Source organism: Pseudoliparis swirei, chromosome 13, assembly GCF_029220125.1.
Source record: "Pseudoliparis swirei isolate HS2019 ecotype Mariana Trench chromosome 13, NWPU_hadal_v1, whole genome shotgun sequence".
Taxonomy (NCBI): Eukaryota; Metazoa; Chordata; class Actinopteri; order Perciformes; family Liparidae; genus Pseudoliparis; species Pseudoliparis swirei.
Window position 1 is genome coordinate 18,208,834 of NC_079400.1, and position 72,089 is coordinate 18,280,922.

A 72,089-nucleotide genomic window follows, 5' to 3' on the forward strand; every position below is an offset into this window, starting at 1 on the left:
GGGTGTAGAGGGTTTGTGATGAGAACCCATTTCCTGAAGTGCGACCGGGGAATAATGACGGAGGTTCATGAAGTATTTTATGTAAGAGGAATATTTAGTGCATACGTTTTCCTCGCCTTGCTTTCCCCTTTTGGAATAAGCAATAATAAGGACATAAAAACACAGCTCTCTCTCTCTCTCTCTGAGGCCTTGTTCATTTCATGAGATTGCAACACTGCGAGTGTCAAACCTTGACAGGAGACTTTGGCAAGTCCTCATTGAGCCCGTCCAACAATGTAAGCACTCGAGATTGCACACAGGCATCGGTGCACGTGTGTGTGTGTGTGTGTGTGTGTGTGTTCTTGCTGTCACATACATTTTCTTCACTGTGTTTTTCCGAGGTGTGTATTTGTGACTAACTGGAGCGTGTGACAGGTTGTGCCGATGCGGCCTGCAGCCTCGCGACGAGGCGGTTCTCTGAGGATGGAGTCGTATTAAATGTATTAAATGTGTCCCGCGACCTCTTCGATCCTGTGAATGATGAAATGCACCACGAGCGCCTGATCTCCTACAGCGAACTGTCACCGTGGAACTAGACATGTAAAACAAATCCATCCATCCATTATCCATACCGCTTATCCTCATCAGGGTCGTGGGGCGCTGGAGCCGACCCCAGCTGCCATTGGGCGAAGGCGGGGTCACCTGGACAGGTCATCAGTCCATCCAGGGCACACATAGAGACAGACAACCCTTCACACTCACATTCACACCTATGGGCAATTTAGACATCAATTAACCTGACTGCATGTCTTCGGACTGTGGGAGGAAGCCGGAGAACCCGGAGGGAACCCACGCTGCCATGGGGAGAACATGCAAACTCCACACAGAAGGACCGCCCCGACCGGGAATTGAACCCACGGCCCTCTTGCTGTGAGGCGACAGTGCTAGCCACGACACCACCGTGCAGAGAAATCCTTATTTCTCCTCATGTTTTTCCCCGCGATGGCTCCAGCGTGAACAAACATGGTTCATGTCACTTTTAGTTTTTATTGGAGAAAGAAAATATGCTTAATGCTCATTTTCCACAACACGAGGGTGTTCATGTGTTCAGGACATGAGAAGGTAACAGAGCCAATACTAACAGAATGATGTCATGGTCCATTTTTTAATCAAATGTGATCTTGAAGGTACGCAAATGGAAAAAATTCAACCCCCTCTGGCAGCCCCAAACTCCATGGGAAAGATATCTCTGGGCGATCCCATTAGATAATCACACGGAGGACATCCCTGATCACCGAACACTCAAAAACTTTTTTAAAAAGATCCCTAAAAGCACATTAAAACCGCCCTCTGCTTCAGAATCCCACGGAGAGAGACAATTAAAACAGGTTTCCAGTTACAGAGCGGGGACAGGAGAGTCCCAAGGTGACCTCTGCTTCACCTTTAGGAGTTTTACACACACACACACACACACACACACACACACACACACACACACACACACACACACACACACACACACACACACACACACACACACACACACACACACACACACACACACACACACACACACACACACACACACACTTTCCCCCACTGCATCGTGAGCAATATTCCCCTTCACGAAACCCCAGAGACGGAGCCTGGATCCTTTGTAGAGCTCATTAGGAGGGTGTTATGTCCAGCATGTTCCTCTAATCTAATCAGCTCTCCATCTCCCCGCCTCCCCTTTATGCTCTTCATTTGTCAGCTTTGAAAATAAGTGAGGGAAAGACAGGAGCGAGAGAGGGAAGGACATTGAAGGAAGTTCTTGAGATGACGAGGCGTCTCCTGGGTGGAGTAATGTCGTACTTCAGTATCATTGCACTGGGTCTCAAACTAATATCCTCTCCAGGAACTCGACACATCCCTCTCGCCTCTTAAACCCAGACTTTAAGTGTGACTTGGGGTCCAGGTCCAGGTCTGGGACTGGGACCTGGACCTCATGCTCCGCTGTCCTGGGATGCAAATGAACGCCACCAGGTTTTTTTTTCTCCAATTAGATTGAATTCACACGGGAGTTTTTTTCCGAATAGATTCATCAGCGCCGAGAATAAATGTGTTTGTGTACGGTGTGTGTCAGACTCGCGAAAAAGACGGATGTCAAAAGGAATAAGGTAGGGAGGGAGCCATGAGGACCGCAGCTGTTCGCTCTGCTGAAGGAGAACAGACAGACGGCGGAGAAAGACGGAGAGGAGAGGAGAGATGGAGAGAGAAATCCGTGGGAACAGGAATACAGTTGCCAATTTCCTGGCGCCGACAGGCAGCAGTGTTGATATTGCCGGTTGACGGCCAGCTTCCTCTGGCCGCCACCCATTCATTCTGCATTGTAAATAAACAGTTTACGGGGAAATGTCAGCCGGGAGACGGAAGCGGCTCTTCCCTCCTCCCTCACCGACGCCCCTCCGCTCGGTCGCCGGGCGAGTGACGGACGCGGCGAGTAATGAGGATGGCGCACACGACCTGTCGTGTTGGGGGGGTTGACGGTAACAAGGGCTGACGCCTCGGCGTTTAAAATAAAAAAGGTCCCCGAGGCCGCCGTGCTTACACTGTATCCACTGTCCCACTGTGCATGGGAAACATGCTTTAAACCGGCCTTAAGACGGGGGTGGGGGGGGGTCGGGGGGGAAATGCTGCAGTCATGGAGACGATGAGAACACTTGGGATGCCTACAGGAAGGCTGCTGTATGATATTGATGGGGGGGCAGGACTGCTCATGGCTGTCGCCGTGCGGCTTGAATTGGTGGTCGTTATGAGCCAGAAAACACAGAAGTTGCCCCCCGTGACTAAGCCAAGCTAAATCTGTAGAGTCTGTAGAGTCGGACTTTTAGAAACGGGGGCCAAGGACGATACACAGATGACATAGTGCACCTACGTATGACTCAAATATTAATGTTAAATGCGTCTTCGGAATCAGATTCAAGGCCACTGAAACCCGTAAAACAGAGAGACACCGGCAGAGATGGAGGAGGAGGGAGCGACTCCTTCCTCCTCCCCGTGGCCGTTCATCTCCCTAATTGACATGCAACGGTAGTTTTGCATCAGTTGGCGGCTTCTGGCTCTTCTTTGCTCACCGTCAGCTCCCAGCCGAATCCCATTCCTCTAATCCGGTTATCAAATCAGGCAGCCGGACACCGAGAAACACGCCGCATCACTTCATTACCGTCACCTGGATGAAGAAAGCTTCCGCCACTAGTGCCTGCCAAGCTGCGCGGCGAAAGCCTTCTGAAGGGTTATCGTCCACGGCTTAACAAGAAGGCTTTGGCTTTACGGCTGGAATTAGTTGGCTTATGTTGGCAGGTTAGCATTAATCACCATATCTCTGCCTCCGCCTGAAACAGAGCCAACGGGCAGACAAGCGGGAGCACGGAGAACACAGAGAGTCGAACGCGGAGAGTAGAACGCGGAGAGTAGAACGCGGAGAGTAGAACGCGGAGAGTAGAACGTGGAGAGTAGAATGTGGAGAGTCAAACGCTGAGAGTAGAACGTGGAGAGTAGAACGTGGAGAGTAGAACGTGGAGAGTAGAACATGGAGAGTAGAATGTGGAGAGTCAAACGCTGAGAGTAGAACGTGGAGAGTAGAACGTGGAGAGTAGAACGTGGAGAGTAGAACGTGGAGAGTAGAACGCGGAGAGTAGAACGTGGAGAGTAGAACGCGGAGAGTCAAACGCTGAGAGTAGAACGTGGAGAGTAGAACGTGGAGAGTAGAACGTGGAGAGTAGAATGTGGAGAGTCAAACGCTGAGAGTAGAATGTGGAGAGTCAAACGCTGAGAGTAGAACGTGGAGAGTAGAACGTGGAGAGTAGAACGTGGAGAGTAGAATGTGGAGAGTCAAACGCTGAGAGTAGAACGCGGAGAGTCAAACGCTGAGAGTAGAACGCGGAGAGTAGAATGTGGAGAGTCAAACGCTGAGAGTAGAACGTGGAGAGTAGAACGTGGAGAGTTGAACGCGGAGAGTAGAACGCGGAGAGTAGAACGCGGAGAGTAGAACGCGGAGAGTAGAACGCGGAGAGTAGAACGCGGAGAGTAGAACGCGGAGAGTAGAACGGAGAGTAGAACGTGGAGAGTAGAACGCGGAGAGTAGAACGCGGAGAGTAGAACGTGGAGTGTAGAACTTGGAGTAGAATGTGGAGAGTAGAACGTGGAGAGTAGAACGCGGAGAGTAGAACGTGGAGAGTAGAACGCGGAGAGTAGAACGCGGAGAGTAGAACGCGGAGTGTAGAACTTGGAGTGTAGAACTTGGAGTGTAGAACTTGGAGTAGAATGTGGAGAGTAGAACGTGGAGAGTAGAACGCGGAGAGTAGAACGCGGAGAGTCGAACGTGGAGAGTAGAACGTGGAGAGTAGAACGCGGAGAGTAGAACGTGGAGAGTAGAACGCGGAGAGTAGAACGCGGAGAGTAGAACGCGGAGAGTAGAACGCGGAGAGTAGAACGTGGAGAGTAGAACGCGGAGAGTAGAACGCGGAGAGTAGAACGCGGAGAGTAGAACGCGGAGAGTAGAACGCGGAGAGTAGAACGTGGAGAGTAGAACGCGGAGAGTAGAACGCGGAGTGTAGAACTTGGAGTAGAATGTGGAGAGTAGAACGTGGAGAGTAGAACGCGGAGAGTAGAACGCGGAGAGTCGAACGTGGAGAGTAGAACGCGGAGAGTAGAACGCGGAGAGTAGAACGTGGAGAGTAGAACGTGGAGAGTAGAACGCGGAGAGTAGAACGTGGAGAGTAGAACGTGGAGAGTAGAACGCGGAGAGTAGAACGCGGAGAGTAGAACGCGGAGAGTAGAACGCGGAGAGTAGAACGCGGAGAGTAGAACGTGGAGAGTAGAATGTGGAGAGTAGAACGTGGAGAGTAGAATGTGGAGAGTAGAACGTGGAGAGTAGAATGTGGAGAGTAGAACGCTCTAAACCTCTCGTTCTACTGTGAAGATCCGTTTGTCTGGCTAGACGGCGAACAGCATCCGGTGAGTCGGGGCAGAAGCCGTGGGCTCGGCGCCCCCCGGGTTCTAACGGCCAGAGCGTCAGGAGTGATGGATGGGAACCGGACGCCGCGCTCGCCGTTTGGAGCTCGTCACAAAGGACTGAATGGACCCCGGGCCTCGTGTTCGCCACCTGCAACCATTTTCACGAAAAGCAGAATACATATCGCCCTCAGACGAGCGCCAACCAGGTGCCGCGTGCAAATACATGTGGCGTGCCGCCACAAGAGGGCTGGACGTTTACAAAGTAGACTTCACAGCGGAGGAGGAACAATTAAAAAAAAATTAAGCTTTCAGCTGCAGCACACACAAAAAAAGCAATAGTTGCCAGATTTCTTTTTTTAATTGGAGAGGAATTCAAAGCGCGTCTGGCTGAATCAATTGTCGAAATCCTCATCAGCGGCACACAAACTAAATATGCGTGAGAGTAACCCGCAGGCCTGTGCTTCTTCACACATTAAAGACCAGCTGCCGTCATCGGGGAGTTCAGCGTTTGGCTGCTGGGGAAACGGCGAATGTTCAAACCCACCTCACGGGGTAATATTCTGTAGCTGACCCGTCCCAAAGCGCAGAGGGCAGGAATTACATGAGGGCGGTCTCGGAGGGCAGCGGAGGCGCCGCAGTATCGCGACGGTTTGAAAACCTCTCGCTGCTCTCTGGATATTCACAAAGCCGGATCAGTAAATATGGACTCGGCATAACTAAACAAACAAACAAACACCCGGCGTACGACTCCCGCTTGTTAAGTGTTTTCGGTCAAATGCCATCCGCTATTTCCAGGAGGCGCGTCGGTGCATTTGTTTTTCTGCAGGTCATCACAAAAGCCTCTGCGACCAGCTGCCCCCCCCTCGGGGGTCACGAGTAAACAATTCAGCCCGAGGCGCCAACAAAAAAAGACAAATAATGCCGTCGCAATGAGGGTCAGATTACGCCACAGCGAGAGCAGGCGTGACATTTTAATGGTTCCGGTCGTGAAACGTTCCCGTCACATTCTGCCGTTGTGACAAATGTATTCGACGCGGGGCGTAATGGCTCCTTTCACGGCCGCCTCCACGCCTAATCGGAGAAGTCGTCTCACGCCGGGCGGGGGAAAACGCTCCAAACCCCACGGAGGGCGTTTGAAACGCCGCTGATCAGCCTGACCTCTCGGGCGCGAGGCGGAAGCATCAAAAGCCCGACGGAGCACCGGTCTGTGGGAAGGCTGGACGATAAATGACCAATCGGCTCGAGCCGGAGTCACATTTCAGCCTGTAAGATCCAAGAGCTGTGATTGGTCAGCTCGGGCGGCCCAGCGCGATCAAGCATGAATCACCCTGAAGCTAAGAGTCATGGTGTTTTCTGAGAATGAGCCCTTCATGTCGAGCAGCGGGTCTTCATGGAGTCATGTGGCAACGCGGGCCGCAGAGGGGGAAACCGTGGGACCGCCACCCGCCGCTTTGGGAGTTGTTCCTGATCCGAAGTGAGGTCAAAGGTCAGGGATGTCTGTGTACAGATTGTAAAGCACTCTGAGACAAATTTGCAATTTGTGAAAATGGGCTATACAAATAAACTGAATTGAATTTGTGTGTGTGTGTGTGTGTGTGACGGCACGAAAAAAACAAAACTCTTAATGTTCACTGGCCACACGCCTCAGGTGAGCCGGTGTGACAGCGAGACTAAAGGATAGGACTGGGTTTGATGGTTGATAGTACGTCATCCTGAACGGGTTTGGATGCTGGAAATACGAGCTCTCCGCTTCGGGGACGCCGAATCTGTCGCCGCGCCGCTTTCGAGGGGCGGCGAACACAAAACGAGGGCGACAACAAGTCGATTGGCGGTAAAAAAAGAACACGGCGCGTTGACGTCGCAGCGTGCGTTTCTAAATAGTTTGCCGTTATCTGCAATTTGGGAGCGCCGTATATCGCACACGTCGAGAGGAGTGCGGCGTTCGGGCGACGGACCAGACGTCGCGGGGGTGACGGCGGTGCCGTTCGGTCGCCCGAGCCGAGTTTAAACTGGCGCCGCCGGCATCTGCGAGTTCACGTGACGTCCTCCGACGTTCGGCGGATAGCCGGCAGCCGCACCGGTCGCTGCCGGCAGCCGGGGTGTCCGTGGGAACCGCTCACCGGCTGGAGTTTCTTTACAGCCCTCAGAACTCAGCGTGCGTTCATCACTCAGAATGTTTGATGTGAAGCAGGAAAAAGACGGGGGGGGGGGGGGGGGCATCTCATCACAGCGAAACAGCAGGAACCACAGAGGACATATGGGGATTCTCAAAGACTACAACATCTAGAAGTGCATGTGCTTCATGTGCTTCATGTGCTTCATGTGCTTCATGTGCTTCATGTGCTTCATGTTCTGTATGTTCTGTGTGTTCTTCATGTTCTGTATGTTCTGTGTGTTCTGTGTGTTCTTCATGTTCTTTATGTTCTTCATGTTCTGTGTGTTCTGTATGTTCTTCATGTGCTTCATGTTCTTCATGTGCTTCATGTGCTTCATGTTCTGTATGTTCTGTGTGTTCTTCATGTTCTTCATGTTCTTCATGTTCTGTATGTTCTGTGTGTTCTGTGTGTTCTTCATGTTCTTTATGTTCTTTATGTTCTTCATGTTCTTCATGTTCTGTATGTTCTTCATGTTCTGTATGTTCTTCATGTTCTGTGTGTTCTGTATGTTCTGTATGTTCTGTATGTTCTGTATGTTCTGTGTGTTCTTTATGTTCTGTATGTTCTGTATGTTCTGTATGTTCTGTGTGTTCTTTATGTTCTGTATGTTCTGTGTGTTCTGTGTGTTCTGTATGTTCTGTATGTTCTGTATGTTCTGTGTTCTTCATGTTCTGTGTGTTCTGTATGTTCTGTGTGTTCTGTATGTTCTTCATGTTCTTCATGTTCTTTATGTTCTGTATGTTCTGTGTGTTCTGTGTGTTTTGTATGTTCTGTATGTTCTTCATGTTCTTTATGTTCTTTATGTTCTGTATGTTCTGTATGTTCTGTGTGTTCTTCATGTTCTGTATGTTCTGTATGTTCTGTGTGTTCTTTATGTTCTGTATGTTCTGTATGTTCTGTGTGTTCTGTATGTTCTGTGTGTTCTGTATGTTCTGTATGTTCTTCATGTTCTTTATGTTCTTTATGTTCTGTATGTTCTGTATGTTCTGTATGTTCTTCATGTTCTTTATGTTCTGTATGTTCTGTATGTTCTGTATGTTCTGTGTGTTCTGTGTGTTCTTCATGTTCTTTATGTTCTTTATGTTCTTCATGTTCTGTGTGTTCTGTGTGTTCTTCATGTTCTTTATGTTCTTTATGTTCTGTGTGTTCTGTATGTTCTTCATGTTCTGTATGTTCTGTGTGTTCTGTGTGTTCTGTATGTTCTGTGTGTTCTGTATGTTCTGTGTGTTCTTTATGTTCTGTGTGTTCTGTGTGTTCTTCATGTTCTGTATGTTCTGTGTGTTCTGTGTGTTCTGTGTGTTCTTCATGTTCTGTATGTTCTGTGTGTTCTGTGTGTTCTTCATGTTCTTTATGTTCTGTATGTTCTGTGTGTTCTTCATGTTCTTTATGTTCTGTATGTTCTGTATGTTCTTCATGTTCTGTATGTTCTTCGTGTTCTGTGTGTTCTTTATGTTCTGTATGTTCTGTGTGTTCTTTATGTTCTGTATGTTCTGTATGTTCTGTGTGTTCTTTATGTTCTGTATGTTCTGTGTGTTCTGTATGTTCTGTGTGTTCTGGATGTTCTGTATGTTCTGTGTGTTCTGTGTGTTCTTTATGTTCTTTATGTTCTGTGTGTTCTTCATGTTCTTTATGTTCTGTATGTTCTGTGTATTCTGTGTGTTCTTCATGTTCTTTATGTTCTGTATGTTCTGTATGTTCTCTATGGGCGCTCTCCCTACCTGGCATGGCGTGGACCAGGTCCCCGCAAAGCAGCATGAACCTGGGCCTGGGTCGGAGGCGGTTGACGGCCTCCACGGCCCGCTTGGTGAGCTCCATCTCCTCGGCCCATTCGTCGCCTCCGCCTTCGCAGTCGCCGTCCCTCCAGGCCTTCATCAGCCCGAGCTGCGGGTCGGCGGCCAGGATGAAGCAAAACGGTCCCGTCCACTCGCGCTCCGCATCTGAAGAGGAACCGGCGGCGACGGGTTACCACCGAGACGATAATGAAATACAACGTCGTTCAAAAAAAGCTGCGTCAGGCAGAATTAATCGCCTATTTAAGCTATTTTGATTATCTAATAATCGTAAAAATGACCGAAAACACCATTCTTATCCTCTCAAATACGGAGATTTCACCCTAATATCTTTGGGTTTTTTGGAACGGCACCCAAAGATATCTCTCGCACTTTAAAACACTGGGATGAACACAATGTACTTCTGCTGCACATGCTCGCTCCATGAGAAAACCCACACTGAATAATTCACAAACGGCGACATGCGAGGGCATCCAATGCCAAAGAACCAAGTGCTTTACATAATCCTGCTATTGCGTAACAGAAGGGCCCCGTTCCCGGCTTTCTTTCCATGTATAGAGACGGAAGCGGACCCTTCAACCGGCCGACGGGAATGACGAGATTCAACATGAAGGACGCGAGAGAAAAGCGCGGCCACGTGATATGGAAATGGGCGTCTTTTTGGTCGCCCGTGGAAACAGGCCGATGCAAAGCGAAGCGCAGGTGTCAACAGTTTCTGCTCCACTTGTTTGGTTTTCCGGGGGATGTGGAACGCCGTGGAGAGTCGGCACTCTGCACAAATCCCATCACTCGCACTCAGCGGGGACGAGTTCAGCAGCCTCGTATTTAACATGCATTCTCTCTCTCTATCTCTCCCCCTCTCTCTCTCTCTCACCATCTCTCTCTCCCAAATGAGTTCATGAATTCGGTCCTCCAGAGAAACTGGGCGCCGACAGCGCGATAACGGGCGCCTCGCCTCCGGGGAATCAGGCGAGTAAAACAGTGATCCCCCTCGGAGAAATTCACTTTTCCTTTTTTTATTTAACCCATTCTAATTTTACGATCATCATCATCATTATCTCTTCAACCGAATTACATTAATTTAAAAAAAAGTGCTTCACTCCAAACTAGCCTGGCCTTGATCTTCACCGATACCCCCTCCTACCCCAGTGAGGGCTGAGGATGAATTTGGAATTTGATCCGCTCCCGTGACCCCCAGAAGGTTTCCCGGCCATCAGCGTTCACCCGCAGACCAGAGCGTCCTCTAAGTAGATCAAAAGCTCTCGTCAGCACATCTGAACTCATGTCCTTGAGTCTTAACTCTTCCCCTTAGCTCGCCTCATGTGTTCACGAATACACATATATGTATTATGCATGTACACCCCCCCCCCCCCCCCCTCGGGCATGTCGGTCCCAGTCCTGATCCGTTAGGCATCTTCTTCGTGAGGGTCCTGATGCAACAGACATCCACAAAGCTTTTATTTGTTACTTCACAGCAGTATCTCTCTCTCTCTAGAGTCAGGCGTGTGAACTATTTCACAGGAAAATGAAAAAGACATAAAAAGAAAAGAAAAACAACAACAGCAGGACTTTCAGAAAACCGAATAAAAGGAGATAAGAGACCCTGTGCGGCTGCGCTGGTTGAGCACAACTTCAAACATAAAGATCGCACAGATTTCTCAGGTGGCAGATTGTGCACTCCAAACTAAAATGAATCATCATCTGACATGAGTGCACAGGGGGGGGGGGGCTACATTTGCAAGCAAATGATAAAACGGTGATCATTTTTAAATGTCTTTCCCCTTGAGTTCTATTAAACTAACCGGTTCCATCCCGGAGGCGCTGAAGACATAAAACACAGGTAGGGAGGGAAGAGAGAAGAGGTGAGCACGCGAACGTGATTACTGCTCGGGTTTGACGAGAATGTTGACGAGTAAACAACATTTCAGACTAAAGCAATCAACTCAAATGAGGTCGGCAACTTTGACAGTAACAACAAGTGGTCCCCCTTCTTCCAAAAATAAATAATATTAATAATAATAATAATAATAATAATAATAATAATAATAAGGAGGTCCACGTCATTGAAAGTAGTGACAACATTATTTTCCTTCAAAGTTTAAACATTAGCCCACTCGGGAGTAAATGACCACCAGCTAGCTAGCCATTGATAGAAAGCTACAACACTTCTCAACAACAACAACAACAACAAACAACACAACTTCTAAACAACAGCGGTGCTCTAACGTTAGCCACTCGTCTGCTTTATTTTGTTAACACAAGCTAACTCCGTTGTGTCCTCCAGGAAGCTACACGAAGCTACACGAATCTGCACGAAGTTACACGAAGTTACACGAAGCTTCACGAAGCTTCACGAAGCTTCACGAACCGTCAAAACTGTTTACGGCAACAACTCGGGCAGCCGGTTGGAGAGACAGCGCGCGCGCTATAGCGAGCTAGCTGACGCATTGACAGCTGGCGTCGGGGCTCGACGGGCTGACGTCGGTCGCTACCTTCGCTCAGTCCGCTGAAGGTCCGGTGCTTCGCTCGGAGAAAGAGGTCCTCGCGCTCCGCCATGTGAAGCGAACGTCGGGGTCGTCCGAGCAAACTAGTTGTGCGACTCGTGAGCTCCTCCAGCGAGCCTGGCTGGTTGTGTAATAAGTGACTCTCGGGGATCGACTACTACTGCCTGCTGGCCAGTGTGCCTCCTCAGGTCCGGTGTAAAGAGAGGAGTCTGTATGGGGGACCACTCTGACCGTTTGCAATCACTTTTTTAATTTTTTAAAAACATGTATATATAATTGCTGGAGTGGACAAGCTGCTTTTCTGATTGCTTGAATGTTTTCATTTTATACTTGTCTTCCAATATACGTCCAGACAGTTCAAATATCCTTAAACCCCTTAAAAAGAACAGTTAGAGCAAACAATGAAGTGCTCCTCTCTCTCCCTCGCATGACCATGTTTGACAAACTACTGTCAGCACTTGTAAAACTTGTAAAACGTATATTTCTATATATGTGAAGTGTTTTGCTTAGAAGGTTTCTAAGGTGTAATGGGTTTGGTAAAAAGCAGGATGTTTTACAATCTGACACCATTTGGGAAAGAGGGTTTTTCCCACTTACCTGAAAGAAAGAAAAACGATGACAATGATGGTCGTTATTTTAAAGGATTTACCATTATTTGGTCCCTTGCCTAAAAATACCACATACCCCCCCCCCCCCCCCCCAAAAAAAGTCTGCATGGTCCTAACGAAAATTACATTGTGCCACATCTTTGCTGAAAGGCTCTTTTGTTCTATAGGCTCTTCTTTAGAAGGTATGCCAGCCATTCCAGCACATTACGCTACTTGTGAAAACAATGGCAACCTATACTGAAAATAAATAAAGTGGAAATGGGGGGGGGGGGGGCAAAACTGAATAGTGAAGTGCGTACTCCGAGGCTTTTATCATAACACGATAAAGTATCTCTCTCTCGCCCTCTCTCTCTCTCTCTCTCTCGCCCTATCTCTCTCTCTCTCTCTCATCAGCCCTCGCAGTCTCACTCCCTCCCCATGTGTTCCTCCTCCTCTCCTTTTGCGCACCAGACTCTCCCACACATCGCCTCTTCCATTCGCTCACTGCGCTCCCGTCCTCCGCGCGGCTCGCGTCTCTCTGCCTCCTCCACAGTGCGTAAGAGCGCACCCGATGGATACGCGGAGAGACGCACTCCTGAAAACGCCAAAGCAGCGCGTGCAAAATGCCTTTGTGAAAGACGCGCATGCATGCAGAGCGCGCGCGTTGGAGCGCTGTTAGTCAGATTGAGCCAAATTCATTCCACGGAGATTGTCTTTTTTTTTCTTCTTCTGCGCGTTTTTTCTTCTTCGCCTCCTTCTCTCTTTTGGATGATGACATGTTCATAAAGATGCTCGTCGTCGCGGATGACGGTGCGTTGCTCATCGGATGTGTGTTCCTCGACTTTTCTGCATATCATGACCGCGCGCCCTTTCCCCTCTCTCCGAGTCTGTTCGTGTGCGCGTGAAGTTGCACGGTGGAGGAAGCAGGATGAGAGGGAAATACTTTCTCCTCGGCTTCTTGTTGCTCAAACTTATGGCTCTCGTGTGCAAGGCCGACGGGGAGCCGGGACTGCTCGGGGGATTCGTAATGATCGCCACCTCCAACGGCTCCCGGGAGGAGGAGAGCGCGTCCGAGGAGACCCCGCACACGGAGGACCGGTGCCGGGGCTACTACGACGTGATGGGCCAGTGGGACCCGCCGTTCATCTGCAAGACGGGCAACTATCTGTTCTGCTGCGGCACCTGTGGCTTCCGCTTCTGCTGCTCCTACAAGCACTCGCGGCTGGACCAGAGCACCTGTAAAAATTACGACACTCCGATGTGGATGAAGACCGGACAGACGCCCTACAAGAAGATGAACAAGATCCATGACAGCACCAAAGACAAGACGAACCTCATTGTTTACATCATATGTGGAGTAGTGGCCATCATGGCCCTCGTGGGGATTTTCACCAAATTGGGTCTGGAGAAGGCGCACCGGCCTCAGAGAGAGAACATGTCCAGGTGAGTGTCTCTCTCGCTCTCTCTCTCTCTCTCTCTCTCTCTCTCTCTCTCTCTCGCGCTGTCTGCTCCTCTCAGTGCGCTTGTTTACAAAGAAACTCGCAGTAGTAGCCTTTACGCACGCACGCGCGCAGAGATCGCTCAACGTCTCGCTAATTTCCCGCATCTGCCCCCCAATGTGCGCACATCAGAAGTATATATATATATATATATATATATATATATATATATATATATATATATACACACATATAATATGGAATCAGTTCTATGAGCTTTCGTTCTCACGCGCAGGCTGTGGTTTCATGGCAACCAGAGCATCTCCTCCGTGAGGAGGGACGTGGATGCTGCTCTCTCCACTCCACAGTCTCTCAGAGAATAACATTACGTGAGCCGCTCTGCTCTTCAGGCGGGGGCGCGCTCCTCTCTCTCGTGGAGAGGCGGCATCGCGCTCCCTTTGTAGGCAGTGTATACGTACGTGCACGTGCTGCAGAAACTGCACGATTGAAACACAAATATTTCCCATTGATCAGGGGAATGACTTTTTTTTCTTTCTTTTTTTGGGGTCCATAAAAAATATATAATAAAAAGATATTCTGTGCACCCTAAGTGAATAATTAAATGAGCCATGTTGTGCACGCCCTCACCGCCTCTCTCTCTCTCTCTCTCTCTCTCTGTCTCTCTCCTGTCTGACAGGGCCGTGGCCAGCGTGCTGCAGGGCGGGTGTCCAGGTGAGCAGTATCGCGGGGAGGAGGCCCTCGGGATGCACTCGCAGCACTATGTTTCCAGGGCCACAACCCTCCGTGAGTGTTGTTGTTGTTGTTTGGACAGCTGTTTACTGGGTGTATCAGAATATAGCAGTGTGGGCGTGGAGTGTGTGTGTGTGTGTGTGTGTGTGTGTGTGTCTGTCAGCCACACACACACACCTGGTGGGTGTCAGAGGCCCTCGTGAAGTCATCTGGAGTGATGTAAGGATGCAAGAGTCACTCAAGTGTTTCACAAGCACGCTCATATCTCACACTGACGATGGCGAGCACTCGTGAAAATCGTCAAATATACAGTACACACACAAACACACCCACACACACACATCCCTGCGAGCGTGTTTTCTGATTTTGAGATGCATCGGGTTTTGTTTCTTTATATTTCACATTGGCCGTGGAAAGAGAATATCTACCGAGCCTTTTCTGCAGCTTTTTCAAATCCAACCCTTTTATTCACCGTTTTATTTTGGTTTCATGGCCTCATGATATAACGAGAGAGAGAGCGAGAGAGAGAGAGAGAAAGGGAAGTGGGAGTGTGTGTGTGAGTTGGTGAGGAAGTATAATGTGGAGATGGATGTGTGTTTGCGTGTAGAGGGATTTGTGTGTGTGTGTGTGTGTGTGTGTGTGTGTGTGTGGGGGGGGGGTCTGAAGTTTGAAGGGTGGTGGTGGTAGAACACGGAGCTGTATGAATGCCATCTATTTCTGTTGCGTCCCGTGGGCTACAGTACCGAGCTTCTTTGTGTTTTAACACCAAAGATCAAACAGATGAATCACACACACACACAACACACACACACACACACATATAAACACACACGCTCAAATTCATGCAGACCCGAGCGTATAGTACGGATGCATCATGCACACATGGTATGAAGTCAGAGCAGCATTTAAATCTTCTCAAAGTTGCATCATACTTCTTGAAAACAATGGAGAGACATGAGGTGAATGAAGATGAATGAGTTTGAGTCGGCGTGAGGAGCGTCTTTCTGTGCCATTACATCATCTGACTGCTGGTGAAATCTCAAGTCAAAATCGCACATCCAAAACGACATCCATCTTTTCTTTGTCATTTTCAACCTTTTGTTTCGCGGCAGCAAAAAAAAAGAAAATCCATTTCACTCAATCGATTAAAACGGTGTTGAGTTTTAAAGTCATAGATTTATGAAAAATAGGAAGACGTGCCAGTGGGATGAGATACTGTGTGCATGTTTGTGGTCATATTTGGCACCTGGGTTGGAAGTATAAGTATTTATGTCTCTAAATGCAAGATTAAAACGACCTTTCTTTTATGCCAAATTGGCCTCTTAAAGGTACACTCCCTAATTTAGTGAAAGAACCACGTCTTTGTTTCCCCTGTGCGAGCTGCAGCTCACGTTTGGAAATGTTGAAATGGTTTTAGGTTTCAGGGAGGGGGGGCTGGTGGTCTCAGTCTCACAACAATGCTGCCTGCGGAAAGAGATGAAGAGCCCTTTCAGAATAGTGTCGGGGGTCCACTGGTGAAATGCATTTCTTCCTCCCCGCAGTGGGGGGGGTGGGGGGTGGGGGGGGAGGTGGCCGTGAAATAGAAGATTCAGATGTGCAACCTGCTCCCCTGCACCTCCTGACCCTCTGGCTGGTGTGTGTGTAATCATGCAGGGATGTTATTAACCTTCGTGATCCCACGGGATCCTCCCCTATACGGCCACCTGGGGGGGGGATTATGGATTTGCTGGATGTGATCGTGTTATTCTTGTTTTTGAGTGATTAACGGAAGATAAATAGACGGAGAAGGGTGATTTCTCTTTTGAGAGAGCCGCTGTGGATGAACAAACAGGGGAGGAGGAGGAGGAGGAGAGAGAGAGGGCCGATGTAAAGACGAGCGCTCGGGTTGAAAAGTATGCGCACAAAGGGAAGTTGTTTGGTGCTGGAAGAAAACAATGTTTAGTCCTAAACACACATCGATTACAGCTGGGATGCTTACAGATTGTCCTATTACTGACATCAATGAGTCCGCTCCGTCCCGGCTGCGTGTCGAGGAGGAGACAATAATCCCACAGAACGCTGTTCGGCTTTATCATGTATGTGTTTTTTTCTGCCCACAAGAACTTAATTAAATCAATACATTTGATAACAGACGTAGAGCAACAACAAGCAGAGCGCCCCGTCGCTGCGTCTCCAACGTTCCCGATCGTTATCGCACCCAGGAAGCATCAATCAGTCCAGTACTACAGGCTTGTGTTCGTCATGTCGTGGGACCCCCCCCCCCCCCCTGAAAAACCAGAACCAGCCATGACCACCAGAGCCCAGATGGGGGCCGTCACTTTCATGTCTTCTCCAAAACCTCGGAGACTTTCCTTGAATCTTTTTTAAAAAGGGCTGAAAATCCCTTAAAAGCATCAAAGAGCTGAGGAAGCAAGGAAGGGTTAGGGCTAAGGAAAGAGGAAGAAGGGAACAGCGCAGGCCGAGGAGTCGACTCCCAGACTGACGGTTGCCCTTTCTGAGTCTCTGAAGGACTCCGTCTCCGCCCGGGATCACGGACCGGTCTGACAGCCCGACTTCAGGAGAGAGAGAGTCTCTCCATTCTCCTCAGGGTGAAGATAATCTCTTTGTTTTACGGCGCTCGGCCGTAAATTATCCAATAAAGAAGTTAGAGGTGACATTTCAGTGTAAAACATGTATTTATCCTCGTGAGTTATTACACGGAAACAATTCCTCCAGACCTATATTGTTCTTCGTAATTGCCATTTTGGTGTAACACGCTAAGCAGCTTTTGGTGAACCGAACACACACACACACACACACCCACGGTACTCTGTATTCACAACTCAATTCACCATTTCAAGGCTTAATTACCTCGCCAGCAGTTATAATATTGCCCTAAACATTCAGAGATGGAAGAGGACGACATTTTAATACGTAATTGCTTCCGAGATTGCGAGAGAAAAAGCTCTGTCTGCAGAATAGTGTGTGTGTGGTTGTGTGTGTGTGTGTGTGTGTGTGGACAGCGCATGTTAAAAGTAGGTGACCTTGTCTTCCCAGCTGTCATCGAGTCCCTCAGTGTGTCACACGTGATTTCAGAGTGTCAGAGCGGAAAGAGGAGCTCCGGCTGGTGGAAGTCGGGCTCCACGTTCGAGTTCGTCCTCGAGTTTTTATTCGACTTTGTCCTCGAGTTCGTCTTCGAGTTCGTCCCCGAGTTTTTATTCGCGTTCGTCTTTGAGTTCGTCTTCGAGTTCGTCCACGAGTTTTTATTCGAGTTCGTCCTCGAGTTCGTCCCCGAGTTTTTATTCGAGTTCGTCCTCGAGTTCGTCTTCGAGTTCGTCCCCGAGTTTTTATTCGAGTTCGTCCTCGAGTTCGTCCTCGAGTTCGTCCACGAGTTCGTCCCCGAGTTTTTATTCGAGTTCGTCCTCGAGTTCGTCTTCGAGTTCGTCCCCGAGTTTTTATTCGAGTTTGTCCTCGAGTTCGTCTTCGAGTTTGTACTTTTATGTGGCCCCTGGTGGCTTTAAAGACACGTGATCAAGAAAAATATCCCGTGCTTTTATTTTGAAGGTTTAGGATTAAATGGATTTATGTTGTAACATTAGAGACATTTTCTTATTTATAACATTTCTACACTCAAATAAACAATAATCAAATGCAAAGAGAGGAGTTTATCAATTGTTTCCGACCCTTTAAGAGGGCGGCCATGATGCCGATTTGGCTCACGGTGAACATGAGTTTGACACCCCTGATTTAAACTCAGCTACAGGGAGCAGCTCAGGCTCAAGTGTCTTCCTCAAGGACACATCGACTAGGGCGAGGATTGAACCGCCAACCCCCTGATTGAAAGACACACCATGCTGACCACTGACGGCCATATTGTGGACGTTTAAAGGAATCACAAAATAAAAAGGATGGAGCGTCCTCTCTCCGTCCTCTAAGTGTTTCGCATCGCCCGGCGTGTAATTTGCCGTCTCGTCATTGTGGTTCTGTAATAAGAAGCAAACCGGGACGGGGGAATATCTTAATATCTAATCAGCCAACATCCCCCCCCCCCAATCCCCCCCCCTCCCCCTCCCCTACCCTCCTCACGAATATTAATCACTTCATTTACTCCCAGGAAATCTTGCATTTGACAGGTAATTACATCTGCGGCTGTCTGTGTGTGTGTGTGTGTGTGTGCGCGCGCGGTCGAGTCCATGACGTGCTCATCACACACACGGCTGCGTATGCACGCAACCTGTGGTGTGCGTCCCCCCCCCCCCCATGTGTTTGAACAGGTGGTTATCGCCACCGCTTTCCAATCAACCGCCACGGCGGCTCTCCTTCATCCACCGTTCTTTTTTTTTCACAGCCAATATTAGGATTATTTTCACGCGTGGAAATGAATTCACGCAAGAAAAATGAACAATTAACGAAGGGAAGAGGAGTCGAAACTTTAAAGCTTTTAAAAAGTCAAGTTGGGATTTGGAGAGCCACTCGGATCCTTTGAGTCACTGAGGGAACGCTCGTCTCCCCTCCGGCAGGAACCGGCCCGACGCCTGTCAGATGTACGTTGAACGAAGCGAGCCGAGTCTCAGCGCTGTAAATCTATTAAGCCCCCCCCCCCCCCCCCCTGTGCTACGCTCTGTAATCTTCCGCTGTTGTAACACACACAGTACGGTTTCTAAGGGAACCGGAGCTTTAATCTCCTGGAGGCTGACAGTAAGAGTATCCTGTATATATGTGTTCTGGTGGTAGCGCTCCTCTCCTGGGGCTTTACAGTGATCCCTATCCCACCTCGGGGTGCTTCCTTGAATAGTTTGGGACACCTAAGTATGGAGTACACGGAACACCTGCAGTCCTACAGGAGCTCCGTGTCTCCATGGGACTGCATTTTGAAAAGTCTCGACTTCGAGAGAGAACAGTCTGTTGAGGATGAAATGACCACATCCCATGTCCCCGAGCGGTTGAGGCCCCTTTATCCTCCGTGTACACACACACACACACACACACACACATGCACATATATGCACTCACACATATACACACACTTCAAATCTCCAGGCCTGTGTTTCACAGATCTGCTTGGCAAGCCGACTGATGCCACCAGCGATGATAAGTCCCAGGCGGGGAGAGCTCCTGCTGGGGTTACGTTTATCAACCCCAGCACCCCGCCGCCATGTGCTATCCTCCCCTCCACCCCGACACCCCACCAGCTCCACCTCTTTTCTCTCTCTTTGGCCTGCGGGCTTCAGTATGGCCCTGCTCTGCCCCGAAGGAGGTGTATAGGGGCACATTGGTCTCTCGCACATATATATACACAGTATATATATATATGGGAAACACACAAACACTGGAACACACAAGCTCATGGACAGGCTTACAGCCCCCCCCCCCTCCCCTCTCCATCGCCCACACCACCCCCCACCCTGCTGGGCACTGGCCCACGGAGAGGGGACATGTGGCCGGGCGAAATGCGTCACGATGCCGCGCGCTCTCTCGCTCCGACAGATCTTGTGCCTGGAGCGACTCACGGAGAAACAGAGAGGGAGTTTTTGTTGTTGTTTTCCAGCTTTCAGAGTGCAGCAATCGCACCCCCCCCCCCCCCCCCCCGGCTTCTGGCCACAGGTGACTTTTTTTCTCTCTCGACGTTTCTTGCCCCTTGTGGCAGGAGTTGGTGACACAACGTGTTCTTCTTTTTAACCCCCCCGGCGCTGATTTTATCCTCACATATTTTTTTTGATTGCATTCTCCCCATTTCAAGCACAGGTGTGATTCTTTCTGTCGACATTTACAGTTTAGAGCAGGGGTGTCAAACTCATTTTCACCGTGGGCCACATTGGCGTCATGGCCGCCCTCACAGCGTTGTAACTGAAACATATAAACTCTATAAACTCCTCCCCAACATGTTGTTAAATAACTCTTTTTGCATTATTGCTTATTTGAGTGTAAAAATATTGAACATAAGAACATTTCTCTAATAGTATAACATACAGTAACTCCATTTAATTTGTAACCTTCAAAATAAAAGCACAGGATATTTTTCTTACATTTCTTGAGTCAGGGGCCACATGAAATGATGCGGCGGGCCGGATTTGGCCCGCGGGCCTTGTGTTTGACACCTGTGGTTTAGAGTATGCAACAGGTGTACAAGGCACCGATGTTCAGACTGCTGTACACAACCTAAATGCTGTGACATCGGGAGCGAGTCTTCAATTCAACAACACACCTCTGTCCTTGAGGGTTTAAACCAGGAGATCAGCTGCTGGTTTGTTTTCCTGAAGCAAAGGTCACGCTGTTTGTTTTTATTTTGCTCGTACTGTGACACTGATAGCGGAAGCTTCACACGGCTAGAACCACCACAGTGTACGAGGAGAACACACTCATCGAATTCATCATCATCAGTGAGACTTTCAATTCTCTGGCTTTGAGATCTTTGAAAGGATCCACCAAAAACCTCACGAGCTTCTGAGTAGGAAAAGCTCTGAGAGCTTTGCATCCGAAGAATATAGCTGAAGTCATCTTTTAACTGCCATGCATGTTATTTATGTCCTTATTTAATCGGCTTCATTACAGAATAATTGTACAACTTGTTTCTTGAATATTAATTCTGTTTCTCTTTACTCTTGATAGGAACTATTATTTACATCCTATGTTGTGCTGGGACGCATTCAGTTGCGTTCCGGCTTCTGAAGACACGTGCAGCGGTAGAAGTTTTGTACTCCTCTAAAAGAGAAGAGAAATTTGAAATGCATTTATACAGTTCTACGGTGGATTGATTGACTGAGGTTCACGAAATCCATCAGTAACCGAAGAACTACGGTGTGGTGCATTTCCTGGAGGGAGTGATACGTCTTCCTCTATTGTAAAACATTAAATAGCATGAAGGAATATCTTGTGATGTTACAAAAACACACTCATTGCTTTGTTGATGTTAAATATGACCCCAGAGCAAGGAGGTGGTTAGCTTTGGCTAAAGGAGAACTATAGTGGTCGCCTGGCTGGCCAACAGCTCTCTGCAGAGAGCTCCAAAAAGGGTTCTTAGCACCCTCAGAAGGGGGACACGTTCTGGATAGAACCTCCAGAGAGGTTCCTGGGTGGAACCATTGCAGCATAGAACGGTTCTCCGTTGCCTCTCATGGTGGGTAATCGGTGGAACCCTTCACAGATGGCTCCCGGTGGAACCCTTTAGGTAAGGTTCTAGGTCGAAGCCTCTATAAGGGTTCCAAGTGAGAACCCAAAAGGGCTACGGAACCATCTTGTGAGCCCCATATATGGTTCTTGTTGGCAACTTCTTCTTTTTTTAAACAACGTAAAGACATGAGAGTGGTATCTATCTGCTGATCTGACTCTTGGCAAGGCAGAACATAATGTTTATTTCGATGATTTAATGATATAAATACGTTTTGGGGAATATCTTCTTAAACACCTGCGGTACAATCCACCTGTCCTCTTCATGGTTACTGTGTTCCAACTACTGGAAAGTGAAGCTGACTCAATATGGACACTTTAAATGCATTCCTGCCCTTTCATTGGCCACTGTGTTCAGCATCATATACAGTGTGTATGCAAATGATCCATTTCAGTATGTTGTCATCAGATCACAGACAACGGCTCGCCACTGTGTCCGTGCTTCACCATCCCAACGGGTTTTTCCGTATTGCTCAATCACAGAGGACATTAGTATCGGTGGCTGCCCAGTAATATATAATCACAGTACTACGCCTGTGATTATGAAGCTTTTAAGCAGCTCTCTTATTGTGTGTTGAGCACCTGCATGCAGAGTCAATACTCCCTTTACGTGTCTAGCCACACCCTATAAACACCTGCATGACTTTGTACAAATGATACACATCTACAACCACACAAGAAAGTAACTTGTTTCCACTTAAGAGAGATGCCTTTTGCAGCGATTGCTGCAGCGAGTAGAGGAATAGTCATTCCGGAGGAGCATAAGAGACCCTCACCAGCAGGCAGCGATTGAATCGACCCCCCTCGGGAATCCTGGGAAATGGAAGCGGGGATCTGAAGGCGCCTCTTTTCCCCCCCGATTCATATACGGAGCCTGCCGGAGAATAGTCGTACATGCCAAGTCTGAAAGATTGGGACTGAGTAGAGGAAATAATGTGAAAGCAGCAGTAAAAAACGAGTGCAAGCGGAGGACCCCGACATGAGAAGGAGAGAGAGATTGTGGAAGAAGAAAAAGAAGAGCCCACGGAGGAGAGGCCGAGAGCGTTTGGCAGAAGATTGAGTGAAGAGATCTCCCGAGACCGTTCGTCCTCCAGGCCTCTCCTGACGTATAAGTCGCGGGGGGGGGGGGGGGGGGGCAGGTATAGGATTCGGACAGAGCTCCCCGTTGTTGGCGTGGTGGGCTTCGCTGCTTTGACAATAACTCATTCCTGAATTGGTCCGTATTGATGTGAGCGTGGCAGGTCCATCAGTCGAGCATAGTTAACGGGTAGAGGAGAAAAGACATCGATTTGTTGTTGGGTTTTTTTTGCCCGGGAGACAATGGGAAGGCAGTAGAATGAGAGGATTTGAACAATGGGGGTTTGAAGCGTGTACGGAACATTTGTATGTGTGAGAATGGTGTGTAAGGTCGAGGTAGTCGATACACACACACACACACACACACACCCACCCACACACGCTTGTGAGATATTGCAAAATGGTAGATAGACTTCATATTGCACCTCTCTCGTCTTCAGACCACTCAAAGCTTTGCACATTCACCCGTTCACACACACACTCATACACTGACGGCCAAGGCCGCCACACAAGGAGCCACCTGGACCCCCATTCACAGCCCAATGCCACGGTCTTTGGGATGGAGGACTTAAAATGTCTTAAGTATAAATAAATGAATCAATAAATGCATGAATAAATATAGGAATAATTAAATAAATAAATGACTGAATAAATGGTGTAGGGGAGCAAGACAGAAGCAACCGATCCCTAGCACTTGGATCCTGTTTCGGTATAACTTATATTTATTTATTCCTGTATTTATTTATACATTTATTTAAGAATTTATTTATTTATTCTAGTATTTGTCTTTTTATTTATACATTTATTTAAGCATTTTTTAATCTATTCCAGTATTTATTTATACATTTATAGTTACTTATTTATTTTAAGTCCTCCATACTTTGGGAGACAGTTTTCTCTTGTGATGGAAATGAACCTTTCCAATGTCCCGTAGAGAAAACAAGTTCAATGTCTTTAAGTATTTATTAAACAGAAACTTGGAATAATTCAATTGAATGACCAGAGGAACGGTTACAGGAGATCTGACCCAGAAAAGATAGAGCGACATCGTCTTATACTGTCATAATTATTGATGAAGTGTTTGCCCCTCATCCCTCCCTCTCTTCCTCCTTCCCACGGCGTCCATGGGAACAGGTTCTGTCTGCTTTCCCAGATGGTGTTGTGAAGTCTACCTCAGAGGAGAGAGAGAGAGAGAGACAACAAAGCACTCTGCCATAGAATAATAAGATCTGTTATTGTCCCTCGCAAGATGAGCTGAACTCTGCTCTCAGTCACATTTATTCAATTCAATTCAGTTTATTTGTATAGCCCAATTTCACAAATTACAAATTTGTCTCGGAGTGCTTTACAATCTGTACACATAGACATCCCTGCCCCAAAACCTCACATCGGACCAGGAAAAACTCCCAAATAACCCTTCAGGGGGGAAAAAAGGGAAGAAACCTTCAGGAGAGCAACAGAGGAGGATCCCTCTCCAGGATGGACAGGACAATAGATGTAATGTGACCAGAAGGACAGATTAGAGTTAAAATACATTCAATGAAGAACGACTTGTGATACACTTCCCACCACACCTCTCACATCTCTAATGTCTTGTTTATTTCTGCTCTATTACTGCCCTGAGTTCTTTAATTATTGATGGTACTAATAACATTATACTAACCAAGATAACTGACCTGGTAACATGGCAACAGAATCACAGATCGGGATTAAATAAATAAAAATAACTCGCTGGTTGACTTCACTAAAGACACAAAGGTGTCCCAGAACCACACGACCTTCGTCAGGTTTTGACTGTGTGGTGAAACAATAGAGACAGTATGCGTATTTAAAAAGTTGTGCTGGTAACAAATATTTCTCTTCAACAATGGACAAAGGAAATGGAAGAGCTGCTTAAAATTACACCTCAGAAAACAAAAATAAAACCAGACGTCTGTTTGTTGTGAAGTTGAAGCTGCATTCTAAACACAGAAAGGTTGATCGGCGTTTTTACAATGCAACTCTTGTTCTTGCAAGGTCCAATCTTTAAAAAACTGTCTATAAAGATAACTACATATTATTATCCTGTGTGCAAATAATATGGAGTTCTATCCTCCTAATAAGGTGGATCCTCATTTCTTTCAACTTCAATCCAAGACTTCTGCTCTACATCTTTGTTTTCTGCTCCTCCCGTTGTGTGTGTTCATGTGTCATGTGTGACGTCAGTGTGTGTTCATGTGTCATGTGTGACGTCAGTGTGTGTTCATGTGTGACGTCAGTGTGTGTTTCTGTCCAGTCGACAGGCCTCAAAGTGTCTCTGCACGACCACGAGGCCGAACGTTTCACTTGGCTGCTGCTGCTTCAACAACATATTGAACTCTTCCATCTTCCATCTTCCATCATTTAGTCCATTTTGTTTGTATCGATTTTAATCCGCGATCCGTCCTCGACCCGTCGGCCGCTTCCTCCCCGCCCTTCCCCTTCTTCTTCTTCCTCATCGCCTCCTCCTCCTCCTCTCATTGTGTACGTTGTCCCTCCGGGCCGCCGCTGTGTTTGATGCTATAAATGCTCCATCATTAATTCCACGCAGCCATGACTGCACAACCGATCGGATTAATGTGCGACTGCCCCCGCTGACCCACAGCCTCTCTCAAGGTGCTTCGCTCCAGTGTAAATCATCCCGCGCGGTTATTTTGTCAAAATAAGATGCTTATTTTTCTCTGTGTTGGTGAAAAGGTTCAGCCGAATGGAGGTCTCCCTGCAGCCCTGTCCAGGTTAGGACTTCAAATTGTGTTTTAATCAGATTTATAGCATCATTAGCTACTCATAGCATTTAGCATTTTACAACATCAATATATCTTTTTTAAATTCAATGTGATACCTTCATGTAACTACTTTAAAACACTGGCCCCGCCTCCCCAGAAAATAGCGATTGGCATTGAAACATTTTGGAAGGCGGTTATGTGGTCGTCTGTTCTAGAAAACTAAATATTAAATATCCAATTGACATTTAACGCTGATAACTATAAAATACAGCTTTGGCAACAGAGCCTCTCTCCACAGTGTCTTCACACGTCAAGATGGTACTTTAAAATAAATAAACAATCCACTATTGTTTCTTTAACATTTCTCTTTATAGCAGCCTGTAAAGACAAAAACAAAGTGCATTGATTGGTCCTCACACCTCACCTGGGAGCTAATGTTAAGCTCAATTAGTTGCCTAGCAACAGCTGACATCTCAGATGGAAATTGATGGTTGCAGACCAGAAATGTTGTCAAAATTAGGGATGTTTGAAAAAAATTAATAAACTCCTGTCATGTCGATGGCACTGTTTACTCAAATTACGATCACGTTTCCAATCAATTTGAATGCTTTTCTAAAATCCTTCCCTCTTCTCTTTCATTCACTCTTTCACTTCCACCACTTAGCAACGCTATAAAAGCTCTACAGGCGGCGTGAAGATGTTTCCCTGTTAGCCGCCGAAGAAATCATCTTTTTCTCCGTGACGCGTTTGCGGTACCGGTTTGTTGACGGTGGAGTGCAATACATCCATTTGCCAGCAAGCGCTCCAGTTGGCCAGCGTTCATACGTGCAGTGCTGGTAAAGAAGATTATAATCATTAGCCTCACAGACACGGGTTTGCGGTGCATGTGGAGCAATATCGGTTCTGAGAAGAAAATCAAACGCACGCCGAGGTATCCTTCATTGCAGCAAGCCCCGAGTGAAGGCTTGAAGTGGTTGACTTCAGATTACATTTGCAACGCGTCTTAAAAACCTCCTCTAGAATGCTCTTGGTCTGAATATTAAAACATAGGCTACAGCCGTGGAGCTGCGCTGCGGCCAGAACCACCATTACCATCCCCGGCGTTAGCCTTGAATTATTCATTGTGTTCTGATTGCTAACCGACATCTCGGGTTTCTCCCCACACACACCTCCACACACACCTCCACCGTCGGCCAATCTGTCGGTGGATGGTACTCCAAGACCACTTGATCCACGATCCATTTGTTTATCCGCGCCGCTTATTTATGTTGTTCCCCGGGATGACTCCGCTAACAGCAGGCGCGGGGCACACAGGTTGTTGGAGGTAATGAGCGTGGAGGAGAGACACGGAAGAGAGGAAACAAGAGAGGAGAGAGGCATGCTAGCTAAACAGTGTTTTTATGGAGGATAATTTTCCTCCCCAGAAGGCAGTGATTGGCATTAATTACCTAACAGGTGCTAACAGCGATGAATCTCATAATTAACCGGTTTTAGATTTCTGTTCATTTGGGAAGACGTGAGTGTGAGGCGGCGGCGGGTGCAGAAGTGTGCGCGAGCTTGTGTTTGGTGTGCGTGTGCACGCCAAGGAGAGGGAGCAGCATCATGTCACACAGACACCGTGCATGTTCACTAGGCCTCAAATTGGGTGTTTTTGTTTCTGTATTGGATTCATGGGCCATTTTTTTGGCTGTGATTCTCCTCATTAAAGTGTTTTTGTTGTTGTTGTTGTTGTCATAATGACCTCTCTTGTTGTCTGGACTTCACGTTTTCAGCTATCTTAGCTCAGAGTTGGTACTGGACAAAGATACGTGTATCTGCATCTCTTTTGGCCTTTAGAGGATGACGTCATGTGACATCATCATCGGAGGATTTGGTCATAGATCACAAGTCATGTGTTGGCTGGAATCGGTTGATATCTGACTGATGCTATGGCTAACGCTAACTGATGTCATTGCTATGGCTAACGCTAACTGATGTCATTGCTATGGCTAACGCTAACTGATGTCATTGCTATGGCTAACACTAACTGATGTCATTGCTATGGCTAACGCTAACTGATGTCATTGCTATGGCTAACACTAACTGATACAAAAAACATGCTGGTCATGTGACATTTGACCTAGAATGTTCTATCTGAGTCCCAGCTGGTGGCTGGTCGTAGTGTTCGTCCTACTGGCAGCGTAGCCCACCGTGGGGTAGGGCGTGGGGGGGATCCATTTGGGGATTTCCTTATGTTATGACCCACTTGCTGTCGCTAGTGAGCGGGGAGGGGCGGGGGGGGGGCTTTGCTTCCCTCACACTCACTGTTGCCAAGACATGAAGCCGTGCAGGAGAAAAGAAAAGAGACATTGTTGGGCTTAGAAACATTTGATTTCACGTGACAGAAGCAAGATGTTTAAAACATTAAACCCATTCAGAACTTTCAGCAAACCATTTCAACCAGTTATCCATATTTTCGAGCTAACCATGTATCCATTTGAGCTATTTCACCTCCTTATCTCTTACTTATTAGCTACGAATTTCAACCATTTCAGCTATTTCTCCATTTATCCTCAAGGTATAATTGTCTTCATTACTTTTACAGGATGGTTTAGACTCGTTTTCCCAAATGTTTAGTGTTCACCTGTAATATCTAATCCTTCCATCTACTGGCAACTGCAGAACGGCCCTCTGGGGTCAAATACCCATCATTGTGAATCCCTAATTCTAAAGTTGGCTCTCTTCGAAGGCGGTCGCATTTTCTCTCCCTCTCCTCCCCATGACCTTCCCTTCCCTGCTTGGCTTCTCTCGTCATGTTTTGTCTTGTTTTATACTTGAGAGACTCTCTCCTCATCGCTCTTCGAACTAAAAACCATGGACCGATCAACTGATCATCTGATCAACTGGTCTCTCAACGCACTGACACCGCCTTCTCGACGAAGCTTGGGTTCGGGAACCTGCCCGTCCTGCCGGGACGTTGCAGCTGGTTACACGATGGACGTGTCGTGTGCCTAGCAGCCTTTCCGTGGAGGACGTAGATGACATCTACCTATTCGGAACTATGATTACAGGATTTCTGCTGTTTGGATTTGGCGTTGCCCTGGTTTATCGGAAAATTAAGGAAACGGTGACAGCCGTTAAAAGCCCCCCGACAAGGCTGCCCGACGAAATTGGATCGATTTGAAAAATCGGAGGCAAGTGGTGGAATAGCAGGTGCGCAAATTGGATGTAGCTGCTGGCAGACCAAACAATCCCAATCTTATCTGCTTGGCTCCCTCAACCAGAACGATGCCTTGGCCAAGGCCGTTACTGGAACAACAACTCCCTGAAGATCGCTGAAGTGAGAACCTCTCATTCCTTCCCCCTATCCACAGACACCTGTGGTTGTTTTCTCCCAGGACCTTTCAAGGCTATCTCCATGGCAACGACCATCTTGCGGACTGAGAACTCTGTCTGTTGTGGCCTGGGGGAGGACGACATACCAGAACACGCACACACGAACTTTCAATAATACTGATTGCATTCACTACCCCCCTCCCCCCATCCCACGCCTTCGCCTGCTTTTTACCCCCAGTGGGACCGGACGGCTGTGGCTGGCGCTGCTGTGTTGGCGCCGGACCGGCTGGCTGCTTGTCGGTGCTGGTTACCTTCTGCCCCCAATGGATGGGCTTAGATCACCCAGTTGTTGGATTACCTCCCCTCCCCTTCCTACTCGTTGCAAGTCATGTCTAAAATGTATGTGCTTATGTGCTAAGGTGTTTTTCCTGCTCCACACTGTACCCTCTCGGGCATAGTCGGGGGGTTGGTGTTTTTTCTCGCCTTCTTCCCTCATGTTATGCTGTAATCTTTCATCCACCCTTTCTTGTAATTTCGATGCTTTTGTACCTGTACTCTGGCAAACGACAAATAAATATATCAATCATCAATCAATCAATCAGTGACTTCTGAAGCACCTCTAAAGGTTATCAGCAGTGTGTCTCTCCTAAAGTCGTCTTTCTTTCAGGCTGAAAGTGTCGAATAGTTACTGTCTGTGAGCTCTAACCTGCCCCCCCCCCCCCCCCCACTGCTGACAGCGCCGGCGGGTAGCAAGACCCACAGAACCACGGACTCACGATGTGTTGCGCAACACATAGCAACAAATCGAATGCACTCACAGGGAAAGCACCTGTAATCTGCACAGACGGACAACGGGTGCCAACATGTGCACCCACGCGTGTGCAGTCGTACAGTTTCTGTTGTTCTTTGTGAAATTCTATTAGCCACTGTCACACACACACACACACACACACACACACACACACACACACACACACACACACACACACACACACTGTAGTGGCTTGTGTTCTCCTGCTTACAAATGGAGCGAGGCAGACGGTCTTTTTTCAGGAACCTACTTTCCCCCTCTCTCCCCCCACCGGCATCCCTCACAATTCAAGGGAGTGTACGGATGTCTCGCTCGAGTCGATTCCTGCAGCGGCGCGGGGGGCCGTCAGCAAGCGCCCCGTTAAGTTCACGTCGCTAATAATAGAGCGTCACCGAGGCATCTTTTGTGGTCCTGTCACCGCATGTAAAATGCAGTGAAGGTGCACTGACCTGCTCCCTCTGCTGAGAGACAGATACGCACAACGTTCTTTTCTATTCAGTTCATTTTGCATAGCCCAATATGACAAATTAGGAATTTGCCATACACTTCTCTTCTCGCTGCCGGCCGGCTGCTCAGGGATGAGCAGGAGAAATCTGCCTACTGCCCTGTGTTGTCTTAACAGGCCAAGAAAAGCCCCCCCAGGTGCAGCAGACGAAAGCTCTTTACACGTGAAGCTTCTCGCCGGAGCAGCAGACTGTCGGTCACAGACGGCAGGGCAATGAATTCTAAGGTTACGCTTAATTAAACCCCATCAGGAGGATCCGGCCGTCAGCGCGTTGCTATAATAGAGGCTGTTGGACTATATCAGTTTGACTTTTCCAATGAAAAGCACACACTGTCATTACCTATCTCTGGTGGTATGTATCGAAATGTTAAGTAAATATAAATGTAACATCAGTACAATGTTAGGTATAAAAACACCGTTCAACATCGTAGTTTTAATCCACATTTCTTAATAAGCAGCGAGCACAAAGTACAACGGAGGGAACTGATTGGCTTTGCAGGTATTTGGTTATAAACTAAAGTTTTGAGCGCTGCAGGTTTGATGTACTTTTGCATGACAACCTGCACAAAAAAACCAATTAGAGTTTTCCTTTGGATATTTGATTCTTGCAGAAAGTGAAGTCTGTGGCAAACACTCAGTACATGTTTTAGTTCAGCAGAACTTCACCAACAAACACCACGTTTATGATCTTTGAAGCTTAAATGACTATATAAATAAACTACACATTACACGTAAAGTTGTGCAGCCTCATTTAGCTACTTGTTAAAAAAAACGCCTTTTTAAAGACACGTAAAAGCTTCAAAATTAACAAGATTATTTACCAACGATAAGATATTGCAAACTCGTGTTAACCAAAGACATTATCTCAGTTATCGAGCAATACACATTTTTATAAAAACATGACATTCGAGACAAGGAAGGTGACATTTTGACTTGATGGTGTCACCGGATGAAAACAATCTCATTAGTATTAGTATTCAAAAGTTGGTAAAAATCAAGGGCTGTCCATCGTCACAGGGTTCATCATCTGGGAAGCCTGATTTATTGATATATTAGATATAGATACACTACCATTCAAAAGTTTAGGGTCATCCAGACAATTTTGTGTCTTCCATGAAAACTCACTTTTATTCATCAAATGAATTGAAAATTGAATTGAAAATAGAGTCAAGACATTGACAGGGTTAGAAATAATGATTAATATTTAAAGTATTAATTTTGTTCTTCAAACTGCAAGCTTAAAGGAAGGCCAGTTGTATCGCTTATATCACCAGCATAACTGTTTTCAGCTGTGCTAACATAATTGCACAAGGGTTTTCTAATCAGACATTAGTCTTCTAAGGCGATTAGCAAACACAATGTACCATTAGAACACTGGAGTGATCGTTGATGGAAATGGGCCTCTATACACCTCTGGAGATATTTCATTAGAAACCAGACGTTTCCACCTAGAATAGTCATTTACCACATTAACAATGTACAGTGTGTATTTTTGATTAATGTTATCTTTATTGAAAAAACAGTGCTTTTCTTTGAAAAACAAAGACATTTCTAAGTGACCCCAAACTTTTGAACGGTAGTGTATATTAGTGTGGCCCAACGGACCGCTCAAATTCAAGTACGTTCATGTTATGCACAGTACCGTTTCATGGCCTTATGCAAAAACAAATCTTAGCTGCCACTTAATATCGTAATCTAGTCGATGGACTGGCCGCCCCGCCTCGTTGGGGGGTCCGGTGGGCGTGTGGAGAACCACACGGCCGTAATGTAAACAACGTGCCGGAGGGGAGATTAAATGTTTGGTTATCTGTTCCCCAACTTCAACATCTGGGCGCCTCGCTCCGTGGAACTCATTGGCATCGACGCGAGAGAACGAATCAAATATCTCAAATAAACGTCACGGATAACGACCACAGTTCTATAACGAGATAGAGGAACTAAAGTCATGAATTTGTGCCGTTCAATGTCACAAACACAGTAAACTACATGTTACCAGATGTGCCAGATGGGTATTGGGGTCGATTCTTACTTAATTAGGCGGATTGGGATTAGGAAGTGTTCTGCTAATCCATATTAAATACAGTTCCTTTGTCGCTGTCCTTTAACCGATCGGTTACACACATTATGTCTGTTTTCCCCGTAATTTGACCGACATGTAGTTCCAGTAGTACACAGTTTTTAAAATTAGGATCGTATATACATTATATATACTATTCCCCAGATGACGATTACTTTCTCAGCGTTGCTCTTAAATGGTTATTACAGCATCACTATATATATATATATATATATATATGTATATATACAAATATATATATATATATATTTGGATATAAATATGTATATATATATGTATATATACATTTATATTTTTTATATATATGTATAATATATATATATATATATACATATATATACATATCTATATATACATATATATATATATATATAATACATATATTTATAAATACATGTAAATATATATATATATATGTATATATATATATATATATTACCATTGTTTGTCCGTCATGCTTCTTAATATATGAATTAAAGCTCATTCAACAGTCGTGGGATTCTGTTGATATTTAATTGCAGTTATTAGACAGAATTCAGCAACCTTTCTGCGCGGTCTGTTTTCTACCCGGTGAGCTCCCACACATCTGTCAGGAGGCTTTTTAAGCGTCTGATAAACAGGTCTTGTTATTTGGCATTTCAACGTTTGCTCGAACGCCCCTTCACACGCGCGAGCTGTCTTCATCCACTCGTGCAGTCTCGACGCCGCCAGGTATCTTCTCTCTCTCTCTCTCTCTCTCTCTCTCTCCTGTTAAGCGTGAAGCCGGCTGCCATGACACGTCGTGATGCCGTTACCAACGGGTGACCCTCCGTCTGCTGTTGGGTTCAGATAATAATCAGAAGGTATGCAGTATGTGTCAGAAGCAGTATGGATTATGTTCAAAGGAAGCAGCTTAAGTGTCTCTATCAGTCTCTACATGGATAGAGTATCATTATTATTTCTTTCAGCTTACTTTTAAAACCCAATATCCTTGAACTGAGCTAGTTTTAAACATTTCTTTATGGACATCAGAGTGATATTTGACTCTTGATTCAATCACTTCAACGACGTCCCCGTCAACGCAATGTCCTGTGACAACACGAGAAGGAGATGGTTGTCGAACCCTGTTGCAAAGGAGTGTGAATATGAGAGAGAGAGAAAGAGGAGCAGTGGAAATCGATAGCACTTCAAAATGAGGAAGGTATGACGAGAAGCTCCAACCATGAAAGTCATTGTGTTTTCAGAGGCTCAGAGGATCAATTAGGGGAAGATAAGCTACTCTCTCTCTCTCTCTCTCTCGCTCTCTCTCTCTCTCTCTCTCTCTCTCCTATCGTTTCACCCGCCGCCATTTTCCATGGCGGCCTTTTGTCCAATCACACGGTGCCTCCTATCTGTGTAACGGTCAGCCCTCGTGAGGATTGCTCAGAGATATGCGATCGCTTTTTTTGTTGTTTTTGTGGGAAGAGAGTTGGCTGCACGCCATTTCCCTTTTGGCCCATTTCTCTGCATCTCTCAGGCATTTCAACGACACCCCCCTCCCCCCTCCCCCCCTCCCCAGCCCTTCATCTAAACTCGCTATCTCTTTCTAAATGGGAGTGTGCCAACGCACTAATGAGCGAAGACAAAAGCTCGCAGCATATGGTGATGATAATGAGATAAACAGTGTTTGGGAAACAGGGCCATGCATAAGACTAGGATGTGACACGTTGCTTTGGAGGAGATGGAGGAGGCCGCGCGGCGCACTGAAGGCTACGCTACACTGAAGGCTACGCTGCACTGAAGGCTACGCTACACTGAAGGCTACGCTGCACTGAAGGCTACGCTACACTGAAGGCTACGCTGCACTGAAGGCTACGCTACACTGAAGGCTTCGCTGCACTGAAGGCTACGCTACACTGAAGGCTACGCTGCACTGAAGGCTACGCTACACTGAAGGCTACGCTGCACTGAAGGCTACGCTACACTGAAGGCTACGCTACACTGAAGGCTACGCTGCACTGAAGGCTACGCTACACTGAAGGCTACGCTACACTGAAGGCTACGCTGCACTGAAGGCTACGCTACGCTGCACTGAAGGCTACGCTGCACTGAAGGCTACGCTACACTGAAGGCTACGCTGCACTGAAGGCTACGCTGCACTGAAGGCTACGCTGCACTGAAGGCTACGCTACACTGAAGGCTACGCTGCACTGAAGGCTACGCTGCACTGAAGGCTACGCTGCACTGAAGGCTACGCTGCACTGAAGGCTACGCTGCACTGAAGGCTACGCTACACTGAAGGCTACGCTACACCGAAGGCTACGCTGCACTGAAGGCTACGCTGCACCGAAGGCTACGCTGCACTGAAGGCTACGCTACACTGAAGGCTACGCTGCACTGAAGGCTACGCTACACTGAAGGCTACGCTGCACTGAAGGCTACGCTGCACCGAAGGCTACGCTACACTGAAGGCTACGCTGCACTGAAGGCTACGCTACTCTAAACATTTAACCTATTCTTACCATTTCAAGCAATTATCCATATTTTCTAGGTAACCATGCTACGAATTTCAAGCGTTTCAGCTATTTCACCATTTATCTCAAAGTTATAATTGTATTAATTACTTGTCGAGTATGCTTAGACATGCTTTCTTGCCGACTAGATTTCCCAAATGTTTAGTGTTCACCCGTAATATCTAATCCTTCCATCTGCTGGCAACTGCAGAACGGCCCTCTGGAGTGAAGTACCCATCATTGGGAATCCCTAATTCTAAAGTAGTCCACTCAGTGACTTCTGAAGCACCTCTAACGGTTATCAGCAGTTTGTCTCTCCTAAAGTCGTCTTTCTTTCAGGCTGAAAGTGTCAAATAGTTACCCCCCCCCCCCTGACAGAGCCAGCAGGTAGCAAGACCCACAGAACCACAGACAGCTGTTCTATATCTATATAGTTGTTTTTACATATATAAATAACGGATTGGATAGGTGTGACCTTCCCAAACACGTCTTCTCTGCTCAAGCCTCCACATGAACCCCCCCCCCACACACACACACACCTCACCGCCCAGCCCACCACACAAAGGGGGGTTTCACACCCCCGAAAATTCATGCTCGCAACAGCGAGGCCTCGATCCGCTCTGCAGGAGAGAGATACGAGCCAAAAGGGATGAGGTCAAGGCAGACGGCGTACTTCTTCTGTGCCATAAACAGACAGGGTGTGTGTGTGGGGGGGGTGGGGGGGGGGGGCTCTCGACTCCCGCCGTCTCACACATAACCTGCTTGCCATTTTCAGTGTGACTGAAGATGCATATACAGAGAAACCGAGAGGACCCCCACATCCTCGTGCTCGTGGGATGCGTGCACGCCGTCACATGAGGTGGGGGGGGGGATGTCAGGCGCCCTCGAAGCCACGCTATAAATACAGGACAGCTTCACACCCGCCCGTGGTCACGTGATGCATTTCTCAGGGGGCAGCCGGCTAATATGACAAAGATGTTTACTGTTGCTCCCGGTTCCACAGAGCGGTGCAGGCAGCAGCTAGCTTTCATTTTCAGGCTGTATTTACACCATTTTCCGGTGTCGGTGCAGACTTTTGTGTCAACAACGACTCAGAAATGCTTCGCTCGGTTTATATATGACTCACAAAAATAACAAAAAAAGTTTCCCTTCTTCTTTTCCCTTCACCAAACTATTCAATTCAATTCAATTCAGTTTATTTGTATAGCCCAATTTCACAAATTACAAATTTGTCTCGGAGTGCTTTACAATCTGTACACATAGACATCCCTGCCCCAAAACCTCACATCGGACCAGGAAAAACTCCCAAATAACCCTTCAGGGGGAAAAAAAGGGAAGAAACCTGGAGGAGAGCAACAGAGGAGGATCCCTCTCCTAGGATGGACAGATGCAATAGATGTAATGTGTACAGAAGGACAGATTTAGAGTTAAAATACATTCAATGAATATGACAGAGTGTATGAATAGTTCATAGTAGGCATATTCCACGATGGAGACCTCCACGATCCATCAGGCAGATGGCGGTGGGGAGGAGGAGGGCGGAGTCTCAACAGGACAGTGGCGTAGTCATGAGCAGGAATTCCACGACCCAGACGATCCATCAGGCAGATAGGATATATGCCGTCTCATAGGGTCCGATGACCCCATGAGACGAAAGTCAAAAGGACTTCCGGGGAGAAAGCAGAGTTAGTAACGTGTGATTGAAAGATGAAAATTCATCCTTAAGGAGAGAGAAAAAGAGGAGATAGGTACTCAGTGCATCCTAAAACGTCCCCCGGCAGCTATAAGCCTATAGCAGCATATCAAGGGGCTGGACCAGGGCAAACCTGATTCAGCCCTAACTATAAGCTCTGTCAAAGAGGAAGGTCTTAAGTCTACTCTTAAACGAGGTGACTGTGTCTGCCTCCCGGACTGAAATTGGAAGCTGGTTCCATAAAAGAGGAGCTTGATAACTAAAGGCTCTGGCTCCCATTCTACTTTTTAAGACTCTAGGAACTACAAGTAGTCCCGCATTTAGTGAGCGTAGCTCTCTAGTGGGGCAATATGGTACGACAAGCTCCTTAAGATATGATGGAGCATCACCAATCAAGGCTTTGTAGGTTAAGAGAAGAATTTTAAAAGTGATTCTTGATTTTACTGGGAGCCAGTGCAGAGCAGCTAGTGCAGGAGTGATGTGATCTCTTTTCTTAGTTTTAGTGAGAACACGAGCTGCAGCATTCTGGATCAACTGGAGGGACCTAAGAGATTTATTAGAGCAGCCTGCTAATAAGGAGTTGCAGTAATCCAGTCTCAAAGTAACGAACGCGTGAACCAATTTTTCTGCATCATTTTGAGACAAGATGTGCCTGATTTTTGAAATATTACGTAGATGAAAGAATGCAGTCCTTGAGATTTGCTTTACGTGGGAGTTAAAGGACAAGTCCCGATCAAAGATAACGCCAAGATTCTTTACAGTGGTGTTGGATGCCAGGGCAATGCCGTCTACAGAATCCACATCACCAGATAATTGATCTCTGAGGTGCTCAGGGCCGATTAAAATTACTTCGGTTTTGTCTGAGTTTAACATCAAGAAGTTGCAGGTCATCCATGTTTTTATGTCTTTAAGACATGCTTGAATTTTACAGAGTTGGTTGCTCTCCTCTGGTTTTATCGATAAATATAGTTGAGTGTCATCTGCATAACAATGAAAGTTTATGGAGTGTTTCCTGATAATATTGCCCAAAGGAAGCATGTATAAGGTAAATAAAATTGGTCCAAGCACAGAACCTTGTGGAACTCCGTGATTAACGTTGGTGGTTATCGAGGCGTCATCGTTTACAAATACAAACTGAGATCGATCTGATAAATAAGATTTAAACCAAATTAGTGCCGTGCCTGAAATGCCAATCGACTGCTCCAGTCTCTGTAACAGGATGTCATGGTCAATGGTGTCGAATGCAGCACTAAGGTCTAACAAGACCAGGACAGAGAGGAGTCCTTTATCTGCTGCCATTAAGAGGTCATTTGTAATTTTCACCAGTGCCGTCTCGGTGCTGTGGTGTTTTCTAAATCCTGATTGAAATTTCTCAAATAAACTATTATGATGTAGAAAGTCGCACAACTGATTTGCGACCACTTTCTCAAGGATCTTGGAGAGGAAGGGGAGGTTAGAGATCGGTCTGTAGTTAGCCAATACCTCTGGATCCAGAGTGGGCTTCTTCAGAGCAAGTCTTTCAAATAAAACATGTCCGCTTCTTCCTTCTTTCTTTTTTTTGACAACGCCTGACAAAAAGCCGTCGTGGATGTGACCTAGAAGGAGCTCAGAGGAGGCGACGTGGAGGAGAACGAGTGGAGGCAGATGAACAGACCGACGGAGCAGCAGGCAGCACAACATAGGTTGCATAACAATGACTTTTTCAGTACAGTACAGTACAGCCTGCCTGTTGATATGTGGGCGCGGGGTAACTGCGGGACAATGCGAACTCAGCCGTGTGCCGCAGAGAAAATACTACACCAGAGAGAATACTGTTGCCATGACAAGAGGAGGAGGGAGAGAGAGAGACGGAGAGGCTCGAGTATAGTGACAGAGAGGCAGTTGTAGCAGCTGAAGAAAAGAAAAGAAGAGGGTTTATCCATTCGCAGAGTGAGGAGAAAGAGGGGAATAATAGATGAGTCAGCTGCTTACACATTAACCAGCAGGCGAATCAAACAAGCAGGGAGAATGAGCCTGGAGAGCCAGCAGCAATGGAGTCAGGCCAAAGAGACAGAAGCACTCCTCCATGCATGTGCACTGGCTTTCTTTTGATGTCCCTCTCCTTCGTTTGCTCGCACACACACACACACACACACACAGCTACACATCAAGGGACACAGATGTGTGTTGCTGACCCTATTGTCACCCCGTCGGTGTGAGTAGCAGGACCGAATATATTCCCGTCTGGGACGTGAGGAAGAAGCACAGATACCCACGCGGCGGCCTCGCCGCTCCACGCTGAATGTCTGGCTTCCCACGAGAAAGACGGCTTTGAAATCGAGTTTTGGTGTGTGTGTGTGTGTGAGTGTGTGTGTGTGTGTGTGTCTGCTACCTGGCGGTCACAAGCTCATCATCCACGCGCCGTCTCATCGCCGCGGTCACACTTTCAGTAATCCTGACATTTTACGCGCCGTCGCCCCGCCTGGTGAATTCATGCAAATGTCTCTCAAATTAATTGATTGAGAAAAAAGGTTCAAACGGCGGCTTCAATTAAATAAATTCCCAGATTTCTCGTCGCCAGTGATGGATAATAACGTAGCAGGGATTCAGACAACGTACAGACACTTCTACAATGTACTTGTACAAGTTGGACCAGAGTTGTGGGCGTTGGCTTTTCCACAGATATGAATCTATGACTCCAGACGTCCATCTTGTCAAGCTCTCAGAGGTCAGAGGTCAATCACAGGGACCTTTTGGACGTTTTCTAGCTGCCATTCTTGCAGCTGTGAGATGAATCTTGGTGATTCTGGATGAACGGACTTCCTATTAAGGCGGAGGACTTCCTACTTCAATGGGACAATAGAAAACTGTTCTTTAATGGTCGTGCATGCTTACATGGCATTTATTGAACGTGACACCTCCACAGCTCGTGGCAAATATAACTTTTTTTAACCCTCCTATTACCTTTGGGGTCAATTTGAGCCCATTCAATGTTTAACGTCTCTAAATAAATGATTGACATCATTTTTCTTCATATTTCATGACAACTGGGAAAACATAAAATTCACATAATGATATGTTTTCAATGTCCTGTACATTTTGACCCCGGGCTGTTTTTCACTGTGTAAAACATATAAGAAATATCAACTGTTTTATATATTTAAAGGGCTATTTAGGTAGTCAACAAACAAACATGAAGTACCTGACACTTAAACTTGGGAAACAATATTAATTCTAATAATTTTCTCTCGGTTTTAATTGCTGGGGTCAAATTGACCCCAAGGGTAAAAGATGTTAGTAAATGTGAAAGTAACAGGAGGTTTAAATAAAAAATTAAAAAATCTAAATCTTTCACATCAGACACACAACTGCGTAGGTATCGCCCCCAAAAACAAAATGTATCTTGACATATATTGACAAAGTGTTTCACATATTACACGACGAGGTACCCACTAAAATATTCTCTCCCGTACAATTGCACGTTTTTGCGACAATACATCCTCATTGATATGAATGGAGAAGTCTTATTTTACTTTGAAGGCCCCAAGAGAGACCAAGGGCAGTTTATCTTACATTTAATTAGGACATTTTAAAGGTCTTTTACATCTTTCATTTGAAAAGTCTTTCAACAAATGGCTCCAATAAATGCCTCCATCAACACATCCAGGTTATACGACCATGACAGTCCTTTAAATGTAATTTGTCTCGTAATATAATCTTGGGGAAATATTCCCAGTCGCAGGAATACCATCTGTCACTGGAGATAGTCGGAGCGCCGGGGTGAGAATCCGTGCGTCGCTGTGCGGCTCGGTGACGCACTGTGACCGCACCGGCAGACTCCCACTGCTTCCCTCTCATCGGCCGGCGGACAGCTGTCAGTCATCCTGCTGGATGGGTTCACAGTGCGATGATGTCATCATCGGGCAGATGATAGGAAGACACATCCTGGAGCAGAACGAGCAGAATAGTTAGATGTATATTTTGGTGTATTCATGTTGTGGAGAAAGCTGCAGCACAGTGTGATACACAGAGCGCCGCAGCACAGCATCAATATAGAGATACATGGTTAAGAATACTTCTTTATAGACTGCGTAGCTTAACATATTGTGGTATAATGTGATAACATGCAGGACAATTTAGCCCAAATCTTGTTTTTATGCTCCTGTAATAATGTGTTATTTCAATACTTCACACCATAAAGGCAAAGTCGGAGCAGCAAATGATTTACATTGTTATGGGAGCATAATAAATAGTGTAAATATGTATGTGTTTGTCTTGGAATGAAACGTTGCTCTTGTTCCCACATGCATAATTTAAAGTAATAGTTTAACATTTTCGGAGATGTGTTTTATTTTGTGCTAGCGAGTTGATGGAGCTGCCGTACACAAAGAGACAGTTAGCTTAGCACAAAGACTGCACAGTCTAGTTGAATCCTCTTGTTTACAGTGTTCGTGCTAAGCTAAGCTAACCCGTGTCTGGCCCCAGCTACATACTTGCAAGTGGTTTAAATTTGGGTTTCCCCGTCTTGGAGGATTAGTCGACTCATTGGTGGTTTAACGTTTCCAATTTTTTTTCCTTATTTTATGGATTTTTCACTTGACTTATTTCCATGAAACATATGAACACATCTCTGGTGCTACTTGATTTGTCAACCCAATTGTCTGGCTGTAAGTTGAGTCAAGTTTAATTACTTGCGTAGCTATGTTGTCTCTCGATATAAATATTAATCAAACCAGATTTGTACTTATTATCAACATAAAGCATTAACAGTAAGGTGGTCACTGTTCATGTATTTCCTTATCTAATATAAAACTAAATCATCCTTCTTTTCCATTAAAGCAAGCCAGGATATCATACATTAATAATAACCATATTCGTTAGCTCACATTTTAAGCTAGCTTTTTGCGCCAAAAAAAAGTATTTGATATCCGATGGATTTAGCTTCCTCGCCATTAAAATCCTCACCCGACATCCCTCCTGTTGCATCTTTGACTTTGGGGAAGGTGAATAAATGCAACTCTCTCCTTTTTTCCCCCTCACTTTGAGGACGTCTGCCTGAAAGCAATGCTAATGCTAACGAAGGCTCGGACAGTAGCCGTTCCCCGGAGGGTCAAAGGTCACGTGTGCTCTGCAGCGGTGCAGAGTGCATCAGGAAGGGAGGAAACTGGAGAATCTGTCTTTCATTGGAGTCACTGTTGTTCGTGTTTGAGGGATTCTTTTAGATGCATGAGAGAGAGAGAGAGAGAGAGAGAGGCTCCGGCATCGCGGTGAATGAACGAACCCCTTCGGCTGGTGCCATTTACATCCGTTCACAAAGCCTTCAGGAAACCAGATGTCCAAATGAATTCATGTCGCTCGTGTCTTCTCCCGCTCGCCGCGGGACATGACATCACGCCGGGGCGTCTCTCGTCTCTTGTTCTTTCCACCGCACCAAACTCACGCTGTCTCTCTCACTCCGGTGCTCTTTTTAATTGTCTCTACTCTCTCGCTCTACCTTGTCACTCAGCATGTGTGTGTGTGTGTGTGTGTGTGTGGCAGTTCCAGGGCTAAGTGATTAATTAGTAAGCAGCACAACTTGCTCTTCTTGACACGGACTGAGCGGGCCTGAGCTCGCCTCGTGCAGCGCTACCTGACAGGGAGGAAATCAATGCATCGGGTTTTAGCCACAGTGACTTCCCTTTCTGTTTGCTGAGGAGAAACAACGCTGACATCGGCGTGATGCGGCTACGAGACGCCAGAGAGCAGAAGGAGGGGAGGGTGACGTGCAGGTATTTAAAGGGCTGTGTTGAGATTGTTCATCTTTTACTGTCTTTATTCTTCCTTCTGCCCGAGTGATGGCGTCCAGCTTCACTCCTCGTGCATCCTCATCCCCTTTTCTCCTCTTTCACTTCCTCTCTGCGTCTCTTCACTCGCTCTCAAATTATCAAGTGGCAGTATTTTCTGGGGCTTTTTAACAGAACGTCTTCACTTAGCAAAGGTACCCCTCCGTCTCCAGGAACAGGAATTGGCAATTATCCGTCAGACTCGGCACAGCGAGAGAAACAACGCCGGAGAGAGAGAGCTGTGTGTGTGTGTGTGTGTGTGTGTGCGTCCTCTGAATTCCCACACACACGGCTTAACATTCGAGCTGTGCTTTAAAGTCAGGCGGCACTTCCCCACTGCGCTCGTGTAACTCTTGTCAAAGTGCCGGCGCCGCCCTCCATAACCATCTGTAGCCTCCATACCACGCCATCTGGTTCCTGAGGCTTCCAGAGGAGGCGCCGCTTCGGGGTTCACTTCAGTTCTCGAGGACGGCCGGATCCATTCACTCATCAAACGTGGCCGCGGCTGAGAGGGCTACTCGCACTGATTGGCTGCTAATCACAATCAGAACATTAAAGCCTTCTGAGTTTTTCTTGTAAGGCATCAACACCAGATTCACTGAGACTTGGAGGCTCCAGTGGGAACTGTTTCTAACCGTGTGTGTGTGTGTGTGTGTGTGTGTGTGTGTGTGCGTGCGTGCTGCACTTTTCCTGCAGAGTGAAAGTCTCATTGTTGCACAATAATACTTTCATTTGCTCGTGGAATACGTCGGAACATTTTTCAACCAGAATACAGTATTTATTACGCAACATCTGGTACTTCCTATACGCCGCGAGCGGCAGGGAAAAAAAGACGTGAATCTTCGCGTACAAATAGAAAGTAATCGTGAAAAGAAACCAGGAAAAGTGGAAAGATTAAAAGCGTAAATTAGATTAACTTCATGGTGAGAAATGCATGGGCACACTGACACCATGATCTAGGACCGTGGGCCAGATCAGCATCATGGCCGCCCGCTTAAAGGGCCGGAAACACTTTAGAAACTCCTCAAACATATTGTTATATAACGCTCTTTGCATTCGATCATTGTTTATTTGAGTGTAGAAATATTGTAGGTAAGAAAATGTCTCCAATATTACAACATGAATCCATTTAATTTGAAACCTTCAAAATAAAAGCACGGAATGATTTTCTTTTAATTTTGAAGAAAAGGGGATCATATGTCTTTCAAGCCGTCAGGGGCCACATAAAATGATGCGGCGGGCCGTATTTGGCCCGCGGCGGGCCTTGTGTTTGACACCTGTGATCTGTGATCTAGGACGATGAAACATTTTGAATACAGAGCACTGGAGCTGAAGTTCATCTTCCTCATTGAGTCAAAAGAAGAAACATAAATATAAAACGGCTCAGCGATGTCCTTCAATCTGTATGCTGAGTATATTCCAGCCAAGATACGGATACATAAATGCATAAAGAGAGCGCAGCTGAAGAATGATGGCAAGAGTCCATCAGCATGAATGGATGCTTCCTCAGAATGGTGGACTCCATTTCTAAAGGAAGCAGATCATAAGAGTGCAAAACAATAAAAAAAGGAGGTTGTGCTTTGCAAGTGGATGCTTTTAACCTCCTTCTATGTCCCCTTCACCTCTACAGAGGGTGGCCAGATCAACAACAACGTGGGCCCGGGCTCCAGCATGGGCCAGCAGCACCCGTACCCTGCCCTCGGCCAGCTGGCCCACGTCTACGAGCAGCAGCAGCTTCACCACCAGCAGCAGCATCAGCAGCAGCTTCACCACCAGCAGCAGCAGCAGCAGCAGCACACGGACCTTAACAAGTACGCCTCCCTGAAGGCTGTGGGTGAGTGTCAAGTTCTCTCCCGAGGGACAGTATTCAGACGCAGGCGGCGTCCTGCGGGGTTTGGGCGAGGGTGCGTCACGTGACGCATCTCGAGTCGGCGGCGAATCTCTCGAGGCCTTTTTTTTTCTCGCTTTGTTTCTTCTTTTTTTCGTTTAACGAATGTTTTGAGATCCCCAAAACAAAAGGGTGGTGTTCCCAGAGGTCTCTGGAGGATAGCAGCTCCAGCAGGTGTTATCTGACACGCCGTGAGACGGGGACAGGGTGCTCGTCAAGCCGCCTGACAGCTTCATTCAGGCCGAGCCGCAGCGGCATCACTATTTCATGAGCCAAATTCATTTTTAAAATCGACCTGTGAGTATTTCAGCATGTGTGTGTCATTTTGTTGATGCCAGACAGGTACTGTACCCCCGGAGCCTCATTCCAATTCAGCCCACTCAGATATCCACAAACACATTTTCGATAGACGCCGCAAAACGCTCTATTTTTTCTGCAGTTATTAGAAAGCAATCAGCTGGTCGTTGAGAAGCCGTCGTCCACTCGCCGAGCGGCGGCAGAAAGTAAAATATGTGACCGCGGTGACAAACGTAGGTGTGAACTTTCTCTGCAAATTGTACATTTTAAATGATATTTGACGGCGCAGAGGGACGTGACTCATCCCCAGACGGGTTACAGTAATACATCGTTGCGCTTGTTTATGGCAAGCTCGGCTTTGTTGACAGTGTTGTTTAGGGCCCAGCCTAAAGTATTACCACACACACATACACACACTAATTTCCTTCATAAGTCACGTGATTAGTTAAATAAAGTCCACCTGTATACAATCTAAGTGTCAAAAGGTCTGATGGAGCGCCATTAACTTCCATTAATAAAGAAATGTATTCATTTATATAATTATTTTTATTTCGCTTCACCAATTTGACTATTATTATATTAGTTTGACACTTAGATTAGCTTTGAATATATAATTAGTGTCTCACCAAGATTATTTTTTATTTATTTATATTATTATTTCTCTTCACCAATTTGACTTATTATATTAGTGTGCACTTAGATTAGCTTTAAATATATAATTATTGTGTATCACAAAGAGCATTTTTATTTATTTATTATTTATTTATATAATTATTTTTATTTCACTTCACCAATTTGAATATTAGTCTATTAGTGGGATACTTTAAATATATAATTATTGTATATCACCAAGATTATTTATTTATTTATTATTTATTTATATAATTATTTTTATTTCACTTCACCAAACTGACTATTAGTCTATTAGTGTGACACTTCACATGAGCTTTAAATATATAATTATTGTGTATCACAAAGATTATTTATTATTTATTTTATATATTTTAAATATTTATTTATATTATTATTTTTATTTCATTTCACCAATTTGACTATTCGGGGTTGGTTAACTTCGTAAATTCCAAATAATCTTTTTACTCTAAATAACTGACTTGAAAACAGAGAAACCGATGAGTCGTGAGAAGTGGACGACTTCCTGTTCGAGCTCAAAATGCTGATTAACCCCGCCCTCCGCCCTCCGTCTTTGACCCCTTCGCTGTCATATTATTTGCTGCTGTATTTCTGTTCATTGCCAGATAACACCCCAAATACAGACATCACACTACATATATTTTCAGCTACAGCTGTGTTTGATTGCACAAAATTGTTCAGTTAGCTCAAATGCCAACAGGCGGCGCCTCGGTGTCAGTCCCCGAGGATCAGAGAACAAAAGGGGGATTTTTATTTATTTTTTTGCACCAATATTCAACCAGGAGAGAATGAATCCATCATCGGAGAGATGCCAATTTACCCAGTGACAGGAGCTTCAAGAGAGCAGAATGCAGCGTGGACACAATTTGAGGAAGGACTGGTGGAGAAGCTTCCTCCTCTGAAGTCAGGCTGCAGCTCTCCTTTCATCTCAAACACACAGAAACACGTTCTGGGGATGGAAGCGTGGCATTTTGGGAAACCTCGAACTGTTGATGAGGCTGATGGGAAGAAAAAGGTCCAAAGAATCCAGCAGAAATACTGCAATGGGTTAAATATTACACATTGAGAATGTACTCTCTTCAAAAATGTGTTTAAATAATCAAATACTACGAACACCAACGGAGCGGACCAGTTCTGTAAAGTCAAACGTTAGTTCCTGTTTCATTTCTTCATGCATTCAAAATGTTCAACATCTCTTCCAGACATGTTTCAAACTATATTAACATATTTAAAAAATACTCAACCTCCATTGTTTCTGAATTCATGAATATGCAAATATTTATGTAAATATTCTACTTGAACAACTATAACTAATGGAAACTGAAAATGCCATGTACATCATGTTAGCTGGAGGCTTAATGTAAGTCAAATGTAAGTTAACTGACTCCAGGCCAGTTCTCTCCTGCTTTCTCCTCGTCTTAAACTCAGAGAGACCTGGAGCTGACTGACTGCCTCTGGTTTGGTCCATTTAGGATTCAGCTTAATAATAAAGTTAGTATACTGTGAATATTTCTGAGATTAATTAACACACTGCAAAAGCTGCACGGGTAACTCGTCCCGCAGTGTGTTTCTGTGCAAACACACGCACACACACACACACACACACACACACACACTTCTATATTTTGCTGACGGTCAATAAATCACACTTCATTATTTTCACACGGTGACATTCTTCCAGAATGAAGCTCTTGTCAAATAAAGAAGCCCCCCCCCCCCCCCCACACGCACACACACTTCACTTCACTCTGCTTCCTTCACCAAATATTCTCTTTTTTGTAATCACGAATTTACTCTCACTCAAATTGTGTGACCGTAGAATGGAACTGCGAGATTTCCTAATATTCCCGCCGCTAGTGGACAATCAGCTGATTTGAGAGTAAATTTAATGGCTGCTGTTTAAAAAACACCAAACACAAATGTTTAAATGTTCACCGTGAACACGGAAACGATCCCTCAGAGTGTTCGGCGTTCCCGGTGAGTGATGAGGACTCGGAGGTCGTGTTGACTTTTAAACAACGACTATCAATCCAGAACGCCGTGGTGGAGTTATGAAACGTGTTGGAAGTCAAATACACGATTACTAATGTGCAGGAAAGAAATCTAAACTAGGCAACAAAGTAGAAGTGACAAACAATCCTCTTCTCAGCCTCCTCTTCGACTCCTTTCCTGTCCACTTCTTCCCTCTCTGCTTCTTTATCTCTAAAAACGACCCTCATCTCCCCGTCACCATTTATCTCTCGTTTGCTCTCCTGACCTTTTTAATGTCTTGTTCTTCCTCTCCCTCTCGCTCACTTTCCCTCCTCCACCTCTTTCCCTCCTTGTCCCCTTTATTTCCTCTCTCCTATTCCAATCTGCTCCCTCCCACCTCTCTCCATTTCCCCACCGGCACCTTCATCATCCACCTCTTGCCCTATCTCTGCATTTCCCCCCTCACCGCTCTCTCTCTCTCTATCTCTTTCTCTCTCCCTCCCTCTCCCCCTCCCTCTCTCTCTCTCTATCTATGAAGCTCCATATTGCTCCTTAAAGAATCACGAGGCGCTATATGTCGATCCCCCCTTATAGCGGCTCCTATCTGATTCCATTCCTGTAATTGAAGGGAGGCCTCCCCCCCCCCACACATACACACATACACACGCACACACAAACAAACACAGACACACACACACACACACACTTCAGGCTCACATTCCATGAGTGGTATTCAAAGAGGGCTCTTATGAAAATGATTGGAAACCTGTCCAGAGATATGCAAAGGATCGGGATCATGGGATTCCTCGAGGCGAGCTGATGGGATATGTCACACACACACACAAGAAAACACAACCAAAGCTCCAGAAGTCACCTTTTGTGTGAGCACCGCTAATCTCCAGTAACATAAATGGACTTTGGTTTTTCTTTCTGGTTCACCAACTCCCACCATCCACCTTTTTTTCGTTTTCCCCGCCCCGCTTTTCATTAATTGCCTCTGCCATTTCCCCCATCCAGCTGATAAGCCACACTTTTGTCAGTCAATACTCGTCTCCACTGCCCCCCCCCCTGTGCTTCTATTTAAGGTTATCGAACTCCAACTAATGAAGGTCCCCGGATGCAGAGCGGTAACTTAGAGGAGGACGCATTGATCTAAAAAGTACAAACGACCAATCACGGCCCACCTCTGACGCACACGTCTGCTGCCACGAGCCCTCCGGGGAGGACGTATCCATACACGCCTGTTAATACCTGTTTTTCACGAGGTAGTCTGCAAATTAAATTGTCTAGTATCTCAAACAGGAAGGGAATTAAAATAATCACACAACAAGCCCGCAATCGTTCTTTTATGGGCTTCACGCCGCCTGCCGCTGCGGCGTCCATCGCAGTGTTTTCATATGCAAAGCTCCAACCGTTAAAAAAAAAATCACTATCGGTGGGAAATTACTAAGAAACTGTAATATTCTAACATGTAAATTGTAACGACGCACCTCGGCTATCGTCTGACCTCCTCGAATCTCTTTATGTGCAAATGAGTTTCCAAAATGAAACGCGGAGGGAGAAAAGTTTTTCCCGCCTTTTTGATTTAGTGCACGGTTTTCTGCTAATTGCCACTGGACGCACTTTAAATATAGCTAACGGAACAAAAGTCCAACTTTTTAACAAAGTCAGGGGATCCCCAAAGTCGTAAGGATTCGAAAACAAAATGTTTAAGGGATCACTAAAGTCAGTGGGATTAATCTTTTGGGGCAAACCATCCAATGATTGATGAGATATTCCAGGCGAGACCGAGACTCTCGCTGTTAGAGCCGCCACAGAGGCTAAAATGTTAATGACCCATAAGACGTCACGCTCTTTAGAATTGCATAACAAAAGCACAGGCGGTGTTTTCCTGTGTCTAGAACAGCCCCATTTATAGCTCACCTCCTCCTCGGCTCCACGTTCCTGTACTGCTGATCTTCACCAGATCGCCCGTTCTGGTCACATTGCACATCCTGAACATTGAATATCTTTATATCTCTCTATAATCCTGCAGATATTCAGATATAAGGAGTATTCACTTCATCTAAAGACATAGAAGTCCCAGACTAATGTTGTTGGTACGGTAACGGCACTATGAGATCACTTAGAAATGTCCATATTTTTCAAAGAAAAGCACTGTTTTTTTCAATGAAGATAACATTACATTAATGAGAAATACACTCTATCCATAGTTAATGTGTAAATGACTATTCTTTGGTGTTTAATGGAGTCTCTACAGAGGTGTGTAGAGGCCCATCTCCAGTGTTCTAATGGTACATTGTGTTATCGCCTAAGAAGACTAGCACAGGGGTAGAACACGCCTGTAAACTCTTTTTATGTGAGCGCAGCTGAAAACAATTATGCTGCTGAGAGAAACTATAAAACTGGCCTTCCTTTGAGCCACAAGAAGAACAACATTAATATTTACAATAAAAATCACTATTTATAACCTTCTCAATGTCTTGAATATATTTTCTATTCATTTTGCAATTCATTTGATGAATAAAAGTGTGAGTTTTTTATGGAAAACACTGGGTGTAGTGTACATATATACAGGATACACACACATGCAGAAAGAAAGTCTGAACCGACAGATAAGCATCTTTACATATCTCCTGTGTGTCTGTGTCTCTTTAGCCTTGCAGCAGGTTTATCTCCTCACTCGTATTCCTCCCTCTGTCAGTCACTGTCACCGAGCTACACAGCTACACAGCTACACAGCTACACATCAAACAAGCTACACAACTACACAGCGAATAAGCTACACAGCTACACAGCTAAGCAGCTACACCGCTACACAGCGAACAAGCGACACAGCTACACCGCTACACAGCTACACATCAAACAAGCTACACAACTACACAGCGAATAAGCTACACAGCTACACAGCTAAGCAGCTACACCGCTACACAGCGAACAAGCGACACAGCTACACCGCTACACAGCTACATAGCTACACAGCTACACAGCGAATAAGCTACACAGCTACACAGCGAACAAGCGACACAGCTACACCGCTACACAGCTACACAGCTACACAGCTACACGGCGAATAAGCTACACAGCTACACAGCTACACAGCTACACAGCGAACAAGCGACACAGCTACACCGCTACACAGCTACACAGCGAACAAGCGACACAGCTACACAGCTACACCGCTACACAGCTACACAGCGAACAAGCGACACAGCTACACAGCTACACCGCTACACAGCTACACAGCGAACAAGCGACACCGCCTCTCTTATCTCTGCCAAATGTGAGCTTTTTTCTCTCTCCTACACGTTCACAGTCGAGTCCCTTCTCTTTGGCCGTGTTGTCCTTGAAGATAAACTTAACACACTCTGTGAGTTTGCTTTGCCGCCGGTACTATAAATCTACTTTATCGCTCCGTGGAGGAGAAACACGGTCGAGGGATAGCGAAGGTGTTCTTGGGGTGGGGGTCGTCAAACCCGGCGACAGGTGAATCAATCCGGCTGGAAGGTCGCACGTAACGAATGGAAATGGAAAAAACACACCGCTGTTACGCAGTGTGGGCTCCGCATGGGGAAAAGGACGGCCATGAGGCTTTGTGTCTATTTCTGTGCTGCCATTCACCGGCTGCATTGGAACAAATTAATATGTGCTCGTAAATACTTTAGTTTACCTGTTTGACAAATGCATATTATATAATCAATCTAGCACTTGAAATGCATTTCTTATACTTGTTACACTTTAGTGGTAAATCACATAATCCTTAGTTATTAAGGAGCAGGAGTTCAGCGTCTTGCTCAATGACACTTTGATATGAAACTAATGGGGAGAGCGGGATTCGAACCCACTACCTTGTTGTTACAGGACGACCGCTCATAAGCTACAGCCGCCTTAACATGAAAATTCAATGGTACATTTAAATGGTCCCCAGGGTCTTGAAGTGTGGACATGATAATTTATGTCCTTTCACTTTTAATCTGCAGGTAGTTACATGTGCACCACTGTAATCTGTTGGCGAATTAATTAATTTTCTCAGCAATTAGCAAAACCGCCAACCCGCCCGGCCGATAAGACATATTTAACCCTTGTGTTGCCTTAGGGTCATTTTGACCCGAATCAATATTACACCCTCCCCCCGCTTTAGGATTAATTTGACCCCATTCAATGTTTAATGTCGGTGTTCTTTCGGTAGTCAACAAACAAACATAAAGTGCCTCACACTTAAACTTGGAAAACAATATTAATTCTAATAATTTTCTGGAGGTTTTAATTGCTGGCGTCAAATTGAACCCAAAGGGTAAAATATGTTAGTAAATATAAAGGTAACAGGAGGGTGAAACATTGAATCGGGTCAAAATGACCCAAAGGCGGGGGGAGGGTGTAATATTGATTCGGGTCAAAATGACCCTAAGGCAACACAAGGGTTAAAAGGTTGTTTCATACACTTTTGGGATTGAACTTGCGCTCATTGAAAGAAAATGCAATGAAAACAGCGAATTTAATTTCTATAAGAACGTCTTCCTTGGCGCAATAAGGGATGCAGATAACAACAAAAACAAAAATAAACAACACAAACTTGTTATTTTCGCTTATTGGCCTAGAATTTTGTAATTTGTGCATCCTTATTAATATCGCCTCGCCTCCATCCATATGGAGAAGATCCATTTTCTAAAAAATAAAAGGAGCTGCTCCAAAAGCCACTCGACGACGAGAAGAACGGTTCAATAAACTACGTAGAGAGCCTGATGAAAATATTAATTTAGATTAAGATGAATTAAATGTAAGTGCAGTAGACTTTAGTCTACATCAATGGTTCGCTACCTTTTTTCATTGATGTACCCCCTAAACACCCCTCAACTAATTTGGGTTTAATACAAACATGTATGTGTATGTAAACATGCATACACAGTGTTGTGCCATCAGTGTCTGATTTAATATAGAATATATACAATGCAGTTTATTGACTTACACTTGTATTTAATTGACTATTTATGAAATAACTAAAGGATTTTTGAATGGATGCTAATTACTAAATAGATTTTTTAAAAATCTCACGTATCCCTTGGTGTGCTTCCCTTACCCCCATTTGAGAACCACTGGTCTACATTAATGGCCTCCCCCATATTTGACAACAGGTTTGAGCATTTATTATCTGATTTATCCGACGCTCTGCATTGAGGATCAATTAATAACTCCGCCTTTCATTTCCTCCCCAGAAAGGGAGGTCAACTCGGTCTCCTCCAAATCCTTTCAAGTTATTATAGGCCATGTCAAAGGGGGGGGGGGGGGGGGAACACCTTCCCACCACACAGAGACACGATGGTGCTGGAGACATTTTGGGCTTTTCCTTTCTGCAGGACGGGCCTCTTTACCGTCGCCGTGACGCCCTGCCTGCACTATGAGGGGAGTCTGACCAACCTTTTCAGATTGTGGGGGTAGAAAGGGACGGGGAGGCTTTCTTCTCAAACCTTCCGCCTATGTGTGTTTGCTGAAAGTCTTTATTTTATGAGTCACTCGATATAACAGTTTTATTTTATGTTTGTTCCACGGTGGAAAAAACTGACACCCTGGGATGTTGTTTTGTTCACGAATGGCAGTCTGACAAGAGCGAGCAATTTAACGGAAGGAAATTCATTTAGATTGCCGTTATAGGAAGATTTCAGCTGCTCCACTTTTTAATTAGCCCCCTCTCTCTCTCTCTCTCTCTCTCTCTCTCAGCGGCCAAGTACAACGGTGACGTCTACAACAAGCGTCGGCTCATGGTGGAGCTGCCGACGAAGGGCGGGCTTCCTCTCCAGCCGATGGGCAACTCCAGACCCCCCATGGGCAACATGTCGTCAATGACTCCTCCGATGACCACCAACCCCATGGCCTCCAACCCCATGAACCCCTCCATCACCCAGATGACCTCCATGACCCCGATGGCCTCCATGACCCCGATGACCTCCATGACCCCGATGGCCTCCATGACCCCGATGGCCTCCATGACCCCGATGGCCTCCATGACCCCGATGGCCTCCATGACCCCGATGACCTCCATGATGCCCATGACCTCAATGCCGCCCATGACGTCCCTCGTCCAGATGACCTCCTTGACCCCGATGACCTCCGTCACCCCTATGAACTCCCTGGGTCCACTGACTCCGGAGCCGGTGGCCACCTACGTCACCGAGATGCCCGGCATCTCGTCCGTCTCCACCCTTCCGACCGAGCGGCACATGGCCACCTTCGGGGGACTCAAGTTGAACAGCCATAAACTCAAAGGCGGCCACGGTCACGTGGGCCACGGCCCCCCCCACGGCGCTCACGGCTCTCACAGTCACGGCCACAGTAGCAAGCCGCCGGGCCTCGGGGCCACCTCCATGGCGCACATGGGGGGGACCGTGCCAGGCAGCACGTCCCTGGGTATCTCCAGAGCCGCGGAGACGGCCATCGGCTCCAGCTCGACGACGGGCCGCCCGGTGGCGTTCAGCTCCAACACGATCGCGGCCGGGCACTCGATGGGGATGGGGATGGGGATGAAGGCCTGGGACGGCACCGAGACGGTGGGCCGGAGGAAGACCTACGGCCACAAGAGGCCTCAGTGCACCGTGCTCGAGCCCAACCAGCTCCACGGCACCAGAGGCCAGAGCCACAGCCAACACTTCCTCCCCACACAGCCCTACTTTGTGACCAACAGCAAGACAGAGGTGACTGTGTGAGAGAGGAAGACGGGGAGGAAGAGAGGGAGGGGGAAAGGATGCGTCTCTGAGCGGAGATGCCGAGCCCCGCGTTGGTCAATGTGTGTGTGTGTGTGGCCCGTCGGTGTACTGGTGAATGTGGCGGGGACGGTGTTTCAGAGCGGCCCTCGTTCCACCAAACAGACAAGTCCCGGTTAACCATAACTTCAAAGAGCCGACAGCGCGGGGCCGTGTGCACACTGTCGTCTCACAGCTAATATCCACTTTGTAATGATATCAAACAATCTTGAGCATCACGGTACGACACGCAGAGGATTAAGAGGGAAAGGATTGGTTTCAACCCACCGGAGCTGAGAAGCAATACATAACGGATTAAAGGCGCCGCCGTCGGGGAGAAGGACGCCGCGAGTTTACCCACAAAACCCTCGAAAAACAACAAAAGCAGCGTCTTGTCCAACAAAGTGTCGAATTGCTTGGAAGAAATAACATTCCCTTGTGATTTCACCTCCTCCTCCTCCTCCTCCTCCTCCCCCCCCCAAATAAATCTCCCGAGGGCTCCGGCGTGACGAGCGCCGGGCTTCTGGACCGCAGACACGCGACGGGGGGCTCTGTGCGCCGGCTATTCAGAAGCGCCTCGGTGAGGTCTGCGGCTGAAGGTCGACGCGGGGAACGAAGGCTGTCACGCCGCCATTGTTCCGTTCTGATCTCGTCTGCTCGGAGACAGCCGGAGCCCAGAGGAGGAGGCGAGGAGGAGGCAGCGAGGCGGCATCCGGAGGAGCTAGCAGAAGCTCCGCGAAGCGGGACTGTCGTGCACGAACATATAGAAACATGTTTTTACTCAAACGGATCAATGAACACACACGTGTAGGGATGTGACCCACATGGCTTCTCATAGGACGATTCCAACGATTTGATTGGATGACATTTAGTTCAATGTGTGCGCGTTTTGTCGGCATTAAATTACATTAAATTTGTTTGCATTTCCAAAAACTCAGTTCGGTGTTTCCCCAAACTGGTGTTCACGGTGGTGAATTCAGACCGCCAACAGTTCTCCAAGACTCTCGAAATAAAAATCGAAACGACCCTCCGTATCCATTCAAGGACAGAAAACCGTTAAAGGAATAATTTTTATAAAATGTGCTTTCTTTTTCCTGAGTTAGATGAGAAGATTGATACCACTCATGTCTGCATGTTCAATATGAAGCACCAGACAGCTGTATAATATCAACATCTGCATAAAAGCATCTTAAAAGCTCACTACTTTAAATCTAGTTAAAAACAAGTAATCCACCAAACTGTACCAACGGAAAGTGCTTTGTGGTTCATGTCATAGTCATTTATTATTCGTCGTATTGTCATTAAAAGTTGTCAGGCGACTAAATAAAGTGTTTCTTTGAAAGAATAAATCAATTGTGCAAGAGAAATAAATCAATTTTTGATGCATCTCGGATCAGGAATGACCTTCGTCATTCTAGAAGTGGACAAAATGTCCTATTAAATGATAAAAATGTGTATTATCTGTGTATTAGTTGAATCAAACACAGACAGCACTCATATATATGCATCAGCTAAACATTTTAGTCATATTTCTCTAGTTTTAGACAAAGGAAAGACTGTGATGAAAAGTAGTCGTAACAGGAACGAGAAATACTATTTTTGTTTTAGCTGGTGATAGAAGTCACAAGAAACTGAGCTTGATTAGATCGCTCACCTTCCTCGGGTTATAGCTGTAAAAAAAAAATTTTTTAAAGAAACATCACAACCGGCAGAAGAAATAACTATGTGGGTTAAAAATAAATCCTAGGCCAAATCTTGTGAGGGCTTCTCCCAGATCCGCTGGTTGCGTAATGATGTGAGACGCGAGCAGCTGCAGCCAGCGTCTCCACGCCGGCCTTGTTATCTCGAGTGCCGCTTCCACCTCTAAGACCCTCTTTACACTCCAGATTTAGACGCACTTGTAAGCGATCGGACTGTAATCGGAAAAATGCTTTTGGCCACGCTCGAATAGAATGAAAGACAGCGGGCGATGAAATACCCGTCCGAATCATCTCCGAGCTGCACCCAGATCAGTTTGGATGAACACTGAAATGCAGTTTTTGTTATAAATGTGTGTTGCACATCCCAGAAATGCACAAGCAAGACTATAAAAAAGGTTAAAGTCGTCCGTTTTAAAGCATTCAGTTTAGGTACAGAAATGTAGATCTGAGATACACGAGGGGGGGGGGGGGGGTCCGACACGACAGCTTCTAAATGAAAAGATGAAACAGCTGGAACAGTTGAGCCTAAGAGGAGAAGGTGTGTGTGTGTATGGGGGGGGGGGGGGGTCTACAGGAGAGGAATGTGTGTGTGTTCTTTTTTTTTACGCCTCGCACTGTGGAAACCCCTCCTCCCCCCTCCCCGCTGCCTCGAGGGTCACATGACCGGTAACCCGGGGGGACCAAATTGAAAAAGCATGAAACGGGATTTAAGAAGTCATCTGAGCCTTAGAATGTGTCACCTTTACACCCTGCAACACACACACACACACACACACACACAGAATACATTACGGGGTGGACTGTGCTTTTCCCTCTGCTCCCACAATGCCGAGCGCTCAGGCTCCCGTTGTACATGAGAGACTGTGAAACTCCAGACCGTGGCCCTTTGTAGCGACACCCTATTAAGCTTCTTAAGCCTCCCCCTCAAGCTCTTGCTTTCTTTTCTTCTTCACTTTTTTTCCTCTCTCCTCTGCTCCCTCCATGTCGGACTTGGGAAACAAAAAAAACATAAAAACAGGGCTGTGTTGAATCTTTTTGTGAGTACATGTCACGATGAGACGGTGGAATGACAATAATTCACCCCCCCCTCGCACCTTGAAAGACATGATGCCCCCCCCCCCACGTGCATTGTTCGATCAGGAAATGTGAGCGATTGATTCTGTCTGCCAAAAAAGACGTAACTCAGTTTGCTGTGTCGTACCATTGTTTGTCCTCTTGAACACATTCCACTCTTTATCTCTTTGTTCTATGTGTGTGTGTGTGTGTGTGTGTGTGTGTGTGTGTGTGTGTGTGTGGATACAACGCTGGCATATGATTATCGTCTCAAACAAACAAGCCAAAACAAATGAATCGTGGCTATAATTGGAGTTCACAAGCCCATAAACCCTCTTTGCTCCCGATGAGAATCCTTTGCAAATGTGTTGTTATTTTTTTTCTTTACCTCCGACTTCTGCCTTTTCTTGGCAGCTGCTGGTTTTGTTTGTTGAGAAGCAGGTCGGTGTCAGCTGAGGACGAGCATCCTCAGAACCCAATTCACTTCATCCAGCGAGGCGGAAATGTGGAAATATGATCCCTCCTCCTCTCCACCGCCTCCTTCCTTAAAGCTCATTCAGCCACTGGACCAATCGGTACGCAGGCACCTCGTCACCTCGTCACCTCATCACCTCGTCACCTCGTCACCTCATCCCTACATGGTAACATCCCAAAACCCCTGATAGAAAGTGGGGAACTGGTCGATGGGGTCAGGGGTCGCGGATGAGAGGGTCCAGGAGGCGCTGACATCATCGGACGAGTCAGTCGGACAAAAAAAAGTCTAAATGCCACAGTGGAGCCGAAAGGACACGAGCAGCCATGGAAGCCAGTGGGAGCTCAAGCTGAGCTTCGGGGTTTATTTCCTCCAGTTTGACATCAGTCGGTGATAAAATGGCCTCTGTGTGCTTATTATCGGTCCTGCTTCAGCATATTTGTTAATAATAAATATATTCCGTGGCTAATAACTGTGGATCCTGCACAAAGAAACGGGGACAAATGAGCATCGTTTATTTTATGGTTGGGGTGTGAAGCGGCTCAGCTGCAGGGCGGCTCATTAACTCCTGATGACGGACGTCCGCTAAGGAGTTCTGGCTACAAAGAAAATAACCAAATATCTTATTTGCTCCACTGAGGGAATGTGAATTAAAGCCGGTAAAGCCGTTCCGTCATCAACATGGAGCCCCATGGGGATGTGACCCTCTCACTAGAGGCCATCATGGCCACCTTCACCTCTCAGTGACTTACCTCCCGCCAACCAGTTCCCGAAATTAGGCCTTGACCTCTCCGGTTAACGCCTCTCCGCTTTCGGCCTCGTGACTTCATTAGCATCTTGTGTTTTTTCTTCATGGATGGAATATTTTTGACTGACTTCCCACCCGTCTGGTCATTATTAATCAGAGTTAAGTGAGATTTATCTATCTGATGAATCTGTCGACGACACAAACGCCTTTTTTTTGCCCCCGGTGGTATATTTTCGCTATGACGCGTCTCAGTTTCTTGATTTCAATGATTTATTGTCATTTTGTTTTCTTTGCACACTTGTTACTGCTGACCCATACCGACCGTCACGTGGGTCCTTTACCCAACAGTAGAGAGCTTTACCTGAAAATGCTCTTGTTATTGACCCCCCCACCATCCCAGATCCCTCCCCTCTTTGCACAGGTGCCCCAAACCATAAAGTATTAGCCTCTAGTGCAACGCCGATGATCCCCGGCTGGCTTCCCATCCGCCGCCGGTCGCGTTTCTGCCCCCGGAAGCTCTTTAGCCCCGCCTCTCGTAGTGTTTGACTTTAAGACGACAAGCTCACCCGCCAAGACCCGCAAAATACACGCCCACCGACTTCACTGAGAGGTGGAGAGATGTGAATGGGATTTGAAAACGTTATCAGAGAAAGAGAGAGAGAGAGAGAGAAAGAGATAGAGAGGCCTATTAATAGAAAAGAAAAGCAACCCCATTAGACGAGTATGAAATCAAGCGTCTCTTGTTCAGCAGACGGCCGCTGTGAGGAGAAGAAACACACACAGTGGAATATCTACAAGGAATATTCTGTACTGGGACCAGTGTGTGTGTGTGTGTGTGGGGGGGGGGGGGGGGGGGGGGGTGGACAACTCAGTCCTAACGTCAACACTTAATATGGGACGAGAAGCCTTTGAATTATTGATATTGCAAAATGTTGGTGGTGCAAAGTGTCTCCATTTGCAAAGCTGTGAATCAGAGATGACTGTTGAATCTCACACACACACACACACACACACACACACACACACACACACACACACACACACACACACACACACACACACACACACACACACACACACACACACACACACACTCTCTATGTTGTGACAGTATTGTTGCAGACTCTTACCGCGGCGGCTCGATGGATTCCCTCAGACAGATTGTCCCAACGTGTGTGTCGTCGGCTCCTATCGGGGCTTGTTTGTGTTTTTGTTTACACCGCGCGCCCCCGTCGCAAAAGGAGGAGTAGGAGGAGGAGGAGCGTTCACAACGGTCACAAAGTGGGGTTACGCCCATCTGGGACGACTCTCAAGGGCTTCAAACACAGGTTCCACCCTCACAGGTTCCTTCTCTCCCGTGTAGCCTGCGAGGGAGCAGCGTCCGCACGCCGTGTGCGACCAGAGGGGATGTCGGCGGCCATGTTCACGACTTTGTATAGCGTCGGTCTTCATGCAGTGTTTGTCGTCCAGTACCGCTCGACGATCTGTTTCCAAAAGGAGTTTTTTTCTCTCTCCTTGTGCTTTGTATGTATGATTATTATTTATTTATTTATTAAATAAACCTATATTTAAATATGCTTGCTGTTAGAGTTAACGGAAGGATATCAATCACAGCGGACGTGGTTATCCAGCCCCTGTAGGGATTGTCCATTACCTTTATAGAATCAATAAGCTATTTGCGATATGACTCCTATCCATTAGCGGCCGTGTCCTTTTATAGAATAAGTCTTTGATTAACTCATGTTGGTGTTAATCACCCATTACATACAAAGTTATATCAGATCCCATTTTATATTTTTGATGTTGAGGCCAGTTTGTGGTGTTTACGGCCCCAACGCGGCAGTAATGAGTATCTAGTAAGGCGTATTTCCTCTGGTAGAGCCGCCTCCCACTGTCCTCCCACAGTAGCTTCTCATTGGTGATGACATCATCGTCCTTCTTACCATTCACTGACTTTATCATTTGTGACAAAAAAAGAGTAATAGAAGACGTTTTGTCCCAGAGATATATATATTGCCATAGTTGTTTCTATGAATTTGTCCGTTTTATTTATTTTGGGGAAGGGATGAGACATGTTGATGATATTTTGTGTTCTTCTTTTGTTGATGATTTGCCATAATGACAGTGAGTATCACCATTGTTCTATACACGACTTTCTTACGTGGCAATAAAAGATGAATTCTGTAAAAAATGTTTTTAAAACTCTTGTTTTATTCTCTGTTGGTTTTTTGGTGTCCTGAGAGAGAGATGGGGGGGGGGGCAGATAGAGGCGGGGAGAGAGAGAGAGAGAGGTAAGTCATTTAAAAATCTCAATAACGGTGCATATCACACAATAGCATTTTTTTTAATAATAATTATTCTTATAATAATTCAATAAATCAATGAAATACTATATAAAATAGATATTATTCCAATAAATAAGGGGACATTGGAGCAACATGATCAGATTTACTGATAAAAATAGAGTTTGTGTTATATTATCTCAATATTTCGATGATTTCATTAAGATATTATATAAGATTTATATATATATATATATGTATGAATATATAAATATATATCTATATATTATTTGTATTTTCTTTATTATTTTTCTTTATTTTATATTAATTTTCTGATTTATTTGATTATAATAATTTAGGATAGTAATATATAAGCATTTTTTGCTTCTACCTTTTCAATCTTTCTGTTTTGTATATTAAATAGGATAATATTGTATTTTATTGCAATGATTGACTGAATAAAATACACAACAATTTATGGTCGTTAGAATTTGACACAGGTTTCTTGATGTCTAGATTTAATTTATTTACGTGATTTAAATAGTTCCTTTTAGCTTGTGAGCTAATCCCATGTATATTCCTTTTTAGGAATTTAAATGGAACAAATGATTTGAGGGTGTTTTGCAGGTGAGAATAAATCTTATGTTTAAACGTTTTGGCAGTTTTTCAATAAGTCTGCCGAGGCGTCCCAATCCATTTCCCCGTGCGGCTCATCAATTATGGAGCGGAAACAGTACTCGGCTTTTCAGAAATTGTATAAGTTATTCTCGTGGCCCAAAGCGGCGAAAAAATCCAGCATCTGTGAAAAAATGAAAGATTTTTCTTCCAAAAGCTTGAGACCAGGAGGAGTCAGACGATAATCTGTGAAGATGTGTTCAGCCGGGAGGGAAACCAGTGGCGGCGACGCCGGGTCCCACTCTGTCGTCTCCGGCGCCGTTGAGCTGTGAGATCATGTTGTTTTAAATTAGAAATGTGCTGGGTCGGCCCAATACATCACGCTGGAATCTGTTGAACTTCTTTTTTTTTTGTGTGGACAATTTCCATTATTATTGTTTTCAGAGGCCTGGAAGAAAAAATTGTGCCTGGAAAAAGTGTAAAGAAGAGAGTTTAAATAATCCACAGCAAGATGCCGGAGATTCATTTTTAAAGAGGTAAATACCTGAATGTGTCGAGACTCCGTCGTAGACTGAGAGTGATGCATTCTGGGAAGAAAAAAGACTTTTAACATCTAAGTCGGTGTCATTTCTCTCTGGAGCGATGCTGCCTTCAGACGCCCCTCTGGCAAATTGTGAATGAAAAAAAAGGAAAAAGCAATATTAAGAAAGAGAATGTCATGACCCCCCCCCCCCCCCCCCAAATTCAAATGCCAGATATTTGAGGTTCTACAGAAGATGATTGTAAAAGAAAAAAAGACTTTGATGGACATAGAGGAGAAGAAAAGGTAAACATTGAAGGGAGAAAGGCAAGACACAGACTAATAAATGGAGAAAACAATCTGACACCACATCACATCACATCATCACTCCAAGCCACTGCAGCGCTGACCTTTGACCTTTACGCCGTTACGGTCCAATATAAAGACTTCTAACCAAAATACATCCACGTCACGTATGTGGGCATAATGTTGAAGCTGAAGTTGAGCAGCGAGGCTGAAGTCATGGGGTTTTTGTTCACGACCCCGACAGCGAATGATGTCATACAGGAGGCCTGATGCATGCTGGGACGACCCTCCATAAGAATAGACTCCCGACGGACCGTTTCTCCTTTCTCTCTCTCTCTCTCTCTCGGTCAAGATAATACAGTATTCCACACACACACATGGACAGAGTGGGCTCTGAGGGATGAACTGCTCTCCGCTAAGCTGGGATCCTCTCCTCGCTCGTTTGAAGGGTAGATAATGCGGAGCGGTTGAATGAATAAGTTCCTCTTTCCATACCCTCCTTTGTCGAGGCTCAGTTAGACGTCTGCTGTCATCGAGAGGCCGCGCGTACGCTGCTGTTTATCTTGTCAAATATTCAGTACCCGTCATCGCGAGGGCCATAAAAAAGTTGTTCTAACTTTCACTTTTTTATTATTATTATGGGTGCATTATGGCTTATATATGTATGTATGTATATATACTATATATTTATATATATGCCTTTTAAATTGTGACTTTTTCGTCCCGATGTGCGCGCACACGCCGGCATCGGAGCTCTGCGGCGCGCAAGACGGAGATCGGAGTCGTGTTAACGCGACACTAGAGACAGAATGACATGCTGCTGTAGAGACGACCAACAACAGACGTATTGGAAGCTCATTCTGCGTTAAAAAACAACAACTAATTAATCCTGTAATTTAATCATAACGCGTTAACGCGTTATTTTTCACAGCACTAATATATATATATTATATGTATATATTATACAGTGGCGGGCCGTCAGGGCCAGCAAGGCTGGCCTAAACATCATCAGAATATATATTTTTTTCTAAATATATTTTCCCACAAATATGTATTCAATTATTTCCCAGAGTAAGAGTTATTCTCTTAATTTCATAGCGTTCCTCTTGGTTGCGCTGCTGCCAGCACCAGGTTGAGATTTGGAGGGCTGGTCTTTATGTTAGATCTTTTATCCAATCATATTCAGCCATCGTGTGTTGCCAGGGGGCTAAAATCTGCCCTTAGGCCTTCAGAATCAACATTGCGGGCGCTGGTAGCTTCAAGTGAATGGGAATGACAATGTTGTGTCAACCAATCAGCTTTAGAGTTGGCTCCTGTAGGCCTTCTAGAAGGCCCCGGAACCGGCACAGGAGCCAGCTAGCAGGCGGAGTGCTGCACATCTTTTGATTGGATTACCAATTTTGAGAGGCGGGGTCTATGGGCAGGTATATGCAGAACCTCAGAACTAGGAAACTGAATTTGATAAAGGAATTAATTCTTGGACTACAAAGCTGTTTTTTCAACCCACAATGGCGGAAGGAGGAGAAGATGTCGATTTGGTCGAGCATATACTTTTAACGCCTTTCTCAAGACAAACTTTTCAAGAAAAGTTAGACATCGTAAGGAGGACTTTTTCTTCTTCTTTTTCTCCGTCCCGATGCGCATTCTGCAGCGTGCGAGACGGAGAGCCGAGAGAAATGACATGCTGTTGTGTAGATACGATCAACATCAGACGGCTGTTTAGTTTAATAAATGAACAAAGACGTGCTATAGAGAAAATGACGGGGGCGGGCCAATTTTTTTTAATGTCATGCGATCTACCAATACTACGCCGCGATCGACCGGTAGGTCGCGATTGACGTATTGAGCAGCCCTGGTCTAGAGCCATGGCATCATAATGATGTAATAAGAGGTGGATTAATTCGGGTGGGACTAGGACCTCACTGAAGGCCCAGGCCCCAGGCCCACGGCCCGCCACTGGTATTATATATATATAATCTCACAAATCTCCTGGATTTGTAATAGGCACCTGTTAGCTGACATGGCAGCCATGTTTTAATCAATTACGGTTTGTGTGCAGGTTCTACGTGTTCGTACCATGCTGGTAGAACCCGTGGCATGAACAGAACCAACAGGACCAACAGAACCAACAAGACCAACAGAACCAACAGGACCAACAGGACCAACACTGCAGTGGGTTGAATTCTCTAGCTTTTGAAATCTGGTGGTGAAACATACACGTGGATCAGGAACCGTCTCTCTGTAGACCTCGACCCACAGGACCCACATGACCCACAGGACCCACAGGACCCCACAGGACCCACAGGACCCACAGGACCCACATGACCCACAGGACCCACGGGACCCCACAGGACCCACAGGACCCACAGGACCCACAGGACCCACAGGACCCCACAGGACCCACAGGACCCCACAGGACCCACAGGACCCACAGGACCCACAGGACCCACGGGACCCCACAGGACCCACAGGACCCACAGGACCCACAGGACCCCACAGGACCCACAGGACCCCACAGGACCCACAGGACCCACAGGACCCACAGGACCCACAGGACCCACGGGACCCCACAGGACCCACAGGACCCACAGGACCCACAGGACCCCACAGGACCCCACAGGACCCACAGGACCCCACGGGACCCACAGGACCCACAGGACCCCACAGGACCCCACAGGACCCACGGGACCCACAGGACCCACAGGACACCACAGGACCCACGGGACCCCACAGGACCCACGGGACCCCACAGGACCCACAGGACCCACAGGACCCCACAGGACCCACAGGACCCCACAGGACCCACAGGACCCACGGGACCCACAGGACCCCACAGGGACCCACAGGACCCCACAGGACCCCACAGGACCCACAGGACCCCACAGGACCCACAGGACCCCACAGGACCCCACAGGACCCACGGGACCCCACAGGACCCCACAGGACCCACAGGACCCCACAGGACCCACAGGACCCCACAGGACCCCACAGGACCCACAGGACCCACGGGACCCCACAGGACCCCACAGGACCCCACAGGACCCACGGGACCCCACAGGACCCCACAGGACCCCACAGGACCCACAGGACCCACGGGACCCACAGGACCCCACAGGACCCACAGGACCCACAGGACCCACGGGACCCCACAGGACCCACAGGACCCACGGGACCCCACAGGACCCACAGGACCCACAGGACCCACAGGACACCACAGGACCCCACGGGACCCCACGGGACCCACAGGACCCCACAGGACCCACGGGCTTACCGCAAAGAATCGTTGAGATCCACAGGTGAGCTCTCCTCCTGTGTGTAGATTAGCCTCATGTTTGGCTTCATCAGAACTTGACTCCCCTGGGGGGTCGAGCAGCTTCCAGGAGTAACGGTGGGACGCACAGAGGTGAGAAAGAGAGAGAGAGAGAGAGCTTGTGATGCATCTGGCCACCAGATGGTTCATCAGCAGGTTTCTCTTTGTCCTCCTTGACAGGGAATGGATCGCTGAGGGCCAGACGGTTACCTAATTACGACAGAACCACACACACACAAGTGTTGTACTTAGGTCACACCATGCGTACACACAGCATACACACATTGACGCTTGCTGTTCAGTACCTGGAAGCACACACACACACACACGGCTGTCTAATAGGTCACTTTCTTGGCTTCCCTTTGTGCTTTTCCCAGTATGCATTTCAGCAATAGCTGTCAGATGGCTCTTAATTTCCATCTGTCTCCACCCAGACACACACACACACACACACACACAGACACACACACACTCAGCACCGTTTACATTCAGACACACACACACAACTGTATACATAAGGGTGCAAATTCGGTTAAATGCACAAACACACAAAAACAGCTTCAAGATTAGATTTAGTTTTTATATTATTTTCTCACACACACTAGGGAGGCTAACTCTAAAGTATTCCCCCCCCCCTGACCAATAGCCGAGCCTCGTTAACCTGTTATTAACCGGCAGGATTAGTGCTTGGCGTGCGGTTTAAGTGCCTAACAAGCTGCAACAATAATTTACTATCATTTTGTTTTTGTTCTTTGTTGTGTCCCAGCTGTACAAGGTAGGTAAATAAATGTAATTTGGAATTAATAATGTAATAAAAAATAACCACAAATAAATAAAAATAACATTGAATATGATTGTCTGATTCATGTTTTATGTTTGTTAAAAAAATTTAAGAAAGCACTTTGAATCTGTAGACTACCTAATAGTCTTATTATTGCCATTTGTATGACAATTGCTCATATACTGTAAGCCTGAATAAGTATATTTCTCATTTTTGAACAAAGGTTAAATATTAATTCACAAGTTTTTTTTAAACTGCCCCCAATTTCTTTTTAAATGCCTCTGGATTTCAGTCAGATTTCAGTGTTGGCAAAAATTGCCCCCTAAAAAATATGTAAATTTCCTACCAACAAACATTCAGCACAGGGCAAACATCTGTCTACAAGTGAATTGAGCAAAGTGTGAGTGATCCATTAATATAATAAATATGTATTGATGGTGTAAAATAAAAGAGAAGTTAGCAACAGTGGGTCCCGTCAGTCCGAATGTTTTTCCTTTTCTTACTTGTATTTGGGAGGAAATCATGTTCTATTAAATTAAACGAAGATCTACGTTTCCCATAATGCTCTGGGGGCAGGATGGAGAGTCGTGTAGTGGGCTGATGGTTTCCCATTTTTTAAAATAAAATCTTTATGCCATGTCATTAATGTAAAAAGTGCATGACCCCGGCAGATGGTTCGTTACATGGAACCATCTGAGAAGCTGTCATTGGAAACTGTGTGGAAAAGGGCAGGCGCTCCCAGAAAGAACTTGGCAGGTGATTGGACGACCCATCTGCCAATCAAACTCTTGCCAAAGCCAGACAGGAGAAAACCGGAAAAACATTTTTTCCATCGAGGAAGGAAAGCCTTTCGGCGTTGGTCGCTGTGACCTCTTCGGGAGCCGCCATTGTTGTAGGAATAAACCGTCTCAGCCTCCCGGTGTCTTCAGCTCAACCGCCCACAAACTGTGTGTGTGTGTTATATATATATATAAATAAAGTTACTTGAATAAATAATTTAAGAAGTGGCAGAAATTACTTCTGAATTCTGCCAGAAAGAAATCCGAGTCCCGGGGGTTTGATCCCCAAATGTTGTTTCAGAGAAATCATGTTTTTCTGTCAGTTTGACATAATAAAACAATTCCCATGAGCCTCGCTGCTCTCGCTATAGGGAAGAAGGATGGATGAGAGCTGGAGCTAAATCTGTCGTGTATCAATTAATCCCAAAATTGACCCGGAGTTGAAAAGGTGTTCCCAAACGGCACATTGCGTTTCCTCAACGTGTGATCTGAACTTTTTAAGAATAAACCCCAAAAAACAGAATTAACTCTAAAGAAATAGTAAACTCATTCCAGTCCACACGCTTTGATAATCACCACGGTAACAATCAAGCCAATGCATCTCCAGCCTTGTCAGCACCACACACACACACACACACACAGAACATCCTGGAGAACCTGCATCTCCCTCCAGAGCGCCGCGGAGGCAGCAGCCAATGAGGAGCCTCGATCCGGTCGGTGGTCGGCGCGAGCCGGCCGCGGCGGGGACCGGCGGGCGCAGCTTCCAAACGGCGGACCTGGAGGAAAGCCAAGCGTTGCCACGGTGACAGAGCTGCAAAGAAAAATCTCTTTGTATTGTTACCAAGGCAACAACTGTGGCGGGGAGGGAGGGAGGGGAAGGACTGATGGCGAGAATAAAGGGAAGAAAGGAGGCGAGAGACAGGGTAAAAACAACAGGATGACGGAGGCACGAGGAGTTGTTGTCGGAGGTGCAGTCGAGCGGAGGCTGCATCGCTCCCTCCGTCTGCGCCTGCTTGAGGAGGTGCTGCTCCTCGCCGTGGGCGGCTGCAGTCGGCTGCGACCTCGTCCCAAATAAAGTTACTCAGCACGTTCGTTCCGAGTCGGGTGGAAACATCTGGAGCAGCTCGCCGAGTCCACGGCTCCTCCCCCGGCCCCGTGGGCCTCCATCGCTCACGACCCCGCCCTTCACCTCCTCTTCCTTTCATTTGAAATGTGACTTGAGAACGTTTATTCGAGTCATTTTCGTTGATCACCGATTCTCCTCTAGCGGGGAGGAATAACACGGTGGCCATCTTCCTCCTCTGGATGTTAGCGTATGTGTGAGTGATGAAGACCCTGGTCCAAGTGGCTCCTGCTCCACTTTAATACACATGATGAACGATGGAGTCGATCCACTCTGCTCACGAAGGCCCGGCGAAGCGAGAAGTTGACAGAAGGACTTGACAAGGAGACGATGAATGACTTTATTTCAACGCGCTCGTGGTTACATTTTGGGTTGACTTATGTAGATTTATGCACACCTCCGTTTATTTTCTTTTTTCCGGCTGCTCGTTACTCAAAGCAACTGGAACATTTCTCATTAAACTACACTTCTCACGCAGCTCCACACTGACTGATGGGCGCCAGGCGGGCGACGTTGGAGTGGAGATTGAATCAAAATCACACGAAATTGTGCAAAGCTCTGCAGAAAGAGGACAAGATCCAACAAAAAAAGGAAAAGGTACCCGGTTATCTAACGGCAGCGTCTCACCGCTCCTCAGAGCCTGGAGACTATCAGCCGCCTGGTGGAGGAAGGCGGAGGAGGACGGAGGGAGGGATTGAGGACCGACTCGGCGGAAACCTCCCGCGTTGGAGCAAATCTGGTCGGCCTTTCAAACGTGGAGTTTTTTTTTCTTCTTTCTTTGCTTTTTTCCCGCCTCGACATTAATCAGGCCTCTGGAGTGATGGAGAGAGAGCGAGAGAGAGAGAGAAGGCCGCCGGCCGCCTCGGTCTTTAATTGATATTCCGGCCGAGGAGTCGGGAATAATCAAATGTCAGTGAGCTCCGTTATTCCACTTGGGAGTCGGCAGAGATTAGGGAGAGGTGAACGAGGGCTATCACACTGTTTAACACACACACACACACACACACACACAGTCCCTTCTACAGAGACATCCCTCTCACACACACACACAGCTCTCTGCACTCAAAACCAGATGCACGCACAAACACACACTCCGGTCGTCACTCACAGGCTCCGCCCCTGCGTGCTCGTCGCTCGCCCTTTGTGTGCAGAGAGGTCGCTGAGTGGCGGCCATTAGTCTCTGCTGCCGGAGCTCGACGACAAAGACGGACCGCTGGTCAGGATCAGCAGACGGATGGCGGCTGCTGCGGAGAGGACGGCGAGCGGAGAGGACGTAGAGAGTCTTATTACACTTTATTCACATAACTGTGGAAGAAAGATTCCTTTTTTTATTTTATTTTTAATTGATTCTCACAAAGATAGTTGTACAAGTACACACACACACTTTGAGGCCATTGGAGGCGCACCTTCTGCTGCAGCTCATGGAGCTGAAGGACAACTAGAGGTAGGTAGGTGGGTGGATAGATAGATAGATATTAGATGAATAGATAGATAGATAGAGATACTTTAATCATCCCCAGGGAGAAATGTGTTTGAAGCGGCAGCAAACCTGTTTATAACATACAATGAAACAAATAATACAAAAATTTAAGTGTATACAGTGTATATAAAGTAGCGGTGCACGTTTTTTGATGTATGCACATTTACTGCAATGTTTTTATCAATGTGCACTGTCCCTTATTAAATAAACCATTTAAATTTAAATAAATATCTACATATATATACATAGTGGCAGACCAGGGGGGAACGCAGAGCAGACAGGGCCCAGGAGGCGGATCCCAAAGCTCAGGTTGGGGGAAGTGATCCACGAGGCATACTTCCCAGTGCAGGTGCTGCAGCCAATTGGCACATGGGAGTGGTCACACCTGCAGCCCATCAGCTGATGAGAGACAGAGACATGGTCTGTGTCTACTACCGGACACTTGAGCACTTGGAGCACTGACTTTCAGTGCTTAGGGCGCCACACTGACAAAACCAGCAGAATTCAGTGCACTGAAAGTACCCGGATGGCGCACTGCAAACGGGCAAAACATGGCAGTGTAAAACGATGGACACTACTGGCCCTAAACGGCCGCCATCTTGGCTACGTAGCGGAAGAGGAGGAGCCCTTTCGCCAGCTTTTCATTTTATTTCTAAAACAATGGCGGACGAGATGGCAGCACAAGCGGTCGACCACGGAGGCTCCTGCCGCGATGGTGGAGGTATCGCAGTTTCCACATGGGGTGGAGAAAGGGGTAAACAAGAGACAACAAGAGGGCAAGAAGTGCTTCATTTTGTCACTTTAAGTTTCGCGGGTATCGAAGCAGATTTGCGTACGTCACTCCCGGCTTAATTTCGCGGGTGCCGTGAACAGATTTGCGTCCGTCACTTCCGCCAAGTGGTTAACGTAAGTGTTCCATTTGATACAGACTCATCAGCCACGCAGTGCACGACAGATGTCAGTGCACTGGATCGCAGTGTACTTCGTAAAGTGTCCGGTAGTAGACACAGACCTTATCTACCCTCCACTGGAAGGCATCAGGAGAGAAGAAGGAGCGTTGGAACCTCAGGAGAGGAGCCGCAACAGACCGGAGGGAACTGGACCCTCTCACCTCTCTCCTCTGCCCCTACAGGAGATCGGACACCAGGTGTGAGACCGAAGACCAAAGACCCCGACCGGGAAGAATCCTTTGTTACCATTATATGCCCATTCCCCCCTTTTCCTATACGTTTATTAAAAGACACTTTATTTTGCTCTGGGTCTCCTGATTTTATTCAGAATCTCACCTCCAATTCCCCGGCTTGCCACAACATATATATATATACAGTATATACTCCTCTCCATCACCCGTGAACAGTCCTATCTGCAGCCAGTGACGGAGCCGACCTTCCTCACCAGTCAGTGGGTCGGGTGGAGTCTCCATCGTCATTGCTCGCCGTGGACTCTTCAGACCTGCTGCCCTCAAAGCGCCTCGTGTCTCTCGGCCGTCGTCGTTTCCTTGCGGCGCAAACAAGCGTCTGCGTGTCGCCATGAATAAATGCGAAGGCCGCGCTGAGGACTCATCCACCGTCTGCTCCGCGTTATGAGCGGCGGCCGGGAGCGCTAACCGTCTGCTCCGCGTTATGAGCGGCGGCCGGGAGCGCTAACCGTCTGCTCCGCGTTATGAGCGGCGGCCGGGAGCGCTAACCGTCTGCTCCGCTGTGTGTGAGTCGCGGTGCGCATGCTTTCTGCTCCTCGCCCTGCGTATATATTCACAAGCAGGAAGCGGCAGGCGTCTCCGCCGCGGGGGAGAGTCGTTCTGAGGGAGGGGAATAATATAAACCTCGATAATAATATTTGAGACGCAAAGGAGGAAAAGAAAGAAATGCAGCTGGAGCCATAATGATATATGCACATCATTATATTCCACCCCCTGATAATAGCGCTATACGTATCCATCTCTCCGCTAATCTACGACTATAAATTCAGTCTGTATTCTCAGCCGGTCGTTTACATCCGATACCCCGATGGCTTCACAATGCATGTTGTCGTTTGTTTGTTGGAGACAACAAGCTAACGGAGGTTAAATATATACGATGCAGTCTCGCTGTGAGTGTCGAGCCAACGGCATCAGAGCGTGACTTCGGCCTCGGCCAATTCATGTTTCTCCATTTTGTTATGATCTAACATTAAGTTGGATGGAGCAGTGGTTCTCAAAGGAAGGTTTGCGTACCCCTGGGGGGCCGCCGTGAAGGCCCTCCAGGGGCCAGTGAGATTTTTTTTAAATCTCACATAAATCGGGATTCATTCAAAAATCCTTAAAATAAATAGTTATAATAGACGGGACACCGGGAGCTGGAACATTCATGTTGCTGTTACGCACCCCTCCACCTCCTCATCTCCACCCAGTCCACGTGGATCCATCAGCTCCATCAGCGGGTCTGGACTCTCTTTGAATTGCCTCTCCCGAGATTTCTTCCCATTTCGGGGAGTTTTCTTCGCCTTTTCTTAGCGAGCTCCGGAGGGTCAGAAGCTGCTTCGACAATAATAAAATAGAAACAAAATTAATGAAAACAATTCTTTTTCTTTAAAACTACTTTTAATCCACCCAAAGGCAAGACTTGAGTAAAAGTGAAGACACCTTACTGGAAAATGACTCCAGTAAAAGTGAAAGTCACCAATGAGAATACGACTTGAGCCTCTGGCTTTTTTTCAACTTCTTCCCGTTCACATTATCCAAGACCATTTTTTCTAGTGGACAAAAACGGTGGAATTGTAACTAAAGGCGACGCCATTGGGCCCAAAAAGACTTTCCTCACCACAGACTTGCATTGGAACAGAGAACCGGGGAGAGGGAGGACTGCTCACCTCCACATGTCACAATGCTATGAGAGTGGACCCAAAAGCACGACTCAGACAGGAGTAACAAAGATGACTGTCTTTGGTTGAAAACAGGCTGGGTCAAAACCGGGAGATCAGTCGAAGAAGCAAACAAGTCCAAAAAGGTGCGGGGCGGAGAATCAGAGGTCAGGGCAGACAGGCAGGGTCAGAACAGGAAGGTCAGGAATATACTCTGATAACGCTGGAGAACTTGGCACGGAAACACAAGACAATCTGGCAGAGGACAAGTGGAAGTGAGGGAGCTAAATAGTGAGGGACTAATGAGGGGATGGGCTGCAGGTGAGAAGGGCGTGAGGACCAGGTGAAGGGAATGAGGGACTAACGAGGGAGTGATCAGAGGCAGGTGAGAAGGGCGTGAGGACCAGGTGAAGGGAATGAGGGACTAACGAGGTGACCAGAGGCAGGTGAGGGGAGTTGGACTGACGAGATGGGAAGCAGGATCTGGAATGACATGATACTTAGTGACAGGATGAAAACAACTACTACAAAAAGGAAGGCGTGGAGCTAAACTGTTACACCACATCACCTCCACATCCCCTCCTTCCACCACAGAAAGAAAATAGAATACCGGTGACGTTCCAGTGAGCCTGACGGAGAGTTCAGGATGTGACTCCATTGTTGGTCTGTTTTAATGAGCGCTGGCCGTCGCCCGGGGA

General features: G+C 46.6%; 2 protein-coding genes across 4 annotated transcripts in view; one reads left to right on the top strand and one right to left on the bottom strand.

Moving 5' to 3' along the window:
* cpped1 (calcineurin-like phosphoesterase domain containing 1) overlaps positions 1-11,527 on the bottom strand; it is a 243,295-nt gene extending 231,768 nt beyond the window's left edge. For all 3 annotated transcript variants that reach the window (XR_008833507.1, XM_056429754.1, XM_056429753.1), the window contains exons 1-2: positions 11,416-11,527; positions 8,852-9,070 (exon numbers count right to left, since the gene is read on the bottom strand). Coding sequence is in view for 2 of the 3 variants with exons in the window: in XM_056429754.1 (XP_056285729.1) it covers positions 8,852-9,070; positions 11,416-11,479 (283 nt within the window). In the remaining variant the exon portion in view is untranslated. The remainder of the gene's footprint in view (positions 1-8,851; positions 9,071-11,415) is intronic.
* Positions 11,528-12,942: 1,415 nt separating this feature from the next.
* On the top strand, positions 12,943-53,403 carry shisa9a (shisa family member 9a). Its single transcript, XM_056429744.1, has 5 exons — positions 12,943-13,457; positions 14,151-14,257; positions 43,474-43,677; positions 52,366-52,625; positions 52,731-53,403. Exons 1-5 carry the CDS (start codon positions 12,943-12,945, stop codon positions 53,346-53,348), a joined length of 1,704 nt encoding a protein of 567 aa, XP_056285719.1. The 3' UTR covers positions 53,349-53,403.
* Positions 53,404-72,089: the final 18,686 nt, after the last annotated feature.

Coding starts and splice junctions, on each gene's coding strand:
- shisa9a (XM_056429744.1), top strand. CDS start 12,943: ATGAGAGGGAAATACTTTCTCCTCGGCTTCTTGTTGCTCAAACTTATG. Junction 13,458..14,150: donor CAGAGAGAGAACATGTCCAG/GTGAGTGTCTCT, acceptor CCTGTCTGACAG/GGCCGTGGCCAGCGTGCTGC. Junction 43,678..52,365: donor CGCCTCCCTGAAGGCTGTGG/GTGAGTGTCAAG, acceptor TCTCTCTCTCAG/CGGCCAAGTACAACGGTGAC.